The sequence below is a fragment of the Sorex araneus genome, chromosome 1, assembly GCF_027595985.1.
Source record: "Sorex araneus isolate mSorAra2 chromosome 1, mSorAra2.pri, whole genome shotgun sequence".
Taxonomy (NCBI): Eukaryota; Metazoa; Chordata; class Mammalia; order Eulipotyphla; family Soricidae; genus Sorex; species Sorex araneus.
The window spans coordinates 289,657,764-289,729,852 of NC_073302.1; the positions used below are offsets into that span (position 1 = coordinate 289,657,764).

General features: G+C 45.1%; 2 non-coding genes across 2 annotated transcripts; both read left to right on the top strand.

Annotated features, from left to right (window-relative positions):
• Nucleotides 1–15,080: 15,080 nt before the first annotated feature.
• LOC129401194 (small nucleolar RNA U3) lies at nt 15,081–15,292 on the top strand. Its single transcript, XR_008628145.1, has one exon. It is a non-coding gene; the product is annotated as a small nucleolar RNA U3 (small nucleolar RNA).
• Nucleotides 15,293–42,148: 26,856 nt separating this feature from the next.
• TRNAA-UGC (transfer RNA alanine (anticodon UGC)) lies at nt 42,149–42,221 on the top strand. The gene has a single exon. It is a non-coding gene; the product is annotated as a tRNA-Ala (tRNA).
• The last annotated feature ends 29,868 nt before the right edge of the window (nt 42,222–72,089 follow it).

Here is a 72,089-nt window from a genome sequence, read left to right on the forward strand (position 1 = left end):
TTGCAACATATTTTTATCCCCTTCATGTGTTTTTACTTTCCTAGAGGAGCACCAGAAAATTTAAAGTAACATTTGTGGCAGAATCTCCTGCCCCTGCGCCAAGCTGTTTTCACTGGGGACCTCTCAAAGGAAGGTGGGTTGAGTTTTCCTCCCTGCCCCAAGCAGAACCCCGGCAGCCAAAGACCTCCAGAATCTAGCCACAGCCAGGCTCCAGACCACTCTCCACACACTCGGAAGAGCCTCAAGCATGAAGGAACCAACAGAGGAACCCAGGTATGTGGGACTCGTGGCTGAGATCTCCAAGCCTGCTCAGGTAGGGACTGGGCCTCCTCCACCCAGATCCCCAGTTTTCCAATACCTTGGCAGCCATACCCACAAACCGCCCCCTGCACCATGTAATCCCATCAACAGCCAAGATCCAAAGACTGTAAAAAACTCCCGGAAGAGAACGATGCAGAATCTCACACAGCAGAGCCTGGCAAGCTACTCATGGCGTATTCAATATGCCAAAAACAGTAACAATAATGGACCTCATTACCCTGACCCTGAACGCGACAGGGATGAATGAAGACATTACTGGCCCCTGCTCAAGCAAATCAATGAGCAATGGGATGACAGTTATACTGTGATTTGTGGCTCTCACATTTGTACCACACAACTTTGTCTGGCTTTGAGCAGAGGTGTAGATGTGTCATGGAATTAGGAACTCTCAGAAACTTTCATAGGAGAGATGTAGGACTTGGGTCACACCCTGTGATGCTCAAGATATACCAAGCTCTGTATTTGAGGGTGACTTCCAGCTGTGCTCAGGGGACCTTTACATGTGAGGGCTCAAACCTTAACCTCCTGCATGCAAGAAGTGCTTATTCCTTTGATCCATCTCTCTGGCCTTAAACACTTCTTTTATCATGATATTTCTCCTGCTTCGGTCTGCTGTGACTTCTTCCTTAAGCTTTTCAAAACTCAACGGTTTGTCCCACTTTGAAGGCATGCTACACTCTGACCCAATGCCACCCTCATTTCTCACCATCACCCAGTTTGCAGATGGCTCTGCCTCCAGGTGCCTCTCCACATGCTGTGGAGATGAGTCTTGCCCATTCCATCCCGTGACTGAGAGCAGTGCAAGTCCCCTTCTAGATCCATGCAGTGTCCCTCAGGAGTCCTACCTGGACACTCAGTACTCATTCTCTTCCTTCTTTGAATTCCTTTTCAGTTATAGTAAACACCCTCAAAATCGAACACTCCGAAGGGATTCACACACATTATCAACATCATCCTCCACGACATGATCTTATTTTCTGGGAAGAAGGAAGTCACATCTTTCAACACTTCAATTTATCTAAAACAGTTCTAATAAATTACTCAACAGCTCTGAGCTGCTCAACAAAAGAACTGTGGATGGTATATATCTCTTTGGAAAATAGCACTATGATCTTCCTATGAAAATGAGGATATATTTCATTCCTTTAGGCAAGTAGAACATCTCTTCCATACAAAATCTGTGTTTCCATTAACAGGATGGCTGTGTGTATATTCTCATTTTCAAACTTTCCTAGTACTTTTTGGAATTTATTTGAGAGCCCATTAAATTATTTTAATATATTCAAGAATTATGAATCTTAATTCTGTGAAGGTGAACTTGACTTTTTTAAATTAGCATGTTGTGCCAAGTCAGAGGATTAATAAGAGTGAAATCAGATAGGGTCATAAATGGGTTAAAAGAAATCTGTATGGGGCCAGAGCAATAGAATAGAGGGAAAGGCATGTGGCCGACCCAGGTTCGATTCCCAGCATCCCATATAGTCCCTTGAGAATCACTAGGAGTAATTCCTGAGTGCAGAGCCATGAATAACCCCTGAGCATCACTGGGTATGACCCAAAGGAAAAAAAAAGCTGTAAACAGAATCAAGAGACATTTTGGGCATCAGGGATGTGGTTCCATAGTAGTTGCTTTGTATGTGTGAGACCCTGGAAAAGGAAGGAAAGAAGGAATGAAGAAAGGCAGGAAGGAAAGGAGAGAGGGGAGTGGGAGAGAGAGAGAGTGAGAGCGAGCGAGAGAGAGAGAGAGAGAGAGAGAGAGAGACAGAGACAGAGACAGAGACAGAGACAGAGACAGAGACAGAGAGAAGACTCACTTTTTACAGATCTAAAGGTGGCTTTCAACAATTTCTAGTTTGGGTTCCCAGCTGGAAGAGCCCGTTCTGGCAGGGGGCTCACATAACATTGGCTAAACTGAGATTTCAGGAGGCACTTTTTGATTTTTAGTGCACCACACACGCAATGCGCAGGCTCCACCACTCAAATACCTCCCTGCTGACACCAAGGTCTCTAAGGGAATCTTTGTCCATTCTGTTCACTATCTTGTGCCACCTTAAGACCCTTGGTCTTAAAGGACACCCTCAGGCAATAAAAAGGTGTGATTTATGGCACCTCTGAAAATCCTGCTAATTGCAGGGCTGCTATAAAGGTGATGGATTGAACAGGTAGAATTGGCTGCAGGTGCAGCCCTGTTCAGGATTTTCTCGATACGTATTAGGATGCAGCGACCTCTCAGTGAAGATGAAAGATGGTAATGAAGACATCAGAGAGGAAATGAACAGCATTGTTAAAAAATGGGGCTGACTTCGCTGGGAAGACACTGAAACCTTCCTCCTCATTCTCTTCCCCGTCCTCCCTCCCCCTCCCCTCCTCTATCCCCGCTCTCTCTCTCCCTCCTTCTGTCTCTCCCTAGCTCTCTCTCCCCATCCCACCCCCTCTCTTTCTCTCTCCTACCCCACCTCTGTTGCAAGTTTGGGTAGGAGGGTATATAAGTTCAGTACCCATCTGTTACACTTTCATCATAATTGCTAGCTGTAATATAGCTCTATTGTAGCCTTTAGTGCTGGAGTTTGTGATAGTTGGGATACTTAATAACTGTCAATTAGATTTTAAGTCCACTTGGCATTCTGTAGTATTTTGTTTCCTTTTTCCTCAGCATTTTCCTAGTCTTGAGATCTGGTATGTAGGATTCACAGAGGGAAAGAAACTTTGCAACATGAATGTTTCTCTTTGCCAGGTCCGGGGCTGGGGGAGTGTGTGTGTGTGGGGGGGTGGTGATTGGGGCTACAGCAGGACTTATGCCAGGTTCTGTGCCCAGGGTCTGCTACCGGTGGAGCTGGGGGGACCATAATCAGTTTCAGTCTTACACAAGGTAAGTGCCTAAGTGCCTAAACTCCTGTGCTATCTCTCAGGCCTGTGTAGATGTATTTTGTCACACATCGATTCTTGTAGTACTCACAGTAGTAAGCGGCACTTCTCAGATAAATGAAACTGTTCTCATTTCCACAGATGGGACTGGGGAGGGGAAAATAATCTTAAGTGCCCTGATCCTATTCAGACATTGAAGTGTGCTTTGGAATGGAACTAAAGACAAGTAATGCCAGGCCAGGTCCTCAAACTTTCTAGAATATTCTAAGTGCCAGGAGGTAAATTTTGTTGGGGGGGGGCACACCCATGATTGTTCAGCACTGACTCCTGCCTCTGCATTCAGAGATCACTCCTGGTGGGCTTGGGGGATCATACGGGGTGTTGGGTATTGAACCACAGCCCCCTGCAGGGCAGGCTCTCTACCTCTGCACTCTGGCCCTGGCCCCGGGTGATTTTTTTTATTTTTAAGGTCATGAGAGTCAGCTTCACTCTTGGCAGGGTTCCGTGTTTCTGAATCTGCTTCAGAGCAAAAGCCTGTGGTGGGCCTTCAGGATTCACATTTCCCTGGAGCCTCCTTTCTTCCTACTAGACACTGTCATCCAGATCTGGACACAATTCCTCGATCTCTATGTCCACTTGCTTCTCCACTGAGTCATCCACTAAGCGCCTGGTCATCTACACGCAGCAGTGAGTGCATAAAAATAGGCTAGTTTCCTCGTGAGAGTGTATAAAGCACTTCTGCATGGAACGTCTAATTTGATTTTGCCTTGGCAAACGGGCCAGGGACCGAGGCCAAACACTCCCAAAGCAGTGGTTAATCAAGGTTACTCTTTTCGGTCACTTTTACTTCTCTCTGCACTCCAGGACAGGCTCGGGACAGTGCTGCCTTTAGTCACTTACTGATAGCGGCCATGCAAGGATGGAGAAGCAAGGTCCGAAGCCAGCATGCGGGTCACTGAAGGGGGGCGCTGGTTAGGGATTCTGGGCTCTAATCCAGCCCCATCAAAATTGATCTCTGAAGCCAGAGCCTCGGAATCATCAGTCGTCTTTAATGACCTGTGAGTCTTTTGTGCAATGAGGTTTTATAAATTGACTGACAAACGTTTCAAATGGAGGACAGGTAGGAAACGATGCGCCAATGTCCTTTGGTTACTATTTTCCAGGATCTAATCATTTTGCTGAGATGGAGGACATGTTCCACCAGATTCTCCTACAAGAGTTAACTAGAAGAAAAAAATTGATTTTCAGGTGACTTACGAGACAGATGTCTTTCCAAGACTATTGTGGTCTTCTGATTTGTCCCCATCTGGCCTAAAAACTAACAGTCACATAGATTTGGAGTTATTTTTAATTAATTATTTTCTTATTCAGTATCCAAAATTATTGCACATAGATTGCCTTAGAAAATAAAATTATTGGGGCTGGAGTGATAGCACAGCGGGTAGAGCGTTTGCCTTGCATGTGACCAACCTGGGTTCGATTCCCAGCATTCCATATGGTCCCCTGAGCACTGCCAGGAGTTATTTCTGAGTGCATGAGCCAGGAGTAACCCCTATGCATCGCCAGGTGTGACCCAAAAAGCAAAAAGAAAAGAAAAGAAAAGAAAAGAAAATTATTTGGTCGCTAGAGCAAACGCAGTGGATAGGCCGTTTGCCTTGCATACGGCCAACCTGGGTTCAATCTCTGGCAACCCAGATGGTCTCCCTGAGCCCCACCAGGAGTGGCTCCTGAATGCAGATTGGGAGTAACTCCTGTGCGGTCCAGAAATTTAAAAAAAAAAACTGTTTTGATTTGGGAGAGAAAAATCATGAACCCCCTTATCACCTGGGCATCGTTGCATATTCCATTGTTGAGGTTGTTTCTGAGGTACAGTAAAACCGTCGTAGATCTGGGACTCTGGAGAGTGAAACAGCTACATGAGGTCACCAACCAAACCAGGGGGTGAAGCTGTGTGTGAGTGAGACGGAAAGCTCTGAAGTAGGACACTCTCTTCAGTCCTGGCCTGCTGAGGATCAGCCCATTTGGGCAACAGACCGAATCGGAAAGAGGATGAAGTGGTTGTACATCATCTAAATAAAACGTTATTCATTAAAACAAAGAAAAAGGCGGTCCATTCTAACCTGCCCAAGGAGTATACACCACGGATGCCCAACCTCTGCCCTCAGAGCACTGAGTCCTGAGTCCTGAAAACCAAGTTGGTCAGCTCCTTGTAGGATGATTAGCAGCAATGTTGACCTCCACCCACTAGATGGCAATAGTGCCCCATCCTCCGAGGGCCTAATGACATTGTCTTCTGGCCAAATATCCCCCAGGGACACTACCACTCCTAGTGGAGAACCATCAGTCTACCAGCACTAATTTCTTCCATCTTTTGCAATGATATATTTATAAGAAAGCAACTTTCTTAAGAGGTGCCTAAAACACTGAAAATGACTTTTACTCGAATATTCAAAAACTCTATCAAGATCAAAACCATGGGTGAAGGATTTCAACTTCAGTTTTGTAAACGTTCATGATGAGGTGATGAAGGTTCAGATCAGCTATAAGTAGAGGCTCAGATCGTTAAGATTCAGAGTCGCTTAAGCCTCTGGGCATTGGATGTGTCCCTAAGAGCATTTGATGTGCAACCTAAGTTTGATGTGGTCAGAAAAATGGATAAAGCAATTGGAACAGCAAGCTATCTCCCCGTTTAAGTGAGTTCTCTTAAGGCGCTCTTAAAAAGTGTGTAGGCCCAAGAGTAGTAGAGATAAGGACCAGGAGGTCTGTCCCACAGCTTGGAAACTGGCCTCACATGCTGGGGGGAAAGGCAGCTCAGATAGAGAAGGGAACACCAAGTAGAGGATGTTGGGAGGACCCATTCGGGTTGGAAGATGCGAGCTGAAAGTAGACAATAGACCGAACATGATGGCCACTCAGTACCTCTATTGCAAACTACAACACCCAATAGGAGAGAGAACAAAAGGGAATGCCCTGCCACAAGCGGCGGGGTGGGGTAGTGGGGTATGGGGTGGGGGTGTCGAGAGATACTGGGATCATTGGTGTGTCCCGTCCCTCAGGACTTGGTCAACGTGGGTAGCCGGGACAGGGTTCACGAGTGAAAAGGAGACAGACACAAGAAGAAAGAGGCAGACACAAGAATGGGAGCAAACTCCAACTTTATTTCTCCTAAGCTAGTCTTTTATAATTGATTGTATGAGGAAGTGGGCAGAATGGGAGAACAGCAAAGAATGCAAACGTTTAACGAAACTGGATGTGGGCCCTGATGCAGTTTCCCTGGGCATTGTTCTGCAGCCTTTCCCAAGAAGCGGTTGTTCCTTAGTTACAGGTGAGTTTGTACTGACATATTGGTTCCCAGGCATAGGTTTCTGGCCATTCCCAGGCATTGGTTCCCGGCATTGGTGGAGGTGAATGGGCACTGGTGGAGGTATGGGCAAATGATTACTGTATGAGTGAAATGCAAACACAAAAGTTTATAAGTTTGTAACTGTACATCACAGTGATTCTCTAATAAAAAAATATTTTTTAGTGTGTATGCATCAGAGCTATGGGCTGAGTTATAAGTGATGTAAGTGGTATAACTGATATAAGTGATATAAGTGGCGGGGAGGGGAGTCTGAAATGACACTCAACTTTTTTTCTTTCATCTGTGTGGATCTTGGTGGAATACAATGAATTTGAGAGAACCAGGAGATGTGTTTTGTGTCCCAGGCATCAAGACTTTGAGCAGGTGGATGTCCTGCAATGCATTCTTTGAGCCGAAACTGACCGAGAGTCACGTGTGTCTGGGTGTCTCCTAAGGACATAATGAACTTCATCCCACATGTCCCCACAAATAAACCATGCAGTACTTGAAAAATAAAGAAATAAATCCTCTTGTAATTCAGAGTGTGGATCTCAGCATGTGTGATCACTCTGAACTTAATCTCTGAGAACTTCTGGGTTTCCCTGCCTGGAATGACCTCCTTGTCCACTCCCACACCATCCCCCAAATTAAAGGAATAAGTGGATTCACCCCCGGTTATTTCCAACTTCAGTTTCATAGATCAACAAATTCCATGATGAGACAATGAAGGTTGATATTTACAGGAAGAACTCAATCCGTTAAGTTTCAAAGTAAAATTAGCTTAAGCATCCCAGTGTTTCTGACCCTTAAGACTTGGGTAAGGCCACGTAGACCTAGTTCCCCTGAGCCCTCAAAGTCTCAGGTGGTGGTCAAAGAAATGCACATGAGGAAGGAGGAAAAGTGTGGAAGAGTTAGCGACATGAACTCCAGGGTCACTGTCACTGTCACTGTCATCCCATTGCTCATCGATTTGCTCAAGCAGGCACCATTGTGAGACTTGTTGCTACTGTTTTTGGCATATCGAATACACCACGGGTAGCTTGCCAGGCTCTGCCATGAGGGCGAGATACTCTAGGTAGCTTGCTGGGCTCTCCAAGAGGGGCAGAGGAATCGAACCTGGGTTGGACGCATGCCAGGCAAATGCCCTACCCACTGTGCTATAGCTCCAGCCCAGGATAAGGGGTAGAAAAGGATCTAAAGTAATAGCTAATGTAACTCACTGAGGTTTGTTGTCTAAACTTCTCTTTGATCATTTAACTATGAATGTCCATTTTCAGACCCCTGAAGATAAAAGGGAGGGAGACAAAAAGAATCCTATTCCCTTCTTGTTTTCTGTCTAGAGTTACCATTTGGAGTATAAATTCTTTAGGTTCCCTTTTTCACCTTCAAGCAGATGGGATGAGCTATATACTAATACCATGTTTTTTAAAACTAATTGGAATTTTCAATCGACCTTAAACTTTAAGATGCTTCTAGGTTGATGCCTTTCATTTTCATGACTTAATAGTCTACTGGAGCAATATATTGCACAGCAGGTAGGGCGTTTGCTTTGCACATGGCCGACCCGGGTTCGATTCCTCCATCCCTCTCGGAGAGCCCGGCAAGCTACCAAGAGTATCCTGCCCACACAGCAGAGCCTGGCAAGCTACCTGTGACGTATTTGATATGCCAAAAACAGTAACAACAAGTCTCATAATGGAGACATTACTGGTGACCGCTCGAGCAAATCGATGAACAACGGGGTGACAGTGCGACAATAGTCTACTAAAAGTATTGTCCTAATTATTATTTGTAAGTCAAAGGACCAGGAAGTTGCTCATAGTGGATCCTTTTCTAGTATGTGTGAATGAGGCCCTTGGTTTAATCCCTGGAACCAAATAAATACTATAATATACAGAATAACAACAACAAAAAAGTATTGTCCTGTTTTGGACCAGAGAGATATCTCAAAGGACTGGAAGGCATTGCTTTGCATGTAGGAGGTCCATATTCAATTCTTGACACTGGATGGTACCCTGAGCACTGTGTCAGGAGTAGTTCCTGAGCATTGTTATAGGTGGCTCCAAAACAAAAATGAAACAAAATAGTATTACCATATTTATTTATTCACTATATTGTTGATTTTGGTGACTTTCTAATATTACTTACAACAGACTAGATACTTAGGACTGTTACTTTGTGTCCCTTGATGACAATGTTCAGAGCTTTTCTTACCACTGTAAGTGAGAGTCCTGAAATTTAGGGGAAGAACATTTCCAAAGATCTTGACAATGCTAAATGATCTAGTGTATTTGTGCCATTAAACTCCCTGCAGCTTCCTACCTTTAACTATATCTGGAATTGATAAACATTTTTAATATTGACCAATCTTATAGTATGCATCCCCTAGGACTCAATTTTTTTTAACTTATTTCATTATTTCAATAAACACAACTGAGTTTAGATCAGTGGAGAAGTGCTTACTACTTGTAATGAAGGTAACGTAGACTGAGAAATTGGTATTTCTAAGCATCTCTTCTTAAGTCTTTGGCTTGAGGATGGTATTTATAGGAATTTCGGAGATCTGCCGGTGAGAAGAGAGAATGTTGATTGGTGACATCCTGTTTTCACTGCTTATATTGAAAGCTGTTTCTGCACCCACAGCAGATCCCAAATAATCCAACTTATATGCGGTATGTTTGATGAATGTGGAAACCCTTTTCAGAGGTGAAATTTAAGAAGAGTAAGGACACTCACTGGTCACGCTGAATCTAGGTATTTTCAGGTCAATAATGACACTCAGTTGTCAAGAGTTCCTGGAGAGGGGGCATGGCTATACAATAGATCACCATGATCCTTTAACACATTCTTTATGGCCTCTACTAAGCTCAGTTTAATCAATTATAGTGAAGCCGAGAAGGCTATTTGCTTGTTAATTCTTTCTCCAGGGCCCTGACACATTGTTCTATTTGTGTTAACAGCACTTTCTCCAGTTATAGATAAGTTTGTCTTGTGCATTTGTAACAACTACTGACTTGTCTTACTGACTTGTGACTTTTTTTTTATGAATAATAGTTCTTAATTCTCATGTAGTTGAATTTACTCATACTTTCCTTAGGTTCTGTATTTTGATTACCTTTTTTCAGAACTCCAGTCTTCCCCATGGTACAGGCTTGCATTTTGTTTTGTTCTCCTGTGTCACCATGCTGTTAGAAGTTCATGACACTAAAGCCCTCCATGTTTAACTCTTTTAAGGAAATATAGAATTGTTTGGCTTTCATATTGGTTTCATATTTGGCAAACTTGTTAGATTCTGGTTTTAATTATTTCTATAATTTAGGGGTGAGAGCCTGGCAAGCTACCTGTTGCGTACTTGATTTGCCAAAAACAGTAACGATGACGGTCCTCATTCCCCTGATCCTGAAAGAGCCCCATACAACATCGGGCTACACTAGCACACGACAGGGATGAATGGAGACACTACTGGCACCCGCTCCTGCAAATCAATAAACAATGGGATGACAAGTGATGCAGTGAATTTAGGGGTGAGCTTCTTTGTGGACCATCTCATTATCTTCCAATGATGACAGATGTGGTCCTTCCTTGCTTCCTGACTCTGATTCCTTGTATTTTATTCTCTTCCTTCACAAACTGAGGCAACCTATTCAGAGAGAGTAGCTCTTCGCCATACTTGCTTTCCTTCTTCCTGAAAATCCACAGCCAGACTACATTTCCCAGCTTCCCCAGTAATCAGGTAGGCCCTCAGCACTAAATTTTAGCCAGTGGAATGTGAGCAGGAGGAACTCTTGTTTCCTGTTCTTTCCCTTCCTGTTAACCAGATGGTGCAGCAATACGTCTTCTACTGAAGCTGGACATTTAAGAATTAAAGACGGTCAAAGTCACAATTTGCAAGGAATTGCTGACTGCAGTTTCTAAGTCAGCAAAGAAAAGCATTGTACACCTAGAGCCCCGCCCCCCACACCGATTTTTATGTCATCAAGATAGCAGCTTCGGTTACATTTCATCAATCATACTTTCTCTCCCCTAATGCTAGTTCTATCTCGCATATTAGACTAGGAATTCTAGTACATAGCAGAATTGAAGCGGTAATCGCATGCACCTGTGTTGACTTTGATTTTAAAAGCACAAACTCTGAGAATATTATCACAAAACACAGTGTTTTCTGTCGTGCTTTCTTCTCCTACATTGCTAAGTGATTTTACATGAATTGTTGGTTTTTGTCAATGCTATTTAAATGAGTATGTTTTGGTGCCTGCTTTTCTGTCCAGATTTAACTGCTACATAAAATTGCAGGTTTTTTTTTTTTTTGGCTTAGATACTTAAAGCATAGAGTCCTATTTACCTGGACCTCTTCTGCTCTAGGGCTAATTGCATTTCGCCGCATACCATGGTTGCACCCCAAATGACCTTGACTTAAGTCTGGTGGTGCTTAAGTTGTTTTCACTATTTAACAAGTCTTCTGAGGTAGAGAGCACAGGTCCACTGGCAGCTTTGTCCTCATTGGTAGGATAACTTGCTTTCTCATAATCTTCAATTTTAAGGTCCCATGTGTCTTCTGTGACACAGAAGATCAGCTTCCGTCTCACATACCAGTGGACGAGGGAAAAAGGAAACCAAAGGAACATTTCTAGCTGAGACAGGCGTTTGAACAATTTCCCCCCTCCAGCAATTTTTCTATTTACCTCATTGGTTAAGGGTTCTTTCCAGACACTCGACAGACCCAGACACAGGCCGAGTGGCCTGATAATAAAGCACATTACCAGTCCTAAGGAATGGGGTTTCAGTTGCTAAGGAAAGCAGAAAGCTGAAATATTGAGTAGCTTATAAATGGCCTCTGCCACAACAACTAACTTTTCTCAATTTTCAGTTGATAGATAATGCTTTGTTCCTATTGTTTTCTGATGCTTTCTTTTCAGTTCATTTATAATTTTATATCATGAACCTCTGAGGCACTAATCTGTTTCACTGATCCATCCATATATATTTCTTATGCTGGCTTAATTGTTATGATTTATACCATGTTTTTCCATTGTGAGGTTGGGGTGGATTATCCATTATCATCACTTTCCTTTTAAAGATCTTTTTCTTAACTCTTTTTAACCAAAGGCTTGCTTTACATAGTCTGAGATTGTTTTGCCAAATTACAAATAAAAATCCTTGAGTTTAAGAATTGAAATTTGGGGAAAAGACTGCAAATCTTAACAAAATTAAGTCTTCCCATCAAGAACTATGTAGGTTTCCATTTATTTACATTTTAATACCATATATTTTATATAGGTCATATCATGTTTATGATTTTTGGGTTTTGTACCACACCCATCAGTGTTCGGGGGCTACTCCTAGTCTTATGTTAATGAGTAACTCCTGACAGTATTCAGGAGACCGTATGTGGTGCCAAGGATTCAAACCATGATAACTGCATGCAAGGTAAGTGTCTTCCTATACCTGTTTTTTTTGTTTTGTTTTGTTTTCTGTTTGGGGACCACATCCAGTGGCACTCGGGGACTTTTCCTGGCTCTGTTTTCAGGACTTAACCCTGAGAGGTCATCATATTCTGACATTATAAATTTTCTACATGTTTTTGGATATTATTAATAGTTGTACCAATATTTCAAAGCATTTTTTTATTTATATTTAGATGTGCTTTATATATCTGTTCGAATGATTTTATTTTGTAATTTTACTTTTGGGTTTGGGATCACACTGGCAATTCTTGAGAACTGTCTGATGCAGGGGAATGAACCGGGTCAGCTGCAAGCAAGGCAAACACCATCCACCTTTCTGTCCTCCTAGTCTATAGCTCCAATTCTTTTATGGTCCCTGACTTCTTTTAGCTGGCTTGCATATCCAGAATTAATCCCAACATTTTCTTCTTTTTCAATGGTGATTCAAATTTCATATATTAATGCATTGGCCATATTTCCTGAAATACTGCTAATTAGTCTTGGTGTGCTCATAGCCCTTTAACCTGATTCTAGAAGTAATGACTCAAGTTCACACTTACAATGCCCATTGTTCTGAGGTGAAATTCTTCCAAGACATCACTTTGCATTCCTCCTGTATTTTTAGAAGAAGAAATAACATACTATCCACTATGTTTTAAAGGTGATTTTTTTCCAGTTTACCATCTGACTTTTATTTCTATTTCCAACTTTTATTTTATCGAAGCACCGTGAGTTATAGTTGGGATTTTGACATAGAATATTCTATTACAGATCCTGCCACCAGTGTGAATTTTCCTCCACCAGTGTTCCCAGATTCCCTCTCCTGCCACCCCCTCGCCCGCCCCTGCCATCCCCACCCCCAGCCTGCCATCTTGACAGGCCCTTTTCAAGTTTAGTTATTAGAGTCTGGGTCTTGGGATTTCAGTGTTGTTGACTCCATGGTTTGGCTATTTAGCTCTATCATTCCTTAATGCCCTGATGTACTTGGATGCCCTTGAGTCCTGCCTTCCATAATTTCTCATCCATCTCTTCTCCCCTTCCCCTTAAAATGGGATTGATTAATGCAGGATGCTATTTAGTGCTTGATTATTTTATCTGAAACCATTATGAAATTTTTAAGTCAGAGCTAATAATTCATTTACAACAGTCAATTTTTTAATATTCTGGTATCTTTGTTGATCCTTTTGCTGGTAATTTCGAGCTCTCAGTTCATTTTGCAAATAGTTGTTTGGGGGGGGACAGAAAAGAGCAAAGGAAAGGAAGGGGAATGAGAGTGTTATTTCTGGGACTTTTAACCAATTATTCTCTCTCCATAAAGCAAACTGGCTGGTAGTTCCAGCTTTTCTTCCTCTAAGAGAAGTTTTGAAAAATAGGCATTGCGCCACGGAGGATTTGCAAAAACCCAGTCCTGGAATATTTGGCATGGATCTGTTTGGGGAGGGAAGGCTTTGAAAGCATTTTTCAGAGCAGGAGATAACTAAAGGACTGAGGTTTTCTAGCTCTATACATGGCGATCAACATTTCTGAGATGCTGATCTAGGAAAGTATTCCGAAAGGCAAATCTAATCTCGGAATGTATTCCAGAAGGCAAACATTCTGGGAACACGGGCGGTCTGCTCTCGCTGTGGCATGCTTCCATGGGAAACCTCCTCATCCCCTACGTGGGGCCGGCCAGGTGGAAGATATAGAATCTCAGGCCTCTTCTGTATGACCCAGAGGCATAAGAGAAGACTCGGGAATCCAAGCACCTCAGTCATCCATTTATTTGCCCAGACTCCTACCCCGTGGTCACTGAGAGTCTCCTGAGTACAGTGGCCTCAAAGGGTGAGGACCTTCTTCTGACTCAGCTGGCCCAAACCACACTGGACACTGATGTCCATGTGGAGGTCCTACTCCTCTGAGCAGGAAACTGATCAGGCAGATTCAAGCTTTGCATCTCTTTCTACCGCCTTCCGGATTCTCCATCCTCAGCATCACCCAGGACCTTCCCACCACCTGGCTCACACACATGTGTCCCCCAACTGAGGCACGGAGAAGCCTTTTCTTATCCCAAAGTCAGGCCTGGCATCTGCTTTCAAGGGAACTGCATCTCTGATTCTCCCACTCCCCAGCCTTGAATCGGCGTTTCTGTGTGGCCCCATCATGGGACCACGAGTGTGGATGGTCACTTGAATGGTACCCAACAGAGCAGGTATCTGAGCTAGCGTGTTGTGGATGGAGGGATGCATGAATGATGAGTTGAGATCAGACTGCCATCACATCTATGGGAGACCCCAGCAAATGGCTTCTCTGAGTCCAGGAAGTGAAACAGACTCTGGTGAATGATCACAGCCATGGTCTCTCGGCCGGCCAGAGCTCCCTGACAGCTGGGAACTGTCAACCAAGGGCAAGCCAATTGTTTGCAGAACTGGAATCCTTAAAATGTTGGCTGTTGGGAGAGAGCTTAATGCTATCTTGCCTCTGGTGTGCCATTTGTCAGCTACAGGGTGACTCTGGTCCTCTCCGTTTATGTATGAAAACCCAAGGCTGACCACAGCTGCCTCAGGCAGGTGCCCCAGGTCCCTGCAGAGGTCAGTCTGGACCTCAGGGCAGGTTGAAACAACTTACAAGCACTGTGCTGGCAGATTGGCCTGTACAGATCATGACCATCTGGGGCACTGTCAGTTCTTACCATCCAGTGTCTTTAGGAGAGTGATCAAAAGGGGTTCCAAATTCTCAGACTTAGCACCAGCCCTGTCCCGTTGGAATTAGGGAAATTCTTCAACTTAAAGAAAAGGGAGTTTGGGGGTCGGAGCGATAGTACAGCAGGTAGGGCTCTTGCCTTGCACACAGTCGACCCCGGTTCGATCCTCGGCATCCCATATGGTCCCCTGAGCCAGCCAGGAGTACACCCTGAGCAATGCCGGGTGTGACCCCTAAATAAAAAATAAGTGAATGAATAAAGGAAGTTAATGTAATTAGTAGTAGGAATGGTAGTAGATGTAACAATGGTAGTTATGATAAGAGACGAGAGTGAATTAGGTGAATTAGCAATGATGACGGCGGTGGTAGTGACTAGTATTAGCAGCAGTGGGCAGGATGGTGACGGTAAGGATGACTGGTGGTGGAAGACTGTGCTTTCAGGGATAGTTTCTATAGTTTGTTCCTAGAGAAGTTTCTCTGATTGTGTAGAGAACCTGAAACCAGACGAGCAGCCAGAGAGAGCACCCTCTCCTGAGCATAAAGCCGGTTCAGGAGTTGCTTTCACAAGGGCTTTTCCCTCTGATGACGGTTCTTCCCTTCCCTGGGAAGAGGGAGAGGGAGGGGAGGCAGGCTGAGTGACTTCTTTAAAAAAAATAAATAAAAAGATGAACAGTAGTGGGGCTGGAAGGATGTCAGTGGGCTAGAAGGCAGGAGGCCCACGTTCAATCCTCAGCACTGCATTGCCCCCCCCGCCGGGAACCACCTGGAGTGACCCCAAGAACTAAACCAAGAGTATCTCCTGAGAAGCATTTGGCATGGCCCCAGAACAAAATCAGTATATGAGTAATAGTGACGGTAATGTTAGCAAGCAGTGGTGGCAGTAGTGGTGACACTGATGGTAACCGCAGTGAAAGTAGTACTAGGAGAAGTAATGATGGGAATGGGAGTAGTACTGGAAGTAGTAGTGGTGGCTATGGTAGTGGTACAAAGCAATAGTAATAGAAGTAGTAGCAGCAGTGCTGGTAATGGTAGTAGGTAGGAGTACTAGAGTAGTAGTGGCAGCTATAGTAGTGGTCATAAGCAGTAGTAACAGAAGTAGTAGCAGTGCTGGTGATGAAGTAGGTAGGAGTACTAGAAGCAGTAGTTGTAGCTATAGTAATAGTAGTAATAAGCAGTAGTAATAGAACTAGTAGAAATACTGGTAACGACGGTAGTAGGCAGGAGTACTAGAGTAGCAGTGGTAGCTATAGTAGTGGTAATGAACAGTAGTAATAGCAGAGGTAATAGCAGTGCTAGTAATGGTAGTAGACAGCAGTGCAGCCGACCTCCACAACCCAACTGCCTCCATACTCCAGGCCGCTTTCCACACGCTCAGGCCAAGCTTCACGTATGAGTGAACATACTCCTAAACCAACACATCGTAAGACACTCCGTCCTCATTTTCCATAACTACCACACCATATTTGATTGGAGGCAAGAAGGTGTGGATGCCACCCAAACCCCTCGCGCTCTCCCGAACCCGGCTCACCATCTCGCCTTAGACAGCGTGTGGCTCAGCACTCCAGGCATGGAGCTCTACAGATGATCCCTGCTGGAACTCTACGCATGATTCCCGACGGACATCGCCAGCTGTTTTGCAAGATTCAGACAAAAGGCGTCGACGGGGCATGGAGAAACTGCGATGGCAGCTACAGCGTCACCGCCTGCCCCAGCTGGGCCGAGTCGCAGCACCACTGGACATAGAGCCGTGGCAGCAGTGCGCACAGTGACTCATCCACTGTGGGGTGCTGTCAGCCAACCACCCAGTGACCTGGGACTCAGCACAGGTGTCCGACCTGGCACAGACCCTCGACGATAGGGTCCTGCTCTGCCAGCTGCTCAACAACCTCTGGGCGCACTCCACCAACCTCAAGGAGATCAACCTGAGGCCACAGATGTCCCAGGTGCTGCCCAGAGACTCAGGCAGGTGCGTGTTTGTCAGTGTGCAGAGCGTTACAACATGCCAGTCAATCAAAAGCTTACATTCAGTAGACTGGGAACACCTGTAAAGGTGATTAGAGGCCGCCCCAAAAGCCTCCGTCCCTCTCGGAGAGCCCAGCAAGCTACAGGGAGTATCCCGCCCGCACAGCAGAGCCTGGCAAGCTACCCATGGCGTACTCGATATGCCAAAAAGTAACAATAACAGTCCTCATTACCCTCATCCCGAAAGAGCCCCCAATACGCCATCAGGCTACACTAGCACATGACAGGGACAAACGGAGACATTACTGGTGCCCGCTCGAGCAAATCGATGAACAACGGGATGACAGTGATACAGTGATGCAGGCAGTAGTGCTAGAAGTAGTCGTGGTAGCTGTAGTCGTGGTAATAGAAGGAGTAGCAGTGCTGGTAATGGAAGCGGGCAGGAGTACTAGAAGTAATGGTGGTGATGGTAACTGCAGTCAGCAGTAATACTAGGGTAGGAGTGGTAACAGTGAATGAAGGCAGCAGCAGTAATTGTGGTACTAGGAGTAGAGGTGGTTAAAGTAGGGATCATATTTCCAAGACAAAGGTTAGAATGAAGTGCTACCCTGATCATTTTAATATTGAGCGTGACCAAAGGGCCAGGGGTTAGTAGCTGGAAAGAGTCCGCTCCAAGCACAGAATTCCCTTAACATCGTGCCCGTATCTTCATAATCCAGGCAAAATTCACTTGGTGCTGCATCGTATGTCAGTATTTTCCTATTCCTCCTCCCTCTGCAAAATAAAATGAGCACTCTGAAGATAAATCTGCTCCTGGAACCAGGGCCAAGTTCATCTGAGGCTTCCAGAAGCCCTTGCATACCCCCCCCCATCTCCAAGGCCCCTTGGGTGCGGTGCCCTCATTTGCCGTTTCTTTACTACTCCAGATGGCGTGAGATCAGAGAGAGACAAGCCCAGAAGCTCCACGTTACAAGAGTAGTTGGCACAGAAGCCAGAACCAAAAACAACCAGCAACCCCCTGGAATGAAATGGTCACTGTTTTTCCTATCTGGGGGGCAGGGGGGTAGAAGAGGGGGCTAGGGGGGAGAACAGGAGCTGGAGTTTTGTCTTAACTCTGGTGACAGGATCCAGGAGCTGCTCTCCCAATATCTCCCGGCACCTCCTAAGTCCAGAGTGGACTGGATCTCGGTCCTGCCAGCATTGTCACCCGTCACCGTTTATCCCACTCAAGGTCCATGACGCTTGGCTTGGGCTCCCAGCCCGCCACCCCTGCCAGAGCCTGTCTCGACAGCGACGTGGTCTCAGTGAGGGAGAACAGATTCGCATTTGATTGGTATCTTATCCGCGGTTCAGGCCTAGACGCCATTCGGGAATTTGTAGATAAGGCGATGTACAATGTTTTCCGAGACCCTGGGGAGTTCTGGTGGAGGCACTGAGAAGTTTGGGTCACGGGTCCTGACTCTGAGCTGGAGTGTAACGGTCAGACTGAACCCCAGCTTCCTGGGAGCTGCTCTGGTTCTGGGGGCGCTCAGCATCCATAGCCTATGTGAGTTTCCACCCCCAATCTGGGTGAAGATACCCAGGCTCTCGTCTTTTAGGTTCTAAAGACCCTCCCGACTTGGACCAAGAGACCAGTTGTCATTTGCAGCAGAGGCGGGGACACTTCATCTCTGAGTCGCCTTCCTGTCAGCAAGGTTTTGAAGTCTGAAATTATTCATGCAGTCTGAAATGCTGAGATGCTTCATAACCCCCTGTGAAAAAAGCAAGGGGAAACTCCTTTAAATATGTGATGTGAGGCCAGAGGGATGGTACAACACGTAAGGCATTTGCCTTGCATGCAGCTGACCCAGATTTAGTCTCCAGCACTCCATCTGTTCCCCTGGGCTGCCAGGAGTAATCTCTGAGCACAGAGCCAGGAGTAAGCCTGGAGCACTTCTGGAGATGGCCCAAAAGGAAAAAAAAATGATGAGCATAAAACACTAACCACTGGAAAGAATATCTGAAGTCCATACCAAGATAGGAAAAACTAAAACGTGAAGTTCTTCATTCCCATGTCAGCTGGAACCAGCCACCTGACACTCCCCAGGGATGGATCCTGAGAGAGTGAGTGAGCCTGGATTGAAGGCTGAATAAAAAACCAAACCAGAGCCAGAGTGCTAGTACAGCGGGGAGGGCTCTTGCCCTGCACATGGCCGACCCGGGTTCGATCCCCGGCAATCCCATAGGGTCCCCCGAGCACTGCCAAGAGTGATTCCTGAATACAGAGCCAGGAGTAACCCATGAGCATTGCTGGGTGTGGCCCCAAAGCAAACAACAATCAATCAATCAATCGATCAATCAATCAATCGATCAATCAAAGGGGTGGGGTGCTGAGGGGGATGAGGAATTGTGGGAAGTGGAAGGTAAAGGAGCGTGAAGGTGTCAACAGACTTCGAACCACCTCCGGCTGTATGTATCTGGGAGAAGCTCAGGGACTAGCCCGGGACAACAGACTCGCTATCACTCTTGCATCCCAGTGGGTGACCCCAATCGGTTTATCTGATCTGGTCCTTTCTCTGCCACAGACCCCCTAGACCATGGAAAGCAGGCCAGATTTGGGCTGCCTGAGGCTGGATTTTTATTTGTATGCTTTGGGGGGTCACTCCCGGCGATGCACAGGGGTTACTCCTGGATCTGCACTCAGGAATCACTCCTGGAGATGCTCAGGGGGCCATATGGGATGCCGAGGATCGAACCCGGGTTGGCCGTGTGCAAGGCAAAAACACTCAACCGGATGGTGCTCTATGTCTCCGGCCCCGAGGCCTGGAATTTTAGAACTGATTTATAGAGCCTCTGCTGGGCGCCTGGGAATCTTTGGGGAACACAGCAGTGGGCTGGTGTATTTGAGGCTGGGGGGGGCCCGGGCGGTGGTCGCTTTGCCTGATGAGAAACGCATCAGCAGCGGCCAGGCGGGCGCGCCGGGCGCTCCGGCCGGCAGAGGGCAGCAGAGCACGCGCGGTCTGCGCGCCTGGGCCCATTCGCTGTCCCTGGGGAGGGGGGGAACGGGCGCTCCTTTGCTAGCTGGACCCCCGCCCACATGCTCTTTTCCCGGGAAACGTTCTCCAGGTGTCTTTCCGGGGAGCACGCAGGCTTTCGGCGGCGTACAGGTGCCCAGAGCCCTCCCCCGGCACCCCCCAGCGTGTAGCCCTGTCTGCTTGGGGACAGTTTCAGGGGATAATGACTGACATGGGGCCACCCCATGGCCCTCAACAGAGTCCTAAAGAGGAGATCTCTGAGATTCCCGGTGCAGAGATGGTGTCGGTAAGACTCGCGGGGGGTGGGGGGGTTGCCTTGCACGCAGCTGACACCGGTTCGATTCCCAGCATTCCGTATGGTCCCCTGAGCACCGCCAGGAGTAATTCCAGAGTGCAGAGCCAGGAGTAACCCCCGTGCATCGCTGGGTGTGATGTAAAAAATATATATATTTTTTTTAAAGAAACGGGGTGATTTTCAAGAAGCCAAGGTTCTGGTCAACCCAAGGACAACTGGGACAGAAGAAGAGGGAGGAGGAGGTATTTGATGGGGTCTGGGGGCACTATGAGCCCCTCCCTCCTCCCGGTAAACAGAGTCTGTCCCCTGCATGTGTGAAAGTGTAACTCAGGCACTTTCACACATGCCGGGGGACGGGGATCGTGCATGCAGGGGGACCAGTGAGGCAGGAACATGGCAACATGGCAAATTCCCCTCCACTGCTCCCCCCACTTGAAGCTCACTTTAAGACTTTTCTTTCCCCTCCCCGGGGAAAACCGGCTTGGGAGGAAGTGGGAGTCGGAGCAGGGAGTCTCGAGCTCTGCCGGGCCACACCCGCTGAGCCCACAGTCTCTCCTTCGGGCAGTCCTGGCTTCTGCCTGGCAGGAGACGCTCCCAAGATCCCGGGCTCAGGGGAGGCAAGAGAGAAGCATTTGTTGTTTGTGCCCCCAGAAACTTGCATTCTCCTGAGCCACGGAACTGGGAGTGCCCAGAGGCTGGGGGTGTCCTGGGGGCCTGGAGTAACACCCAACCGCTCTAGCTTCTTAGCAGGGGGGGGGGGTTGGAGGGAGGGAGCACTGCAGTTGGAGCACCCAGAGAAGAGACTGGTCTGTCTGCATATGTGAGATGCCACCATCTATACCACTAAAATCACTACGGGTTTTAAAAAAATTTAATTTAAAACCTTTTTATAATAATTGAGGTACTAGGATTACTCTAGTGTCAGAATTTGCAGAAAGATGCTACTGCACCCCACCGCCACTGTAGTGCCATGGGCCCACTCTTCTTATTGTTTTTGCTCTTAATTCAGTGAAATCTTTTTTTTTTTTTTGCTTTTTGGGTCACACCCAGCGATGCTCAGGGGTCACTCCTGGCTCTGCACTCAGGAATTACTCCTGGCGGTGCTCAGGGGACCATATGGGATGCTGGGAATCGAACCCAGGTCAGCCACGTGCAAGGCAAATGCCCTACCCACTGTACTATCACTCCAGCCCCATATCTTTTTTTTTTTGTGGGGGGGAGGAGTGGGAAAGGGGAAGGGATTGTGGCCACACCCAGCAGTGCTCAGGGGTGACTTCTGGGGGGACCATAGGCAGCTGCATGTAAGACAAGTGCGCTGCCCACTCTACTACCTTTCTGGCCCCGCAGATGGTGGATTTGAAAATACCACCCACACCACTCAGCCTTCACACTCTCCTGCTGTCCTGCCTGTGCCTGCAAGCAAGGGATGGAGGGGAAGGGAGACAGGGAGACAGGCAAGTAGGGGGCACTTAGGAAGCTCAGGACGCCTGGAGCATGTGGAGAAGTTGGGAGCAGGGGACAGAGTCTGAGGCCAGCTGGCTCCGGGCATTCATTCCCTGTGGGTTGGTCCCTACTCGGACCCATCTCCCTACCTCACTTGCCTCTCTCCAGCCCCCCTGGCAGCTGCCGAGCCTTAGGAGTCACCTGGCGGCTTCTCCCGGCGCTGCCTTCAGTCAATTAGGAGGGAACAATGCGAGGAGCTGGGTTGTGACCGCTGGAAGCAAAACCTACACTTGCCTTGTCAGCAGCGTGTTATTAAGAAGGAAGGGAAGGGTGGCCTCCTCCGGGGAGTGGAGGCGCTGGCCCTGGGGGAGGGGGGGTGCCCCTGGCAGGCCCGGGGGTGCTAGAGTGAGGAGAGCCTTGCTCTGGGAGGGGTGAGGCCTGACACCGGAGCAGCCACCCGCTACGTGGCGTGGGAGGGGGCCTGAATCCCTACCTCTGCACCCCCTGTCAGCCACCCCCCTGGCCTGAAGCAGAATGAAAGCGAGGTGGTTAGAACCCACAGAGGACAGACGGGAGGCCTCCAGAGGGGACAGGGCCGGGAGGTACCTGAACGGGGAAAAGGGGCTAAGCTGTAGGGTGGTGGAAGGAGCTAGAATTTTCCAGATGCTACCATGCTCAGTGAAATGAGTCAGAAAGAGAGGGACAGGGGCTGGAGTGATAGCACAGCGGGTAGGGCGTTTGCCTTGCACGCGGCTGACCCGGGTTCGATTCCCAGCATCCCATAGGGTCCCCTGAGCACTGCCAGGAGTAATTCCTGAGTGCAGAGCCAGGAGTAACCCCTGTGCATTGCTGGGTGTGACCCAAAAAGCAAAAAAATAATAATAATAATTAAAAAAAGAAAAAGAGGGACAGACAGAGAAGGACTGCACTCATTTGTGGAGCATAGAATAACATAATAGGAGACGGACACCCACGGACACTAGACACAAGGGCCAGGAACGTTGCCCCGTGGTTGGAAGCCGGCCTCATGAGCTGGGGGAGAAGGCGGATGGACTAGCGAAGGGGTCACTAAGTTAATGACAGTTGGAGCGATCGTTCGGGGTGGAAGGTGTGTGCTGAAAGTAGATAAAGGACCAAACGTGATAGCCTCTCAGTATCTGTATTAAAAACCATCATGCCCCAAAGCAGAGAGAGAGTGTGGGGGAAACTCTGCCATGGTGGCAGGGGGAGGGTGGGAAAGTGGGGGTGTACTGGGGACATTGGTGGTGGAGAATGTGCACTGGTGGAGGGATGGGTGTTTGATTATTGTATTACTGAAACTTGAACATAAAAGTTTTATAACTGTATCTCACAGTGATTCAATAAAAAAATTAAATAAATAAATAAATAAATAAATAAATAAGAATTTCCAGATGCTCCTCGCACAGCTTCCACAGACGTTGATTGAGACCTGCAGGATGATCTAAGCTGATGCTGCATGACATCAAGAAAAGCTTATTTCATAAAATAGAGAAGGACAGTGAGGTTATCGAATGAAAAAAAAATAGCAGTGAAATCAAAACATCTGCTAATTTGAAATGGGTTGGTCCCCATTTAGATTTGTGAGCTGACTGGAATGGTATGTCCTAAATACCAAAATCTGAAGAAAGGGCTTACTACACAGAAACCCATTTGATTCATCACAGAGGCTCCCAATATTTGGCCTACCGCCCCCTTTTCAGAAAAAGGGGAAAAAAATACATCCAGTGCTTCTTTGAATATCTACCTCAAAAGCACCCCTGGCTATACCCTAAATTACTACCATCCCCCAAGGCCGAGGTCCCCGCGTCCCCCACTCTGGGGAAAGCCGAGTATATGTTCATGCATCTGTCTTGTATGTATGTATGTATGTGCTTATTTATCTCTCTATCATCACACCTTATCTATCTCCTCCCCCCACACCACCTCTAAGAAAGCTCATTAGCTTGACCTCTTCTGCCAGTAATTCTTCAAGCATCATTCATAGTCAATTCATTGCATCCACAGTCGAGTGTTGAAGCTCGGGATGGTCTTTTCAGACTCGGTTTATCCCAGGGTAGGGCCTAAACTGGCGAGAATCAGCCACGGTCTAACACGAGTTAGGAAAGAAGGAAGAGGATTGAACTGTCTTTTATTTCATTTTATTTTATTTTTTGCTTTTTGGGTCACACCCGGCGATGCACAGGGGTTACTCCTGGCTCTGCACTCAGGAATTACCCCAAGCGGTGCTCAGGGGACCCTATGGGATGCTGGGAATAGAACCCGGGTCGGCTGCCTGCAAGGCAAATGCCCTACGCGCTGTGCTATTGCTCCGGTCTCAGACTGAACCAGCTTTGGTTATTTTCTTCTGGTCCAAATCACACGGCGTTTATTGGAAGACCCGATTTTCCCATTCAGACAGGTTCTCCCTACAGCCTTCCCACTTCCCCTCCCCTCTGCACCGCCCCTTCACTGGGTGCCCTCCCCACCCCTCCCCTCCATCTGTTCCGCATTGAGTCCTTGCAGAGTTCAGGAATTCTTTGCCGTGTTGAGTGCTCCAGAGACGAGTCACCTCTGCTTTGTTCCACCTCGAATTCAACACCGGCTGCTTATCTCTGTTGTTTCCCCTAAATCATTGTATTCACGTGTATTTGTCTCCCTCTCAATAAACTTTAACCCTCTACAATAGAGGTTCCCACCTCTTCCCTTTGTTGACATTTGATGTGGTTTTGTTTTTCTCCTCTCAGATGTTCTGATAGCTTTTAAATAGAAGCATGTTCCCGTAAGGAATGTGGGCCTTGGAATCAGATTTTTCTTCATGTGAATTCCAGGCCTACCCGAGCTGCATGGCCAGAACATGCTATCACTCCCTTCCGACAAGCCTCAGTTTGCCCATCTGTGAGCAGAGACCCTGCCCACTGCCCCTGCTTTCTGGGAGGACGTGAGTAAGCTTTGAAATGAAGTCCCAAAGCTATCACTTTCCTCCTTTATTATGTTTTTTTTTTTCCGTGTCGTTCCTCTCCTGTATCATTCCATTTGCTTTCTTTAATGTTCCCTTTTATCTCCTCCAAACTGGCATTTTAAAAACTGTTGCTGTTAAAATGAGTACTTGCCTTTAAAAAAAAATCTTCAAGTTGCTAAGCAGCGCCCGTCCCCTCCCCTTCCCTTTCATGCGCCTGGTTGCCATAGTACCACCGAGCATGGTAACAAGAAGCAAAGAGCAATCATTTTCCACTCAACAGTGCTGGGCAGACAGATCAACACACCGAGATGTTTCCTTACAACTCGTCTCAAAGAAAGGGGGAGTCGGTCCCGAGGTGTATAACGGGGCTCCTCCAACCTGGGGCTCCGTGGGTTTCCCTTTCTCTTGGAGCAACTCTGCACACCTGTGGCTCCTTGCATATCACGCATCCCCTCGGTGCTTCCTCCAATGGTTTTGGAAGGACTGCGGCTGCTACTCCCTTCTTTGTAGCTATTTAGGGCTAAATGCAGACTCAGTTCCTTCCCGCTGAGTTGCTAAATATAGAAGATGGAGCGTGAATCAGTATTGGGATGAAAGGTACAGAGCGTGGTAACAGGTTCGGGGAGGATAATAAATGCACGTCATGGAATGACATCAAGAGTGCTCTTTGAAAAGTGGAAAGCATGAAGAGAGGGATGGAAACGAAGCATCTTTTTTGACACTGAACATGTATTTGAGTGACATAAGCCCTCGACTCCTGGTCACTTCAGAACTGAGTTCTGGGCTCCATTAGTAACAAGATAAGTGGAAATACAGCAGGCGCCATCTTTCCCCCTTCACCCAGGTTATGCGGAGTGGTTGGGTTTCCATGGCCTGAATGCACAGATGCAGCTTGACTGGCTGTTGAAGCTCATAGGATTTCCCTGGAGGAGAGCTTCTCCTACGTTCCAGCCACAGGTCCCTCGGGACTCCTCGTAGCCCATAATTCAGCACCCAAGCAGGGAAGGCTGGTAGCCAAGTTTCCCCTGGAGCTCAGATGGAGGTCAGCAGGGTCTTTGCCAATTGGTCAATTGTCTACATCATGGGTGTAAGATATTTCAAATCTTGGCTCTTAAAGTTGGCCTCAGCAAACCCCTAATCTCTTTTCTTTGTCAATAATCAAATCCCAGTACCAGGGGGATTACTCCACAGCTTGGAAGCCGGCCTCACATGCTAGGGGAAGAAGCAGCTCTGATAGAGAAGGGGTCACCAAGCAAAGGGTGCTAGGCGGGCCCACTAGGGATGGGAGAAACAGGCTGAAAATAGGCTATAGAATGAACATAATGCCTACTTAATACCTCTATAGAAGACCACAACACCCAAAAGGAGGGAGTGAGCAAATGGGAATGCCCTGTCACAGAGGCGGGGTGGGGTGAAGGAGATAAGGTGGGGGTGGTGGGAGGGATGCTGGGACCATTGGTGGTGGAGAATGGGCACTGGTGGAGGGATGGGCACTCGATCATTGTATGACTGAAACGTAAGCATGAAAACTTTTAAGTCTAGGGGCTAGAGAGATATAGCACAGTGGGTAGGGCGTTTGCCTTGCACGCGGCCAACCTGGGTTCGATTCCCAGCATCCCATATGGTCCCCTGAGCACCGCCAGGAGTAATTCCTGAGTGCAGTGCCAGGAGTAGCCCCTGTGCATCGCCAGGTGTGACCCCAAAAAAAAGAAAAAGAAAACTTTTAAGTCTGTAACTTTACCTCACAGTGAGTCACAAATAGATAGATAGATAGATAGATAGATAGATAGATAGATAGATAGATAGATAGATAGATAGAGAGATAGATAGATTTAAAAATAATCAAATGCCATGTTTCCTTGGTGAAGCAAAATGGATTCTTCCCGGCTAAGCCATCTGGGGGAAATATGGCCCCCTAGGAGACCCATACTTGCATGCCACGTTCATGGGGGCAACATTTCCTGTGAACTTGGCTAGCGGGGGCTTAAGCAACGCCAGCCCTGTGGCCTGCAGTCTCAGGCTTCCCTGTCCTGGGAGAAGGACACGCCACTACTGATGAGCCATTGAAAGCAAGAAGCACACACTGCAGGATTCCTCTAGCTGGAAGACGTCAGGACTCAAAGAGACAAGGCAGCTGGGAAGGTTGGGGAAGGGTGGCTTGTCTCAGACTCACTCAGACAAAACCCACATCTCCCTTCACGTGCAATGAAACTTCCTTCCGCTGCTCTCCTAGACTTTGTCTTCTGCTCTTGACTTCTACCCTTTCCTCCACCCTGCTGGATGCCACGTGGGGGATATCGATGTTGCCAGAAAAGCCTTTGAGCCCAGCGAGTTTGCAGAGGCGCTTTCCCAATCTTGGCCTCTGCCTTTAGAGACAGCTGGTGTCCATCCCAGAGCACATTCACGGCGTTCGGTTCCTCCGCCCAGGCCAGGCTGCTGATTCCCCTAGGAAAGTGCTCTGGGGTGCTGAGGCATGTGCGGTGGAAGCTCATTTTTCTTGTGCAGGGACCCCAGCAGAAAGCAGAGAGTAGCTGTCTTCGTGCCCTCTGACACTGGCCTCCGGAAGCTCAGTTTTCTTGGCTCTCTCGATGTATTTTTTCTGGACTCCTCGATCAAGTGAGGAAGATCTCCACCACGCCTGGTCCTTTCCATGGGATTCGCAATTCTTCGGCCTTGTGGATGAGGGAGGGTCCCGTCAAGGTGTGCCTCCAGGAATCCCTACTCCCTATCCAGATTTTCCCAGCTTTCACATCTCAAATTTAATCATTCCCAGATGGTCATGGTCCTGTAGCACTGTATCACTGTCTTCCCATTGCTCATCGATTTACTCGAGCGGGCACCAGTAACATCTCCATTGTGAGACTTGTCACTGTTTTTGGCATATCGAATATGCCACGGGTAGTTTGCCAGGCTCTGCTGTGCGGGCGGGATACTCTCTGTAGCTTGCCAGCTTCTCCAAGAGGGACGGAGGAATCGAGCCTGGGTTGGCTGCATACAAGGCAAATGCCCTACCCGCTGTGCTATAGCTCCAGTCCATCGTGGTCCTAACTGGGGCTATTTTGCGGGCCAAATTATCTTTGGACTCAGCTTTATCTGGATGCCAATCAGTGTTTTAGGACTGGCTTTTGGGAAGTGGGCAGGAGATACAAAAGAAGAAATTCTGGCTTGTGGCCTTTGCCTATTTCTATGGTACAGAGACTCTCACCACACCCGATTGAAGGTTCTACCACAGGGTCCCCGGTGGTATCAGGATGTAGTAGGTGCCAGTCATGTGACCTGGTCTCTTTCTTCAGGGTGATGTGACCATACACTGGACTTCCTGTTCCTTTCTGCATCTTGTTTCCATCCCACGTCTAATGCTGTCGGAAGTCCCGGCCCTTGAAGCCAGCGCTCTCCAAAGCGTGAGGCCAAAGATCGTTATGTTTATGGAAAGACGTGAGCAGCACCCGCCTGATGGCTGGATTGTGAAAGGGCTGGGGCTCTGGCGGGTCTTCCAAGAAAAACCTCCAGGAGTCACTACTAACCCGTCACCCTCATCACCCCGCCCAATTCTGGATGACCTGAAACTATTCAAAATATGTAGGAAATCAGAGGGCTTGGTATGTGATTGTTTCCATGAACTCCTTAGAATACGTTGAAATGAGCGAGGCTTGGGGGCTCCTTCGGACCCTTTGGAGTATCTGTGGGTTTTGACTCGGAGAGGCGTGCAGGGCTCTGCTCATCAACACACCAGTAATGGCCTGACAGAGACACTAAGTAGCAGCAGTCACCGTAGTGGTAACTCAACCCTACCAGGATGCCTGATTCAAGCATTTGTCTGCAGCTGGGAGGAGAGGTCTCTGGCTTCGGCTGTCCACCAGACACCGAGAGCGTTAGGGGGTTCATTCCATTCTTTCTTCTCAGCCCACCCCTTTCTCTGGCTCTTGTTTACATCCTAGGTTTTTTCACAAACTTTATTTTGTGTGATTCCGATCACCCATATGGATTATTTCCTCTACCTCCCTCCGCAACAGACTGATTCCCATCTTATGAGTTTGTTTCAACGTGTAAATCAGAGTTGGAGGGAGATGCACTGCTTATTCTCGTGGGACCCTCCGTCCGTCTGAAGACCCATGGGGGACTTATTCCTTTGGCTTGGGAGGGGCATAGAGGCTTTGGTTTTCCTGATATTCCAGTCATCAAGTTACTGATAAAGAAATAAAGCTTTTGAGGAAGGCAGGGTCCTAGGGAGACAGAAAACAGAAGAGAAATCACAAGACATTCAACCACTCTTCCTATCTCTCTGGCATTCACCTCATGGTGTCTGATCCAAAAGTTCTTGTATTTACAGTTCTTCCTGCTCATATTACTCGATTTGAGAGAAGTGATTCGGATGTGTAGATACTCAGGACGGTCTTTAGACTAGTGGCAGTAGAGACAGTCTTTTCTGCAGTGGTATCACAAACACAAAAGTTTAGAGGAATTTCACTTTTACCCTGTAAGAGACTAATCATGAGATGTCAGACATGTATTTGGGTTGGAGAATAGGACCAGGGAACATCTGGATTAGACGGATGCCTCTTATCTGTGCTCCCAAAATATCCTATGTATGTTGTTCCTCCCTTCTGCATGTAAGAGCTCCTTTGCTGTCACCCTAGGCATGAAAACGACCTGTGTTCTCACCTTCACTGAGGCACTGGAGCTCCCATTTGGCCATGTTAGTATTCCTGACTCAGAGTTCGGAACGCTCAAGTCCATTTCTGAGTCCTGCTCTGTAGGCCTGTTCCTGCTGCTATTCAAGGTGACCGAGGGCCAGTTGCTGGCACTCTTTCCTTTCTTGTCGAGTGGCCAAGTCCTGCTCGCCTTGGTCCCCAACTCAATGGCCAGTGTTGCTCTAAGAGGACAGACCGTGGCTCCCACCTTGGTCCCCCCCCTCCCTGGCTGGGCTCACTCTCCCTGACTCCACAGTCTCCTGAAGCCTCTTCCTTTCCAACCGTGTACAGCCCTGACCCTTTCTTCCATAATAGTCACCGAACTTGGCTCCCCCAGCCTCAACCCACCCATGTTCAGCTGTCCCAAGTAGCTGGCCCATTTCTGGAAGCCGTTTCAGCACCTCCTGTCTAGGAGCAAGAAGAATGTGATCTCCGTTTCTGAGTAAGGGTCTGTGGCAGGTCCTCTCTCTCCCTACCTACACCGAGGCTATATGAGATCTGGAAAGTACATTTCCCAAAAGCCTTGCCAGAAGTCTCTTATGTCTTGTGAAGAGGAAAACAAACTCAAGCGGTATGCAGAGTAGAGAAGTCACCATCGACGTTGTCCCTATGGCAATCTCAGGCAAGCGTGGCGTTCCGGCTTCCAGAAACCCTCCTGCAGACACCCTCCAAGGCCGCTACAGGCCTCTGAGATGACAGACTCAGGTTTCCTGCGCTTCCTGAATTCCCAACTCCCCAAAGCAGCTTCTCCTGACCTTTACTCCCTTAGTCTTCCGAAAGTTTCTTAAGCCTCTCAAAAGCCCCACGCTCATCTTCTCTCCTAGGAAATATCTGAAGTTGTTTCTGTTTTCATTTCGAGCATGAATGACGGGGCCAATGATTCGGAAAGGGATGGAAACCCACCTCCACTTCAAGCTCCCCGAGTAATGCTTGTGGTAGCACGCATCTAGAGGATTCTGCCTCTGATTCTGTCCCCCGGGCCACTTCCTGAATGCTCTGCAGGACCCCTGTCCAGCTGGCTAAGACTCAGGTGCTTTTCATACATCAACCCATTGTCTCAGGAAGCTACTTGCCCTCTGGAGCTAGTGCTCCAAATTAAACCAGATATGAGGAACCTAAGGGCAACCAGGAAATAATATTCTTTACTCACTATTATTTTTTGGCTTGACTGCTACTTTGGCCAAATAAGTGTTGCATGGCCATTGAATTCTTGCCCCATCTCTCTAGGCTTTTCACAATTCCACAGCCAACTCCACTCCTGCGGCCATCTCTTTATTTCATCCCTTGCTTTGCCTCAGTTTCTCTTCTTCTGCTGTTGGTTTAGTCTTGAGCACACTCTGTAGTGAAGCCTGTGAGGTTATAATAAGGTAATAATCTGTCCTCAGATTTAAATTTAAGTATCTTTCTATCCCTATCACTCCACTTAAGCATCTTTCTATCCCTATCATTCCACCAACTTTGGGTTACGGCGTAACTTGCAAGTATCAAAGGAAGCCACTTGTACCTCAACGACGCCAACATCAGCAGTGTTGTGACAATGAAGAGATTTTGGTTTGACATCAGTGCAGTAGGGGCAGAGCTACCCATGACAAAGCATTATGTTGCTGAAGTCACCTGCCTTTTCTCCATCTGTCTTTTATTAGGACAACTAGCCTTACTCTTTCCTCCTATGGTCCAAGAGTTTATTTGCTGTCCCGGAGTGTCTGTTATTCCACGGTCAGGTATCAGCAAAAGCCCATACACTCTGCTTTGAATCCGCCCTCTGTGATTTCACTTGCGGCTGAAAGAGTTCTTTCTTTTTCTCTGGCTCCCTCTCTGCTTCTCCTCCCTGGAAAATTTCCCTAACCACATGTGTACATTTAGTTCTACAGACTCTACATGGAGAGGTAATTTATGGAAAACCAATCCATGTGCACTACGAGTGCCAATGTTAAAAGTCCATGTAGTCCTATAATTTCAGAATTTGTTTCCGCCAAAGACACAGGGAAATCCATTGTGGGAGAGCCTGCACAATCCCCACGTCCCTATTCAAAAGGGAATATTTGTTGCAAAAACCCAAGGCAGTAACGATTCGACCAGCCCCTTCTCTTAATCTCTGAAGGGAAAAACAACTTCTGCTAATAATTACATATGAACGTGCTTCCTAGTCTTCTTGAAAATCTTTTAAAAGAGATTCCACCCACCTATCACATTTACTGCAGGATGAGTCACAGGCCCCGTCATGCCCCAAAGGAAGCGTCTCACACATTTACTCATAGAACTCCTGGATGGACTGGTCAGCCCAACACGCCCAGCCGGCTCCTGTCCGGTAACCACATTGGATGGCACCAGGGCACAAAGGCAGCACGAAGCCTCCGTCCCTCTCACTGTCCGCCTTCATTCTGGGGCGTCCGTCAGCCTTTCCCCTCTCTCTTGCCATCCAGTCTTGCTTCATCCACTTTCCAGAACCCAACTGCCTGCTTCCCAACTGGGGTTTCCATGACAACTTCTGCCTGTGGTGGTGTCGACTCCAGCATTCATTTAGCCTCTCTTTTGTGGCTTGTCTTTCCTAAACATGCCTGCTTCCTCTCTGTGTTGATATTGTGCTGGATTTTGACCTTGGCTTCTCAGAGGTCAATTTGTATACTAGTGTGTTTTGTTCTTAGATAAAATCCGAGCAAATCAGAGATGAGTTCTAGCTTTCAACCCACCCCATCCTGCAATGCTAAGTCAGATCAAGGGTCTCCTACCTTGGAAAAATGATGGCCATTCATTTCCTCCTTTGGAAAACAAGGACCGGATAAGGAAGGATTTAGGGAACCCTTGTATATGATGCCTGTTCATCTTTCAAGATAATTTCCAATGTTTAAGTCATTGAAAAATATTAAAATTATAGTTTTTTTCTCACTCCCTTCCCCCTAAAGTGTCCCCATGATTAGTTATGTCTATCATTCATTCCTCCTTCATATAAAATACCTTTAAGATTCAATGACAACCGAGCAGCCTGGGAGAGCCATTTTTCAATATGGACTACTGAAAGGCAAAAGGGGACCTGACCCAGAAGAAAAAGTTCTCCAAAATATGAAATCATGCCAAAAGCCTCAAAAAATAAGCCTGAGGAGCACAAGACAACACTTCACATGAGCTAAGCATACTGGTGATGAAGGCATTGGCAAGGTTACAGAGTTTGCAGATTGCTTATTTATTTTATTTTTTTTTATTTTTTAAAATTTTATTAAAGAAGGGGTATGGTGCTGCCAGCAGGTAAGCCTGTACCTGTGGGGCGAGTGCATCAGCAGCTTGATGATGCCTTCAGACTTCCAGATACCCCAAAATTGTTGCTGTGCCTTTGGCCAGACCCCAACAACTTGGAGCCAAATTCACCAAGAATTAAACATCCAAAAGTTTGGTATGAGGAGACCACCCACAAACCACCTCTGGCTCAGCTATATAAGCTCATTTACTGGTCTTATTTCAGAGACCCATAAATCTTGAAAGAGATTAAAAAATGCAGTTAGCCTGTAGAGCAGAGGTAGGTGGGAACCCATGACTGAGAGCCCCAGGCTTGCTTGGATCAGGACTCGGCCTCCTCCCCCCAGCTCCCCAGTTTTCCAGTAGCTTGGCAGTCACACCCACAAACTGCCCCTGGCGCCATGTAATCTCATCAATGGCCAAGGCCCAGAGACTATAAACTAAAGCTCCCAGAAGAGAGTACTGCAGAATGCCCTCACCCCACGCCAGGTTGTCTTCACCGGGGCACCTCAGGAGGGGCTGAGTTGAGTTTCCCTCCCTGCCCCAAGCAGAATCCCGGCAACCGAAAACCTCCTGAACCCAACTACTGCCATGCCCAAGGCCACTCTCCACAGGCTCAGATGAGCCTCACCCAAAACAGGATGAACCTCACCAGAGAGCAGACTGGCAGGAAAACCCAGAAATGCAGGAACCCGTGACAGATCTCCAAGCCTGCTTGGATCTGGACTGGGCCTCTTCCACCCAGGTCCCCAGTTTTCCAGAAGCTTCGCAGTCACACCCACAAACTGCCCCTGGTGCCATGTAATCTCATCAGTGGCCAAGACCCAGAGACTATAAACTAAAGCTCCCAGAAGAGAATGACACAGAATTTCCTGGACATTATATTCTATCCATCACAAGCAATACAAAAAAAATCGTCTAGCATTGCCTTTTCAGCAGGTTTGAGTGGTGGTGAGACTGGTGTTGAAATATTGAATGTAACCAAAGTAGAGAGAGAGTATGGGGGAAATTGTCTGCCACATAAGCAGGGGAAGGATTGGAATGAGGTGGGGGAGGGGGGAGGAATACTGGAGATTTTGGTGGTAGAAAGTGTGCACTGGTAAAGAGATGGCTGTTTGATAATTCTATGACTGATTATATGACCAAAACTCAAACATGGAAGTTTTGTAGCTATATCTCATGGTGAATCAAAAAAAGGGAGAAAATAATAATAAAATAAACATTCAGAATCAATTTGCTCGAGCGGGAACCAGTAACATCTCCCTTGTGAGATTAGTTGTTACTGTTTTTGGCATATCAAGTATGCCATGGGGAGCTTGCCAGGCTCTGCCATGTGGGTGAGATACTCTCGGTAGCCTGCCAGGCTCTCTGAGAGGGGCCAAGGAATTGAACCTGGGTCAACCACGTGCAAGGCAAAATGCCCTACCTACTGCACTATCACTCCAGCCCAACATTCAGATTAGAAGAAAAAAAAAGTAATGTGAAGTTCATGCCCAATTCAGTCAGCTTAATCAATGTCTGGATAAATAGCAGTACTCCTATATTATTAAAAAAATGTATTAAAGAACTATGATTGGGGCTGGAGCAATAGCACAGTGGGTAGGGCGTTTGCCTTGCACGCGGCCAACCCGGGTTCAAATCCCAGCATCCCATATGGTCTCCTGAGCATCGCCAGGGGTGATTCCTGAGTGCATGAGCCAGGAGTGACCCCTGTGCATCGCCGGGTGTGACCCAAAAAGAAAAAAAAGAGAACTGTGATTTACAAAGTTATGGAAAGTTATGGATAGTTGGATTTTAGGCATATCATATCTCGACACCAACCCCATCACAGCGTCAGCTCCCCTCCACCAGTGCTCCCATATTCCATTCCCACCCCTCGCCCCATCCTACCTGCAACTTGACAAGCACACTGCAGAGTTCAGTGGTTGCAGCTGGGATCTCATGTTTTCAGTGTTGCCAAGTCTGTGTTTGGGTACACGGCTGTACCCCTCACTCACAGAACTGAAGCTCCGATGCCTTTCAGCCATTACTTCCCATTCTCTTCTTTCTCCTTGATTTCTTTCCTTCTCTGTCCTTCTCCTCTCTAACCATTGGGGTGAGTAGTGATCTAGGTATCTGCCTTTTACTGCAGTACATTTCCTCACCCAGTCTTTTGTACACCACAGATAAATAAGAGCAAAACGGCATAGCGCTGGAAAAACATAGGAAGATGACAGATTTCTTCAGCACAGGGCTGGTAGCTTCTGACCCTTGGAAGCCTCCTACTCTCTGTGCTTGAGTGCAGTGGTAGAGTACTGTGTGCAGAGTCTTCCTCAGAGGCAAAGCAGCTCCCCTTTCTGATGCACTCTCAGAGGACCAGCAGAATCTAACACGCTGTTCCTAGAACTCAGGCACGGCTCCTGCCATCTTCTCATCCTTCTTTCTCATTTCCCCACACTTCAACCTCTTCATAAAAAGTGCACATTAGTCATCATTCATTCCCAAAACATCCTCTACGCTGCTTTAGCATCCAGGGATATGCAGTTAGTGACAAATAGAAAAGGAGAAGATGCAAAGTCTATATAGTCACACAGAGAGAAAGAATCCCTTTCAGGCTTTGAAATACCAGTATCTTTATATGCTGGGGTAGAGAAGGATTCTGGCCTTTACAAGATCTGAGTGGGGGGGAGGGGGTCTCTATCCTATCTCTTTATTTTGCTAGATGTCCTAGAGTAAATAATTTCATCTCTATCAGAGCTTTTATTTACCCAGAGAAGGAAAATAAAAATTTTCCCTCCGCTTAGGGTTGTGAAGATTGCAAGGTAACATTTGCAATGTGTTATTATGGCAAAGCATTATAACCAAATAAAAATTGAGTTACGTGTATCTCTCATATATGTGGGTTTTACTAGAACTTTGGTCTAAAATGTTTTCTATGTTAACCCCAAAGTGCATCTGATAGAATCATTGTTGAGTGACTTTTTGCCAACTAGTACAAAATTTGATACAATTTTCATTTATGGATTTTAGTTTAGAGAGTGACTTAAACTAAATGTGATAACAAATCTTTGGAATAGAGTCACCTTCAGAGATTCATGATAGCTGTGTTCTCATTGGCTGATTTGGATTTCTGTGTTTGCTCTACTGTTTTCGGAAAACCAGTCTTAATTCATCTTATAGTTCAAATTCTCCTGAGAGTCCTCCAAGCCATACATTTCAATGCAATCAGTATTTATGTGCTACTTCCTGTGTGCAGAGGGCAGAAGCTGGGAGTAGTTAAGGAAGAATAAAACTCTATTGTGCTTCAAGAAACAGTAAATATGGCCGAGAGCCAAAGCATTTGGCAAATGACTAATAGAAAACAATGATGTGAATGCAATGAGAAAGGAAGATAAGAAATGTGGGGAGAGGGTTTTGTTCTGGCTGGGAAACCAATTAGTGGAGTGATATAGGGTGTGGACGTAGCCTTGAATGAATCAGAACCAGTTCAGAAAGATGAAAAAAAAGAAAAACCCATATAGGGAAATAAGGTTGAGATTCTCAGTTACCACCCTCAAGAGACAATAAACTTGACAAAAGTTATAGCTTTGAAAGTATTAAACTTAATTTTTATTACTGAAAGGAACCTGAGAATCCAATCTACTCACTAGGTGAGCAGATATCACTGCTGCTGATCCATGGACCACATTTTGAGTCGCAAGATTCTAGAAGATTCTCTCTATATTTTTTAAACTTTTCTCTTTAAACTTTCCTTCTGTCTGGAGGTTGATGCAGACTCTCTTTCTCTGACCCCAGCAACATAAGATTATCCTATCCACATATCCAAATTTGAATTGTATCTAAGGGGAAAACAGAGGGACTTAGCTAAGGGACTTGATTTGGTCAGCAGCTGAGTCCATCTGGAGTTAGAAATCTAGGCAAACTTCTGCTCAGTGGCATAGAGCATGACCCAGGGCAGGAGAGGGCACAGATCATGCTGTGTCCACTGGAAAACTGTCCCTGCTAACACCCACACTTGGTGGTCACCCACATACCTTGTGCTGGATTCTCTCGGCAGTTCCAGCCATGTGTCTGAGCTTTGCATACCCACCCTTTATTTCAGTAACTTGCTTTTTTTCTTTCCACACAAATTATTCTTTGTTATTAGCATAATTCCCAAAGAGAGAATAAGAAGCTTTCTGGCATATCTATTAATCATGAAGAAGATTGAAAGCTGGGAATAAGGCGAGGAAGAAAGAGACATATAAACTAAATGCAAAATGCCCATTTGGAACAAAGATGGTCTAATAGCCCCTTAGTTGCATTATCTTAAATGCCTCTTCACTGTTTTGTGTGTGTGTGTGTATGTGTGTGTGTGTGTGTGTGTGTCTGTGCTTGCGCGCGTGCATGTGTGCATGCACGTGCAGTGGGGGTTGGGGAAACTTTCCCCCTTTTTTTGTTCTTTAGTGAATTCTGATGATGATGTGAAATGCTCTTGACTGGTAAGATATACTGGCATGAGTTAAAAATGAAACGTATTCCAAGGTTGTAAAACAAATCTGCTCCCCTTCCAACCTCGGGTAGATCAACACCGAGGACACCCAAATTATTTAAATTAAGGAAAGATATCGTAGCACAAGCTGCGCTGTGCTAGTTATTGAACAACGACAACAAAAAGTCATTCTTTTGCTAAACGGTGTTTTAATTAACAACATTCTCTGGAAGACTTTGGCCCTTGAAATGCTTCTCCCTGGGCCCTGTGACATCACCACTTAGGAGTGGGGGCTGATCACTGATCTCCCGGGTCTGTGTGGGCGAGTGCGGTTGCGGCGAGAATTCCAAGAGCGACTTCCAAGTGGACATGGATAGATAGACGCCTGCGAAGGTTGCAGGAACCCAGGCCTGTCGGGAGACCCACAAATGTGGGTCACTCTCTCAATTAGCTTCGCTCTTCATCTGCGGGAATAGAGAAACAAAAGCTACTTGGAGTCCTTGCGGGTTGGCAGAGGAGCTTAAAATACCCTCCTAAAGAGGCAATGCTGTAGATTCAAAACAGACTTCCAAAATAAACCCAGCCGGGCCGCCCTCCGGGAGCAGGCCCAGCCCACAAGCCCAGCCCCCCCCTCGCTTCCAGTGGGAGATGCCTGAAGCTCCAATCCCGAGGACCCCGTTATGGTCCTGCTCTCTGAGCCTGCACCCCCTAGGAGGAATCAATCATTCTCAACTGTGGTCAAGAGCGCCGCCCGGCCAGATGCAAGCCTTCCCAAGCCCTCCACACTCTCCCTCTTTGAGCAGTCATGGACCAACTCTCTCGCGATGGAGAGAATTCGTTGTGCTTTGCGCTCTCAAAATTGTGCTCATGGAGTAGCCAAGTACTTCGACACCGGAAGTCGGAGCCAACCTTGGATACCGGAAGTTGCCCAGAACATGGAGAGAAGTGTATGGTTGCTAGTACAAGTCTCACAGAGCGAAATCCAAATTCTGGCCTGTTTGTCTCAGCTGTTTCTGCCACCAGAGCAAACTTTTTTGTTTTGGAGCATAAGTACAGATCATCTGTTGTGCTTTAAAGTGGGTGGGTTTTTTTTTAAAGGAGCTAATTTGGTTGTGCAATACCATCAAGAGAAGCCACTTGTAATTTATATTTAGGTGTGTGTATGTTCTTTCACTTTTGGCAATGATGAATCATATCCATCTTCATTTTATTATGTAACTTCATGCTTACAAGAAGGACGCCAAGACCAGGCCTTGCAGAAGACGTCTCCATTCAACCTAGCAAACAGTCTATGGTCTTCTACTGGGCCTGGTATTTTGGTGGAGAAGAAAGAAGAACAACACTCATTCATCTGAGTTGTCTTGGGAATTTCCATTTTTTCATTGAAAGCCCTACGTTTCAGAAACAATTGTGATATCCTTTGTCCAGGAACGCCGGAATAGCTGGTCATCCTAATAGCTCTGACTGCTTTCCCATTTCTGCCCCAGGTATGAAAGTGTGGATATTCCGTAGTTGGAAGACTGTCTCATGAGCTGGGGGAGAAGGCAGCTGGGATAGGGAAGGGATCACTAAGTCAATGATGGTTGGAGGGATCGTTCAGGTGGGAGATGTGTGCTGAAAGTAGATAAAGGGGTGTTATGGTTTGCAACAATGCCCCAAAGTAGAGAGAGAGCATGAGGGAAATTTCTGCCATGGAGGCAAGGGGAGGGTTGGAAACGGGGGGGGGGGGGCGGGGGGGCGGGGTATACTGGGGGCATTGGTGGTGGAAAATGTGCCCTGTTAGAGGGATGGGTGCTTGATCATTGTATGATTGAAACTCAAACATGGAAGCTTGTAACTGTATCTCACGGTGATTCAATTAAAAAAAAATCCTAGAACAAAAAGAAAAAACAAAGAAAAGAAAGTGTGGGCATTAATTGTGTATCCTGAATCCTTTTAATTCTGTTTAGGTCTTCCTGATCCTACAGGAGATCAGGAAGTTCTCATAGCCTGTAGTCAAGAGACAGGTCTGGGAGCACAAAGAGATCTGCTCTGGTCATGGAGAGAAGGGTCAGTACTCTCCTCAGGTCGAATACTGAGGAGATCCCAACTGCAGAGGCAGGCGATGCACCCATAGGGAAAAGGGCCCTATGGTTGGAGCAAGGATTTGTTATGAGAGGTTGGGGATTGGGTGGGAAGAAAACGGGAAGTGTTAGAACCCAACTGAGAACAAATATGAGCCATGCCACATATCATTCTGTTTGGGTCACAAATTATTAATTCTCATACAGCCTCACCTTCTTACCATTCAAATAGAGTTTATGAATCTTAACCCTTAAAACTTCTGGGAGGTGTTTTCCATATGTAAAGTTCATCCAGTTCCAGTTAACTTCTCCTAGCCTTCAGAACAAAGCAGTCATGTCGGCTCTGTACTAGGTTTGCATTATCTCTGGACTGGTACTACATACACCCCATAAGCAGAAAATACATGCACAGTAACCAGTGGTATGGACATTAAATTTACTTCTCCCTAAGTGAGTTACATTTCTTGTGAGTATTCCCTTCCACTGGGGAAATTTCCAGAGGGAAAATCTTGCTCCTTGAGAATTGGACACCCGAATACGAGCCTCATGAAATACCCAGGGGAGGCTGGGATGTGTTGTACCTTAGCCTCATGAAGGGATGTCCAGACTGTCCTCTGTCCTATCATTCTGAAGGAGGGTACTTGGCATGCAGGCCATTGCTTTCTGCGCCTCTGGGGCTTGGCCAGTCCTTCCCTGGTCACTACGATTTGTACCTGTTTCTAATGGCCAAGGCTAGTCTGCAACTTTAACAGTGGAGTCCCTGTGTTCTTTCCTGGCCTGATCCTTGACCTCTGGGGTTCACTGAACCTTTGCACACCTAGGCTGTCTTTCCTGATGCTAAATGGAAAAGAATGAATGAGAGCCTCTTAGACCCTCTGTATCTAAACACATGAGAGAGTAGTGCAGATTGCTATAAATATTCCAGGTTTCCAGTCAGGATAAGCATAAGCTCTGTGAACTGTGTAGAACACCTCGTTATGTAACTGAGGTGTTTTCCTCCCCCCCCCCACATCTGCCTCTCCCATCCCCCAGATCATTTCAACCTTGGAATAAGGCTGGACAAAACGCACTCTAGGATAGTGACCCAGTTCTAATTCTCTTATGTGCCACACCTTTCATGATTTAAGCCCCATTTCTTTCTATTCTAAGGAGAGAATCTATTATACTTATATAAGGTCCTGAGTACTTCCTTGTTATCGGTCTATAGTAAGATTCTTTGGTTTGAATGCTGCAAACTTTAAATCCTTTTAATATTTCAAAGGAGACTCTTTTCAAAACCAAATTTCTTTTCCTTCCCTTTTACTCTCCTCTCCTCTTCTCGGCCCTCCACCCCTTCTCTCTCTCTCTCTCTCTCTCTCTCTCTCTCTCTCTCTCTCTCTCTCTCTCTCTCTCTCTCTCTCTCAAATCTGATATGTCTTTGCATCACCAAACAATTATTACTCTCTGTGTACTCATTAAAGTGAAAACAACTGCCATGACAAATCAATCCCTAAACTTCAGAGATTTAATGTAGTAGAAGTTCGTTTCTCACTTTTGAAACAATTTGATGCGAGGGAGAAGCAGATATTCTGTTCCACTTATCCATTCAGGCATCTTGGAAATATGCTGTCTTCCACTTGGGGTTTCTGACAGAAGGTGAAAAGCTACATCTACTTTCTCAGGAAGGACACATAGCATTAGAGTTCATATTTATTTGTGGACAGCTAGTCACATGCCTCCCCAGATACAAAGGGATGAGAAAATGTCACCCTTGCCATCCTAGCCTATTTCCCAGGCACAATTTTAGTTTAGAGACTCCCCCAATGTGCTGACTCAGCAGATATCTGGGATGTATGGACTATGGAATTAGGCATTCAAGACTCAGAACTAAATAATTAAAACTTAGTCTTTATCTCCAGGGTTCTGTCCTTAGATATTAACCTATTAACCTTTCCATACTGCCCCTTGTTGAGCAGAAGCAATAAGACACAGCCTACGGCCTTGGCTTTATAAAAAGTAAAAAGTATACTGCATAAGGAATGCAGAGGGAAGCAAAATAGCTAAGAACCAAATTTTATGGTGAGGAGGGTCTTGAAGTTCACCTATATCATACTTTTCCCTGATGGATTAAAAAAACAAATGAGACTTGGAAAAATAGAATTGTCTTCTCTATTGCTTTAATAAATTTATCCTGGAACCAAGTTCAAGTTTTCAATTTGAGATATCAAAGTCTTTACATCTGTGCAACCTGTAGGCACTCCTAAGTTTATCCTTTTACAGTTATTTGTTTAATCAAATAATGCCGAAGGTGGGTGGAATTCCCCCCTGAGCTGCCTTTTGTAGAGAGCCCATCAGTATTCACTGTTATACCCATAGGACTTGACATCACAACATCATGGGGAAATTCTGCCCTTTGGAGTATCTTTTTACACTCACCTTCGTTTCTCTCTGCATTCAAGACCTCAGCAAACATGGCTCCATATTGTCAACTTCCCCTCAGGTAATAATATCTAACAGATGCAAATTGGCCCCCTTGCAATACCAGTGAAGCTCAGAAGTTTGAAGAACATTTTGTTTCAGCATGCTGTGTTCTCTACCGTGTCACCAAAACCACTGGCCATAGCTGTAAATGAATTCATCCTGTACTTACAACCATAATTATTGCAGCTTTTCTCCAAATCTCAAGTACATTACCCATAATGGCCAATTCCATACAATCTGTCAGCTCTGGCTGACTTGGCATTGTCAGCTTTTATACAGAATTAAAACAGGGTTTGGCAATTTCTGAGGCATCATTCTAACCCAGCAGTTTGCAGAAGTGGGAAAGACCCAGTACGTAATGTAATATATTTCTCTACATAGAGATTTCTTTCCATAGAGATGTTTCTGAATGAAAAACTTGTAACTCTAGATACTCTCAAAGTCTTAAATGTTTCTCAGGTACAGGTCTGTGAGGCTTCTTGCAGAGTTATTCCAGAGGATTCCACCTCTCTATCATAAAAATATTAGAGATATGTCAGAATAAAGAGGGAAAACAGCTGACTTCTTAGTAGTATGTTGTCCCTCGTGCCACAAGCGAGAGCTGTTCAGTGAATTTAGTCTTTGCAAAAGTCCATCATTCAAGACCTTGGAAAATCCAAGCGTTAAGTTCTTAGCACTGTCGCATTCTCATCCCATTGTTCATCGATTTGCTCAAGTGGGCACCAGTGACGTCTCCATTGTGAGACTTGTTGTTACTCTTTTTGGCATATAGAATACGCCACAGGAAGCTTGCCAGACTCTGCCATGGGGGCTGGATACTCACGGTAGCTTGCCAGTCTCTCCGAGAGGGACAGAGGAACCGAACCTGGGTTGGCAGCATGCAAGGCAAACGCCCTACCTGCTGTGCTATTGCTCCAGCCCAGCAGTTTCTGTAGTGTAGTGGTTATCACGGCCACCTTGCATGCAGAAGGTCCCTGGTTCGAAACCAGGCAGAAACAAACAACTGTTAAGTTCTTAAACTAAGGAAAAGCTGTGTGTGCTGTGCATTTATAAAGCTCCTCTTTTAAAGAATAGGTATATCTTGGCAGAGAACATGGAAGTAGAATTTCTAAACCAGGTCAGTTTTGGGTCTGGGGCCTCATATGTGTGTATGCATGTGTGTGAGTGTGTGTGTGCACATACAGGCACCCGTATGCACACACATATACACACACACCAATGTAGTTTATAAACAACTTAAAAAAGGCTCTAGCTATAACCAACTTACTAATATATAAATGTCTGTCTTCTGTCTTCTGACTGAATTAAAATTTCCCTGGAGCACTTCAGCCTGTGCTGTAATCTAAAACCATTCACTAAGATGCTCAGATGGAAGAAACAGAGTAAAATAGGAGTACTAATTTCTTAATATGTAGATAAATGATTTTTCTACAATCCTAGACTTGGATATTTTAGCTACCTCTAAGTATTTAGATTTGTTTCCTCAGAAAGCTACTAAGGCATTAATTTACTTTCCTTAGCTATGTTTCAGATTGTACTGAAATGGCCAAGTTTCTCCTAAGTTGATAAAAAAAAAATCCATTCCATGTGGCTGGAATCAAGCCCGATGAAATTTTTCACTAAGAGTAAAAATACTTTGTGTGTGTATCAAAAACAGTTGGAAAGAGCTGGCTATATTTTTGTGCACCAATATTGCCAGACTAATGATGTTCCAGTGAATTTGATGGCACGGTTCATTTTGGTGGGGAGATCCAGATAGACCCTACTCAAGCTAGCCCAAGAAACCTCTCCCTTCCTTTGGATACTAAATCTGAGAGATTCTTTTTCTTTTTTTTCATTTAAAAAAATTTTATTAGTGAATCACCGTGGGGTACAGTTACAGACTGACAAACTTTTGTGCTTTCGTTTCAGTCATACAATGATCAAGTACCCAGTTCTTGGTCTCTTACACACTGACTTTGAAATGCTTCATCTGACTCTTGACTCATTTATTAAGAAAATATTTAGTAAAAGCTTCAGCACAGAAGCACTGTGTCCAGTATTAGAAATATATAGAATAACAAGACATGGCCATTCCACTTGAGATCATATTTTTTAATATCTGCATTTTTTCAATTGAATCACCATGAGATACAGTTACAAGCTTTCATGTTTGAGTTACAATCATACAATGATCAAACACTCATCCTTCCACCACTGCACATTCCCCACCACCAATGCCTCCAGTATATCCCCCCTTTCTTACCCTCCCCTGCCTCCATGGCAGACAATTTCCCCCATACTGTCTCTCTACCTTTGGGAACTATGGTTTGCAGTACAGACACTAAGAGGTTATCATGTTTGGTCTTTTATCTACTTTGAGCACACATATCCCATTCTGAACGATTTCTTCAACCATCATTGTCTTAGTGATCCCTTCTCTATTCCAGCTGCCTTGAGATTATATTTTGTTCTCTGATAGAGAGACACATGTTAATAGCTTGAGTTCATAATGGGAAAGGAATTTAGTCTACTTAGGGCAGAAATGGTGCTACTCTATTTACACACTTCTGGAGGATCATGTACAAGACTTCCCATGTGAATGCCAGCTCTGTAGGCACAACAAAAGTTTGCCCTAGAGATGGGCAGCATGACTTTTCTTGTCATGGGAAGGTCATAGAAAAAAGTGCCCATAGTCTGTAGAACACTGGAGCCTTGATATAGAGACATAACATAGGATATTGCATCGAAGGAGTCATGCAGAGAGCTAGACCATAGCCATGTGTAAGGGAAGAGTTAAATGCAGTAAAAAGAATGAATGATGCACGGTAAGAAATGAGGTCTTGGAAGGAGTCAGAACCCAGGAAGGAAGTGCCTGACATGACAAAGAGGTTTGAGATGCATATGGTTAGTGCCGCGAAGTATTTCAGAGGTTTTAAATATGGCAGTGAGTTTTAGAAAACTCACTTTGGAGATAATGCAGATGATGAATTTGTAGAAGGTAAGAGCTTAAGAGTGGGCTGCCGAAATAATCCAGCAGAGAAGGAATGGTAATTGGAGTTAGTGGGATGAGGTGAACAATGATTCAAGACATTTCAGAGATGAAATTCATAGGTGTAGGTAAAGGATAACAGCTGGGGTTGCTGGGGAATGATCATCGCACTGGTGAGTCATAAATGATTTAACGGGAATTCAGAACGTAGGTAACTCTGGTGACAATGTCTGGTTTGGGAGCATGGTGAGTTAGAAATGGGGACCACCAGAAGGGCTGCAGGGATGAGTTTGGAGTGGAGGAAATCAGTCGAGTCTACAAAATCAATAAATAAACCAATTTAGAGCCGTCAGTATTTAGAGGCTGGTGGGAAATATTCTCCTGACTTTCTCATTTCTCCCTTCTGTCCATTCTAAAGTGACCTCTCATGTGCTTTTCTGATGATTTAACTTTCAAAAAGCCATCATTTGGATTCTGTTCAGCCTTAGCTGTCAGATTGAATTACCACTTACCTAGTCTTCCACTTGATTATTACAACTGCAAGACTCTTCCTGGGCTTTCTCTGCTCTTCTCTTTCCCTGATTGCTCATAGTTAAGTAGTTGAATAAACTTTCTCCTGGGCTCTAATCCAGCATAATGCAGTGAAAAGATGATGCTGATTCCAGGCTCGTCCCCATCAAAGCCATGTGGTCTCGTGAAAATCACTAAACTTCCCTTGCTCCCTTTTATACTTCTATTTACCAGCAACTATCCTAAGTACCTGAGCAGAATTAGTCTTGAAATTCAAATGGGTATGAAGAGTAATATTATTTATTGTACCTATCAAGATATAGCCAACAAATATTAAGTTCATTTCTTCACCATTTTGTAAGTCCCTATGAAATTGGAAGAGACTGTATTTAAATTTAATTTGATTTGTTCTATTGAATGAAAGATGAGAGAATTGGACCCCAGAGAATAAAAATTATTAGACCAGAGTTATAGAGCCTTTGAATGCTGTGACCTCTTGTTTACCTCTATACCAGGCTCTTCCAGTTTATTGGAATAGTTGGCAGAGTCTCTGGCTGCCTACATCCCCATAGCTTTCTTGGGATTCCCATTGGGACATAGAGGATTGAAGGCAATATTAGGTACCAATTTCTAGGTAACATATTTTCAAAACTAGAAGGCCTAATCCAATGCCTGCCTATCACAGTTTTCTATAAATCTGGAACAACTGGGCTGGATTCTCAGTTCAGAGCCACACAAGGGTGCAAGTAAGGTATTAACCGGCTGCATTCTCATTCTCATCGGAGACCCACATGGAAAAAAACTGGCTTGCAGGTTCAGTTGCCTTACTGGCAGAATTTACCTCTTTATTATTGCAGCAGTGAGGTACGTGTTTGATTTTTTATTTTTCTGGGGACTGCTTTCAGAGTCCAGGAAGCATTCATGGTTGACGCCATCTGCTCCTTTCCTAGGTCTTCTTCCAAGAACATCTTACCTTTTCAAAGTCAGCACGAGAGGCTCTGCCTACTTGCTAGCCAGTGGTATATATGTTTATGAGCTCAGTTTCAGGAAAGATGTGAGAAGCAAGTTCCGATCTCGTGCACCCCTAAACAGAATGATGGCACAGAGCCCTGGTGAAACCAGGGGATGGAAAACTTGGTGCCACATTGGATTTCTGTTCTCTTCAGACATCGTGGTAGATTTATCAGGAGAGAATCACAGAGAACAGAACTGTCTGATTGGCCCTCAGCCTCCTCCAATTATAACTGCCCTGTGCGCTCTCTCTCTCTCTCTCTCTCTCTCTCTCTCTCTCTCTCTCTCTCCTTCCCTCCCTCCCTCCTCCCTCCCTCCCACTCTGGTGTGTATGTCTATCTGTCTGTCTGTATGTATGTCTTCCTCACTCAAAGGGTCCGTCAGGCTCTGGAATGACTTTGGGACCCAAACCCAAGGTATCTGTGGAAGTGTGGGAGACACTGTTAGTCCTATACTGGCAGGTCTATACTGGGTCAAAGGTCAGAACAATGATGTTAGAAAAAGATAGTGTGTGTGTGTGTGTGTGTGTGTGTGTGTGTGTGTGTGTGTGTGTGTGTGTGTGTGTGTGTGTGTAGGTGGTGAACCTTCCTGAGAGCACATCCAAGGACATTATCTGCTATTGCAGCATTTTCTGAAGTGGCTTTTTCCTGGATTGTTGGTACACTCTGTGACATGAGTCACACTGCCTCTTTATTAAAAATCCATCTTCTCCAGCTGAGGCAAAACAAATATTTACCCACATCTAACTCTGGTTCCTGCCATGGCAATTGTCTATGCCTTCTCCATGGATCTGTCAAAATCCCCTGAGGACAGCTACGCCCAGAAGATACTCAGTTCCTACTTGGGGTTCCAGGGAATGGATGTCTAGAAGTTCCTCTCTGTGCTCAGGAAGAGGCTGACCCACTACCACCTAGCAAAGCACCTGAATCTCTACTTTCAACGTGTTGCTTCCCCTCCATTCACCACTTCTTTTTATTTTTACATACTGGACTTTCCTGTTGATACTCAACACCCAGGACATTTGTGCCTGAAATATGGCAATTGTCACAGGCCTGCCAGTGGTATAGTGTAGAGAGAGAAAGAATATGTGAGACAATGTAATTTTTTTACATTATCCCACATTTTCTGTTGTCTCTGTCCCTTTTCTTTTCATGATATTTAGAATTCATGGGATTAAATAGGCTGTGTATCTTAATCTCCTCTTTACCAGCATCTACAAGTTTGACTTTTGTGATATTCCTTTTTTCTCACATTTAAGTGAGAATAAGAACCATCTTCTATGGCTGTTAAATGAAGTCATTTTTTTAAAAAAAAGGAAAAATTAGTGGTATATAGTAAGTATTCAACTAATGAAAGGTAACTTGTATCTTTAACTGCACATTCATGATCATGTCTTTTAATCCTGCAGACATATCTGTCCCCCACTCCATCAACCCTGGGCTGTGCTGAGGTGTATGCCTTGCCTGCAACCAATACTGGTTTGACACACAGCAGCATCTGTGGGTCCTCTGAGCACTGTCAAGGTCAGTCTTGAGCAACAGAACTGAATAGCATGAAACACTGCTGCATGTGAGATTTTTCGTGTTAAAACTATTTTTAAATATATAAAAAGCGTCTTTAGAGACCAGGGGTCACCTGACCCGACCAACTCATCTGCCTTACAAACTTCCATTTGATCCCTGGTTCTACTTCAGATGCCAAGTGTGATTCTGGCAACGTTGTTCTTCGTGCCCGACAGCTCTGCTGTCTAAGACTCCCAGGACCCCAGGTGATTTCCAAATTTCCACCCTAACCAAAAGGATGAGTCAGCACCATAGCCAGGAAAATGATGCCCAGTATGCACTGGGGTGAGCACTGCTGTGATCTTAGGGAGCACATCCAGAGTGTGCAGAAACACTAAAGGAGGATGAGCTTCAGCAAGCCTAGCAGTGTGCAGGCACCACAACCTGAAACCCCAGCTGCTGAGGAGCACAGCTCAATGCGCCAGCACCAGTTACCACAATGACGTTAAGAAGGAAGGGAAGGTGGGAGAAACAAGAACTATTTCCATGTGGACTTTGCATTCCTTGAAGTCATGATAAGTAGGTGTCTTGGGACTCCTACTCCTGGCAGTGCCTCTTTTCCTCCTACTTCCTGTTGACGAAAGAAGGTGATGTGGAAAATGGGGCCGGGAGGCACTGGGAGTGTTGTTGCTCTGAAGATGAGGTTGACCAGATGGCTCTAGTTTATGGTTTGTTACTAAGGGGGAAAAAAAAGGTGGATGTTTTCCCATTGTACTCTAGGGAGAGAAGAGAGCCTGTGGAGACCTTCTCTTTCCTCCAGGCTCCTCCCCTCCCCTAAGAAGCTTGTGACAGAAACTGAGGAAATGTCTCTTGATGAATTTGCTTCTGAAGCTCTTGGAGACCTTTGTCTAAGGAGGTCATGAGATTTGGTGAGGCGGTTAAGTCCCTAACACTCAGTCAGGTGAACGTCACCTGATCCTGGTGGCTCATGTTTAAACGCCCTACCACACCTGCCTGAGTGGGAGGATGGAGTCAACCACAGTCGGTGAATTCCTCTGAGCTCCATGTTATAAATGAAACTTGGGGAAATTATCTTCAAGCTGAAGCATCATTTTTTTTTCCCAGTTTGTTTGGCTGGAACGTGAGCTTTTAAAGAAATCCAGTGCTTTCTCAGCTCCCTTTTGTGGGTGGCTCGATAAAATGGAACCTTCAACATTAATTCCTGTCAGAGTAAAATTGCAGTGGTAGGATTCACTAGCTCTCCGTTTAACAGAGTGCGGAGTGCCTTGATTATTGGAATGAAGCACTGCATTAGGAGAGTCCCGAAGGAGCCAGAGATTTCTCGTTTGAGAGGCGCCCACTGAGACAGCCATGGCAGGAGAGAGTGCTTCTGGGGGAAAAAGAAGCATCCTCTCCTTGATTCATGACCGTCACACACCCAGCTTCCTCTGGATGGGTGCACCAGCATCTCCTCTTGGCATTTGTCAGCTTTCTGTTCTTACATTGTACCTCAGCTAATGACTAAGTTCATGAATGTGAGTTTGTGCCATTCTTCATCCCCCTTATCACTAAATAATTCAGGTTGGGTCTTTGAGGAGAAAAGAGTGACCGTTGTGCACCTTCGAGTCCCCTCCACTCCATGGCCACATAGTGTAGCACTGTAGCACTAGTGTCTCGTTGTTCATCAATTTGCTCGAGCGGGCACCAGTAATGTCTCCATTGTGAGACTTGTTGTTACTGTTTTTGGCATATCGAATACACCACATGGTCAGGGAGAGGAAATATCCATCTGAGAAGACCTAGCCCGTGTGTGGAAGGGAAAGACAATTTTCATATGGGCTGCTTCCAGCTCTCCCTGACTCATCCCAGGGAGTTAGGGATCAAAATTCTTTATCCCATGTAGCTGTTTTACCTCTGATGGCTTTCCTGCAGCCCAACTTCCTCAACAAATGTCTTGTGAGAGTTTCATGGGAAAAAAAACATGCAATACCAGAAGGTTGACTCCATAGCTTGGAACTTGGCCTCACACGCTGGGGGAAAGTCATACCAAAAGGAGAAGGGAACACCAAGTAAATTGTGAGTGGAGATCCCGCGTGGTAAGGGAAATGCGCGCTGAAAGTGGACTAGTGTCTGAACATGATGGCCACTCAATACCCCTATTGCAGATCACATCACCCAAAAGGAGAGAGAGAGAACAAATTGGAATGCCCTGCCACAGAGGCGGGGTGGGCTGGGGGGATGGGATTGGGGGGTGGGAGGGATACTGGGCTCACTGGTGGTGGAGAATGGACACTGGTGGAGGGATGGGCTCTCGAACACTGCATGAGGGAAAAACAAGCACGAAATGTTTGAATCTGTAACTGTACCCTCACGTGATTCACTAATTAAAAAATAATAAATAAATAAAAATAAAAAATCTCTTTAAAAGGAAAAAAAAGACCAGAAAATAACTCCTTTAATCCAGTATTCAGCCATAGTAGCAAGAACAATATATAGTTATTAGTTAATATTTAATAACAATATTATTCAGGATTTGTACTGGTGTTTGTCATAACTTGACTTGCCAAGGAACCCTACAGGATAGTGCCCGGTGATTCTGATGGCAACTTATGAGCAAACAGGGTCAGGGAATGATGGATGAGGTGCCCAAGAGTTAGAACCACATCATTAGAGACCCAGGGTTTCAATCCCACTCTTCTTAGTGGGGCTAAGCCAGGTGCAACGTTACATGGCTCTGTGAGTTTAAAGAGAAAAACTCCCCGTTATTATTTTTTTGTATTTTTTTGGCTAGTTGTCTTATTTTTCTAATTTCATTTTAAATTTTATTTTATTAAAGCACTGTGACTCACAAAGCTATTCATAGTTCCGTTTTAGGCATACAATATTCCAGCACCAATCCGGGCACCAATGTGCCAAGTTGGGTCCCTACCTCCCCACCCGCCTCCCATCTTGACAGGCACCTTTCCAAATCTGGTTGTCAACCTTTGGGTCAACTTGCATTTCGTCTCCTGTCTTTGCATTCAGTTTTTGCTCTTTTGTGTTCCCCTGTCCTGTCATTCTGCCCTCAAGTCAAAGATGAGCTGGGGCTGGTTAGTTTACTCTGAAATATGACAGTGTTTTAGCACACAGAGAGTTGATGAATACTTACAGCCATCACTTATTCCTGCCAGTCATGTTGCAAGCATAGGAGACAGGATTATTGTCCACTGGCTTTAAGAAAAGGCAGGATGGGGACAAGGTGGGAGGGTATCTAGGAAAGGTGAGCCAAGAGGCTGGACTCAGTGCTGACACACACAGAGAAAAGCTTCCTAGTGGCAGCTCATGGAACGGGTCTAGGTATTTCTTAGATAGTGAAGTTTTGTCAGAGCCATACAGCTCTGCCATGTTCCAGAGCTAACCCAGCCCTGGACCTTCGCATCATAAAAGTGAGTGATGAATGGTGCTGCAGGCTGCTCCAAAAAGTCATTTTGTCCAAAAAATGCCTGAATTGCTTTGGCTGGGCTTGCAGCACACAGGGAGTATGGGAAACCCAGGAGCAAGGAGTCAGACACATCCATCAGGCAAGGCCTTCCAAGTGACCCTTCTCACCTTCCACCTAAGGTAGCATGGCAATAAAAAAATGCCCCAAGTTGGCTCTGTAGCAACCAAGCTGGTTCTGCCTGGCTGCTTGCTTTGTAAGCACACCGTCACAAGTTCAATCCCCAGTGCTACCTGCAGGAATATATGGAGGTCCATCCCTGCAGCTGTGCTGTCTACCAACATCTTCCCCTCTCCACCACACACACACACACACACACACACACACACACACACACACACACACACACACACACACCACACCCCACTTCATCTCCTAGCCACAGCAGGATGTGAAACCTCTGGCCCAGTGCAGTTCAGTAGATGTGAGAACAACAACAGCACAAGTCTGACTCCCTACCCAGCACCAAAGCCAAAAACAGAGGTGCAAGTTCTCAGGTTAGCAGGGCCACCCCTGGGGGCAATGCAGCAGCCCCCAGCAAGGGCGCTCTACAACAAAGAGTGTGTGCAAGTACCACAATAAAAAGAGTGCGAAACCCCCACCCCTCCACAAAGCACACACGTGCAAATACGACTAAATGCATGCAAACCTGCTCGGGACACGAATGTGAACCTGTGTGATCTCTGGTGATCGCAACATAGACGGAGAAGGGAGAAGAGGAAACAGAAGGCGAAATGGAACGGCTGGATACGACCTGGAGAGGAATCCCTTAAGACACAAAGCAAAATAAACAAGTGGAAGAAGCCAGTGGAATCTGCGGATCTTGGCTGGCTCTTGCTTTGAATAAATGAGTCATAGAATACCTCTGAGGGACAGTGGGAGACATCTGAATATGGAACAGGGAGTATCCATTATGCAGGTATGATTGTTAACTTCGTTAAGTGCTCCGAGCGCCTGGTGATTCTGCCGAGAAATGTCCTCAGTCCTCAGAGATGCCGGCAGAGTTTGCAGGCGTCCACTCTCACAGCATCTGAAATGGGTTAGAAACGGCACGTCATGAAAATAAGTCTTTGCAGCAACATGTGAACAATAGTTAATGCTCGGGGATGGGTATACGGGGTTCATTATACTAGCCTATCGTGACTAGGATCAATCTAATGAAATGGAAAATTACAACCTTGGTTTGGCGGTGTAAAAGCAATGTAGTGATTTATAAGACCTATTTACGGGATAATTGGTACATGTACAACGGCTATTAGGCATATTGTGAATATGTCCGATCCATTTTGGTGAGTTCTCTTGATTGCCAAACCACTGTGCTCACGTGCTCTCACGGCTGGCTGTGGGAAGGAGAACCTTTTCTTCTCCATTGGTGGGGCCCATGGAGACTACTTTGCCTGGGCTTCTGGGGACACCCCCAGCTAGCCAGCCAGGCTCTCCCCTGCAGAAGGGAAAGATTTAACCCCTTCAGAACAAGGCAGAGCAGACTTTTGCGGTCTGTTACATCTATCAACTTTTTGATTGCAGAACCTGCCCCCGTTCGTCATCTCCTCTTGTGCTCACACAGTGTCTGTTCACTGGCACTGGCGCTCAGCACTTCTTCAGTTTTCACCTTCCTGCATCTTTCACATTTGTCTTTTACCTGAAGTCTTTCTCTTTGGAGCTTTCTGTTACTCGTCCTGTTTTGACTCTGCTAAGGATCTTATCATGATTTACATTGCAGCTCTCTGTTTGACAATATTTTCCCCTGCCATCTGCTTTTTTGTAGAGGACTGGAGAGGTGCATACAGACAGACAGACAGACAGACAGACACACACACACACATGCACACACACACACGCACACGCACACATTCGTAGAGGTATGCTTGCACACGTACACTCTCCCAAACATGCATTCATACACAGTACACAGGCAGCTTTGGTGAAAAACAGATTTGAAATTGCACATGGATTAAGACTCAGTGATTCTTAAGAAAGCATTTGGTGAGAGGTGAACTGTTCTTTAAAAGTGACCGTCTCTTCGGCCGTTGGGGTGCTTTTGCCGGTGGTGGTAGTATTTTCTTCCTTGCAAGAAGAGCAGAGCTGGCTCACCTTGGCCTGTTGTTGAATTCCCCAGTCACGTCCCTTATGTGGCATCCTGGTTTGTTGTGGGGTAATTTAGATTTTGAACATTCTCCTGTTAGAGTCTATAAGGCCTTTCCTAAATTGAAATTCTTCCTTCAGGGAGCCAAGAGCTCAGAAGCTTCTAAATTTACATCTGGGTAACAGATTTGCTATAAAGTTAGAATACTGGGGAACAAATTCACTGCTTCAGAATTTTTACAAAGAGTTACATTCCTCAAGGTCTTACCCAGTGAGCTCGTCATCAGGGACAGATGGTCCCCTTTAAGGGGCATCAGGAAGTTTCAGAAACATGACATAATGTTTATCTCGCTTAAGATTTTTCTTTTGAGTTGGGCTTCTCCCTTTGCCCATCACATTTTCGTTCTCTCTTTGGCAACGGCTGGTAAAAAAAAAATGTCTAGAAAGTATTTTGCATTGTCTCTTTTATTTGCTGCTGAAAATATATATTTTGGCTCTTCTCTATCATCTGTAGATTGTACAGGCTTTTATTTTTCTTTTACAAAAATGTAATACAATTCAGAGTAAGGAGATAAACCCAAAGCCCTCTAAAAAGAGACTATTTATAGAAGAACCCAGAGGTAATCATTTTGGCCCAGAGCTGTGATCAAAACGTTCTTATACCTGTGTTCCATCTGACATTTAGACTCAAGCTCCAGCTACAGAGCCCCCCGGTTGTCATGGAGGATGGCATTTGTTAAGGGGGGAGGAAGCTGATGATATATGTGGTGTCTGTCCAGTGGGATTAAAAAAAAAACCTAAAATGCAAATGAATTGATAACCATTGTCTTCAATATAGGAAAATTCCCCCCACCTCAGTGGTGCCTGATCTTTTGGAAGACACAGCACTTTTTTTGGAGGAAACCTTGTAAAATTCTTTCTGTTGCTTCCTATGAGGAATATTCTTCATTTCTAAATAGCACACATTTTTCCCCTCCTGTCTTGAGCTATAAATATATGATGCTGATCATTTATTTGAGGCATCTGTGCCCCCTACCAATTACACTCCTGGTGTTCTCCTGCCCTGTATCCTATAGATCATTTCATGTGGTTCTACATCCTCAAAACTCTGCCATGAGGTTCTGGGAGGGAGGGGGAGCAGGGGAAGTCATGGTAGTGTGAAACCGTGAGTGTAATCTCCCCAGGATGAGAGAGTGACTCACAGCCTCTGTGCCTTGAGTCAGTACCAGGCAAACCTGGATTGTTTGCTCCCGCCTCGCCCCGGGGCTGACTGTTTGTTGTGGAGGCAAGAGCAAAGCAGACTTCAGCACAGCCTCAGGAGGAGGGGACCTGTGTCTCTCACGGGGCACATTCCCTCCAGAAGGGTCACCGGAGGTGATGATAGCTGGGTCCTGGGGTTTTAAGTCTCGGAATCTTAGTTCCCTGAAATAAGGCACTGACAACATTTTTTTTTTCCATCGGAGGAAGGTTAATTTGCAAAAGAACAAAGAGGGGGGAAAAAAAGTAACAGCTCTCAGAACCTTAATAGAGGAGGGGTGGGAAGGAAACAAAACAAAAGAGATAAAAGAACCGAGAGATGCTGGCTTCCTCACATAATGAGAATTAATGCGTATTATTACTGAGCCTTATTATTTTTAATCATATACAAAAATGGTAAAAAGTTTATTTCATGGGGAAGTTTTTGTAAAGAGAAGGTGTTAAGAATTCTGCCTTCATACATTCATCAGTGGCATTTGGTCTCCTACAAAGAATAAAGCTTGACGTGTCTTCCTGAAATAGAGTGTGGGTTTCTGATTTCTCAATTATTCATAGAGTTATCGATTATTGAATGCAGAGTGCTTGCCTCTAGTCCCTTAAAAACAATGCCCGTCCCTTACATTTCTGTCTGTCTGGAACGGTGAAAACCATTCTCTGATCTCCATTCCTTAAAACCTAGAATTAATGAAGACAAACTCATCTCTGTCCACCTCGCCCTTGAACCTGGCACAGTAAGTAGCTGCAGGCAGACTGAGTCTGGACCGTGCAACCCTCATCCGCACTGACCTGTACCTTCTCCTTTCTTCTACATCCCCCCCCTCTGGGGGCCCATCTCTGCTTCAGCTCATTGTACTCCATGTTGGAGGCAGTTACTTAAAAGAGCCGTTCCCCGCCCGCCACCCCTTGGCATACTCTAAGGGGAGGGTCTGTCTAGAGGCTCAGAGAATAGGACGAACATGCACTTTGGGAAAACTTGGTTTTGAATCTGTCTCATAGGAAATTTTCTCATTTGCCTTGAGAAAGATCGGACTCTTCCTCGGGAAAGATGAGGAAAGGTTCATCTTACCTTTGGTCCTTCCAGTTTCCCAACAAGCACCAACCCCCTTCTTTTGGACCAGTGATTCTTCACTTTCCATTTAGTTATGATCCAGATTTATGCTGCCAATCAATTCCGTCATATGTCGATGTTCCTGGTTTAAAAATTAGTATTGTCAAGGATGATTTCACTTCTCAGTGGTATGTTGACTAACTGAATGAGGAAAAGTAACGTAGTGAAATGAGGGGGTGGATGATGCTTAGATTGTCCTTGACCCCAGAGTTTGGGGAGGATAAGGAGTAAAAAGGAAAGAAATGAAGTTGGGGAAGGAAGAGGATGAGAAAGGGACAGAAAGGAGGACAGAGGATGGGGCGTTAGGTCTACTGGAGATGTGGAAGAGCAGGCTAGCCCCGTATCCTGCACACAGACTCCACAACACTGAGAATACGAGATCTAAGCTGCATGCCAAACTCTGCAATGTGCCTGTGCAAGGGGCATGGGGTGAGGGGGGTGGAGTATGGGAACACTGGTAGAGGGAATTTGACACTGATGGAGGGAAGTTGACAGGGGTTGAGCCCTATAACTCAGCTATCAACAACTTTGTAAATCATAGTGCTTTATATTTAAAAAAAATGTTAAAAATTTAGTGTTTCTACTCCCAGGTATATATATATCCTAGTTATATCATGCCTAGTATATCAATATATGATGCAATAGACATTAACTTTATTGTTTTGGTCGTGATACCAAGGATTGAACCCACACCCTCACACATGCTAGGCTCCATGGTTGAGCCCCATCCCTGCCTCTCATCTACTTGGAAGTAGGAAGGCTTCCAAGCTAATCAGAGGGTCCTGGGGCCACTCTGGGTGGCCCACGGAGTTGAGGCTATGCAGGAATGAGATGCCAGGCCTTTGGGTCAGCTCTCCCTGCTCCCCAGCTATACTGAGCTCGGGGTCACACTGGGGACTGTGACCCCACAGAGACCGGTTGCCCTCGGCATAGGGCAGAGACCCCTTTGATGCCCAGACTGGAGTATGGATGAAGGGAGCCCCTCAGCCCATCATTGTCTCAAGGGGGTCCCATAGCCCTCAGCCTGGGGAGGAAGGTGGACGTGAGGGTTGTGAGGACATATGGGCCCAGCAGCCACTGCTGTACAAGTACTGCTTTTAAAAATGGCTCTGAGAGCACTGCAAAAAAAAAAAAAAATCCCCTTTGTTCCGGATGGCATCATTCTCTAAATGTAAAATTGTGTCAAATTAATGAAAATTGGGAAGCTTTCGTCATATTTTCTATCACAATGTTGAAGCAGCCCTTTATTGGAACCACCTGAGATTAAATCAATTTGTTTCTGATCCTACTGCATAACCCTTGGCTGATTGGAGTGTAGACACTCACTCCAGGTAATGCAAGAGAATTTGCTGAAAGCCTGTTCTGCTGTCAGAACCTCACGAACTTCTCAACGAAATTGAGAAATTTCTTAAGTCATTGAGTGTTAGCCAGAGAGGAATTATCAATTGATGCTAAGTAATGCTGCCCTTATATATTTCTTTGTTTTATTATTATCCGTGTATGAAGTATGTTAAGCGTGGCTTTCCGAGACTCACTTGGGGACAGCTAAATGATGGTTATAGAGGAAGTGTTTTGTGATGAATAAGGGAGAATGCAGAGTAGGAAAAGAAGAGTGATTCTCTGTACGAGGACTGTGTGCTGAAAATAGGTCAAGGAACAGACAGGATAACCTCTAAGTATCTGCATTGCAAACCATAATGCCCAAAAGGAGAGACAGAGAAAGAAAGAGGGAGGGGGGAGAAAGTGCCTGCCAGAGAGACAGGCTGGGGGGAAGGGGAGAAGGGAACAGAAGGAAAACTGGGGACACTGGTGGAAGAAAATGTACACTGATAAAGGGATGGATGTTGGAACACAGTATAACTGAAACCCAACCATAACCAGCTTTGTAGCTCTGTACCTCACAGTGATGTGATATAAAATAAAATAAGAATAAGTAAAGTAAAGAAAAGAAGAGTGATCTCCAGTGAACCTTTCCCCAACAGTTGGGAAAGGCCAGTGTCCATAGGAACTGCAAGGAAGGGCACTGAAATTGGAGAGACAGCAATAGGACCTTCCCTTCTGCCTTAAGTACAACCCTTATTATACTGAAGATTGAGTATTGAAATCATGTCCCTCCTCTCTCTGCTTCTAAGTGATCATGTCTATGATTCATCAGGGTGCCACCATGTAATGAGCCGACAAGGAGGGGAGCTGGAGAAGGCTCTCGAACAGGGAGAACAAGGGACATGACTGGAAGCAAAATGAAATGCAGAGGACTGGGAAGGTCCTGGAAGGGAACTGCAGAGTCTAAGCAACAACTATGATAGTCACTGCAGCAGATCCGAGGCCCTTGGGCACATGGTAGAAGCCCATTCTCCAGAGCAGCTTGAAGACTACCATGGAAATTTCTTTCACAATAAAATAAGAGGGAAAGTGATATCTACTTCATGCCATGTCCAGATGGAAGCTTCCAGAGACAATGTCCACATCCCGGTGTATTCCTCTCTCTTGGCTCTACCATTTGAGAAAATGGCTACTCTCCCACCTGGATCCTGGAGCCACTAAAATGAACAGATCTTCCCAGCTGTGGTGGGCAGGAGGTATGTTAAGAAATACACTGTGTTGGGGCCGGAGTGATAGCACAGCGGGTAGGGCGTTTGCCTTGCATGCGGCCGACCCGGGTGCGATCCCCGGCATCCCATATGGTCCCCCAAGCACCGCCAGGAGTAATTCCTGAGTGCAAAGCCAGGAGTAACCCCTGAGCATCCCTGGGTGTGACCCAAAAAGCAAAAAAAAAAAAAAAAAAAGAAAGAAATACACTGTGTTGCTTTTAGTCTCTAAGACTTAAGGGATATCCTGATTCATACAGATAGACACACAGACGTCAAGAAAATGCCGAGATCAAACATCATAGCACAAAAGGTGAAAGAATTAAATACCAAGAAGAGGAAGACTGGTAAATCAGGAAGTTATGGAGAAAATAAAGAGCAAAGAGAGAAGAGGAAGACTAGAAGATGACAGAAAGAACCAAAGGAGAGTAGGGTGTGGTTTTCAAAGGTTTGTCTGGATTATTAAGTGTCATGTGTGTAAGTGCTTTCCTTTGTTTCATAAAGAGTAAGTCATAAACTAATATCCTCTTTGTTATGCCTCAACCTGTACTTTCAGGGCTGGGATTATTTTTACACGGAAGCAAATTAAAACAGATGACGACTAAATGGTGCTGGAGATCGATCGGTCCTGCTATGGATTGGAGTAATAGCTTGCTGCAAGCCCATCATCTAGGTCTGTGTTCTTCAGGCCACTTCTGAGAGAAGGCTTCCTGGGCTTTCATAGATGCTGTCTCCTGAAAAGTAGGGTCGACCAAGCAAAGGGTTGGCCGTGGCTTATCCCAGAGCAACTGTACTTCCATCAGATGTGTATATCAAGCTTCCACATGGATTTCAGTTGAAGAAAGGGGGGGTCTCAGTTTAAAAGAAAAAAATTAAGTTTCCAGGGCTGGAGATATCGTCCAATCACTAGGGCACTTGCCTTGCATACATCAACCTAGGTTTGATCTCTTGCATCCCATATGGTCTCCCGAGCACCACCAGACTTAACTTCTGAGCACAGAGCCAGGAGTAATCCCTGAGCATAGCCGAGTGTGGCCTGGAGTGTGGCCTGAAATACACATGCACATGCACAGAGAGAGAGAGAGAGAGAGAGAGAGAGAGAGAGGGAGAGTTTACTAATCACACAGTTGACAATCCATCAAGGGAAAGCTACTTCTCTTTTCCCATCCAAGTGCTCCGTGAATGGAACACTTCCCCATCCAGGTATTTCATCATCCATTCTTTGTCCAGCATGAAATAAGAGTTGTCAACAGGACTCAAGCATGGAAGACTGCCAGTGACTAAGGACAGCACCTAAGCAATGGGGATTAGCAATGCTCAGGGCGACGGAGAAACTTCTAGAAAGGGTCTTCTGCAGGGAGGACCCTTTTGATAGTGGGGGTGTTTGGAAGGAAAGATACCGTCTGAAGCTCTGACTTTACAGAAGGCATTTTCCCTGTTCAGAATCCAAAACAACACTCCAACCTTCACATGAGGATGTGCACCGAATCTCCCCCCCCCCGCCCAGAGCAGCCGCCGGGGATGCCCAAGACATGCCCAAGACAGACTTTATCTCCAGGGTCTTTGACTTTTGGCTCGGAGAATGCTTTTTCTTGGCCCAAGTCACGCTGATTATCTCCCAGAGGAAAAGACAACTCAGATTTGAAACAGAATGGAGGTGGGGGAGGGGGTGTCTGAAAACCACCATTCATTTTTTGATAATTTGATAGGAGTAAGAGAGAGAGGGCAGCAGGAATCTAAAGAAAAATGTTGGATACAAGGTTTCCACTGGACAGTGAAGAGAATGGCAGTTGTCCAAGCAGAAGCAGAGACGAGAGCGGCACCTGGGAATTTCAAAAGTCCCAAGAATTGCTAAGGTTGCCTCTCCTGCTCGTTTGGTTCCTTGTAAAACAGGCAAGTCGCATGAAGTCTGAAAGACAATGAGAGCAGTACTTGAAGTGTTGAATGTACCGGCTGTTCGCTTTATATTATCCCAGACTTCAATACTTGCTGGGATGTTTTTCATCTGTGGATTGGTGAGATTTCTAAATTTGAAATGCATGAAGGTAATTTGAGTTGTGTTTATATAATACATGTTTATGTTGGCAGATGTCCCTAACTCTATTTCCATAATCATGCCTCCCCACCCAGTGCTGTAACTGGCTGGGCATAAAGCAATAGCCCGCCAGTGACTGGGAATGGTCCCACACAGACAATCTAGAATGATTTTTCCCCCCACTAAGTAAAGAAATGCTAATATTTGCCTGACTCTTGGTTTGCAAAACAAATAGCCCCTTTCACATACTGGTTATAATATAAGAGATATATGGCACTGCAAAACTATAACAGAACCATTAAAATTTAGATCTGTCTTTGCCCGTAATATATAGAGAGAGGGGGGAAAAAGAACAAAGAAACTGGCTTCCATTTGGGTATCTAAGGAAGGGTGGAAGTGATTGTCTTATCTGATAGCCAGGGCATATTTTTGTGAAGAAATAAAAGAAATAGATTCATTGTTTGAAGCTCAGAGAGTTCATTGCTGCAAATGAAGAGATAAAGAGTTGACTCAAATTAAAGGGCAGTGGCCTGAGACTGAAGAGCAGGAGTGGGTTGGTCAAGGAACTCTTAGGACTCCGGCTCTGGGCAGCAACAGGATCCCACATGAGAGAAAGACATTATTGCAGGGTCAGGCAAGGGTCAAAACTCCATCCAGCCTAACTTACCCATGTACAAATTTGACCTTAGAAATACAGGCATGGGCAAGATAGACGGTGGAAAGAGCTGCTGAACACTCAACATTGGACAAAGAACAACACAGGCTTCATGTGTTGACAATTTCAGGCTTCTTTTAAGAAAAGGTGGTGGCTGGAAAGGTTAATGGTCAAAAGTCACTGTCACTGTCATCCCGTTGTTCATCGATTTGCTTGAGCTGGCACCAGTAACGTCTCCATTGTGAGACTTGTTATTGTTTTTGGCATATCGAATACGCCACGGGTAGCTTACCAGGCTCTGCAGTGCAGGCGAGATACTCTGGTAGCTTGCTGGGTTCTCCGAGAGGGGTGGAGGAATCGAACCCAGGTCAGCTGCATTCAAGGCAAATGCCCTATCCGCTGTGCTATCACTCCAGCCCTGGTCAAAAGTAGCAGAACTAAAAAATTGGCCTCCCAAAGTGAAGAGCTGGGGTGAAGGAGGAAGGCAGACACTGGCCTCAAGGAATTATTTGCATGAAGCTTTATCATTCACAATGTAAATGTAAATAGGGTGCCTCAATGAAATGAAAAAAGATAATAAATTGAGGGGGTACCCTGGTGATATCATTCACATTCCGAATCTTTAACCAAGCCAAGGCATTCCACTGTGGAAAATGTCAATAAAAATGGAGGTTATGCATGTGTAGTAGGAAGGGACGAAGGGGAAATCTTGGTCTCTCTGGCTGAATTTTACAGTGAAAATAACACTGTAAAAAACTCCAAATAATAATAGTGAGTTTTTGTTGTTGTTGAAATATTGAATGTAATCAAAGTAAATGAAAGTAAAGTGAAATTTATCAGTTACACAGGCAGGGTAGGGAGCTGGAGAGGTGGGGGTGGGGGGAGGTATACTGTGATTCTTGGTGGTGGAATATGTGCACTGGTGAAGGGATGGGTGTTCGAGCATTGTATAACTGGGACTTAAACCTGAAAGCTTTGTAACTTTCCACATGGTGATTCAATAAAAGAATAAATTAAAAAAATAAAATAAAAATAAAGCCTATTGAAACAAGAGGGGAAAGCCCACAGCCCATTATCTTGCTAACAGATCAAAAGGCAAAATAATATAGGCTATGGGTAAATATTACTCTATTATTTACTATCTTTCATGCAAGTTATGCATGAAAGGACTATGCTTTATCTATGATACTTTCAAAGGTAGTGATTGTCTTGCATTAAAATGTGGCAGAACACAAAGTGACTCTGTGGTTATGATAACTATGTCATGTCATGTCATATCATCCCCATTGCTCATCAATTTGTTCGAGCAGGCACCAGTAACGTCTCTCATTTTGAGACTTATTGTTACTGTTTTTGGCATAACCAATACGTCACGGGTAGCTTTCCAGGCTCTGCCATGCGGGCACGATACTCTCGGTAGCTTGCCAGCCTCTCTGAGAGGGGCAGAGGAATCGAACCCGGTTGGCCACATGCAAGGTGAACACCCTACTGCTCATTATTACAGTAAAAGTTGATTAGTTAGGTCCGGTATTAGGATTAATTATGTCTTAGGAATCCATGTATAATTATGTATGCAAGCGTTTCGCACACATTTCACCACTCCAAAAAACTGGGAAGTGTTGAGAGAGGACCGAAACTTTGAACTTGGGGACTTTCCACATGGTGTGTTTGCTGTGTGTCTGTAGGTTTGATGCTTGATGAAATATGCCTTTGTTAAAGCTGAGATCTGTGGCAGATGTTTATCTCAGAGATTTAGGGCTTGCCAGTGAACTGAGCGGCATGAGTGAGAGGGTAAGATGGGCTGGCATACAGGAGGGAAATGCCATCAGAACCTTCCTTAGGTGCCCTCTCAATGGTGACCAAAGAAGGGCATATTTGCTCTTCAGGTGGGTATTAAAGCCTGGTCTTAAATTAACTGAGAAGTTCTTGGGATGAATCCATTTGCTTTCTGGTGTACTCTGATGTGTAGTAAATATTTAATGCCAATCCATACCTCTTCCAGTTCATTCTCTGCTTTCTTGGGGAACAGTCCTGACATTTCCCCAGAGAGAAGAACCCTCTCTTCTGTTCCTACTTTCATAACCAGCAACCTGAATACATAAAAAGAAGTGAAACAGCCAGTGTTGGCAGGGTTGTGATTTACTGTGGGTGGAAATGTCACCGGGTTCAGCCTCTATGGAAAACAATATGGAGATCTCGCCAAACAGAACAATGCCTCCCTATCAGTTAGAAATTCCACACTTTAGCATTATATTTCAAGAACACTAATGCAAAAATATACATGTAGATCTGTGCTTATCTCACACTATTTATAATAGCCAAGATCTACATGTCCAACGACTGGTGATTAGATAAAGAAGCTGTATCATACAGGCACGATAGGATATATTACTCAGCTGTAAAAAGTGATAAAATTTTGCCTTCTGCTACAACATGAATTGAGTGGGGGGGGTCATGTTAGGCGAAATAAGTCAGGGGGAGAAGGACAAACACCAGATGCTCTCTCTGGCATGTAGAGAAGCAAAGCAAGGGAAGGGATAGTAGTCATTGACAGCAATCCCTTGGATTTTGACCACAGAACTAAAGTTTCCAAATAGGAGGAGGAGCCTGAGAGGGGCTAGGGGAGCAAGAAGTGAACTACAGTGACATAAGAACTACAGTGGAGGGTCTTTGTCACGCTGGTGTCTTGGGGATGTAACTTTTTTTACACCACAAACATTAGCACTAACACTATTGATAGGCTAGAAAGATAGAACAGATGTTAAGGCACTTGCCTTGCATGTACCAGACCCCTGCTAAATTCCGGACACCACATAGGATGCCCTGAGCACTATCAGAAGTGATAACTGAAGACAGAGCCAGGACTAAACTGTGAGCACCAAAGGATGTGCCCCCACCCCGTTCCCCGGAAAAAAAGGAAAAGTGAACACTGTTGTACCATGTTATGTCTAATACAGCTAAAAAGAGTTAAAAATAAAAGCGGCCTTCTGGATATGACTTTGAGCCCTCGAGTGGGGCCCTTGTGCTGCTCACAGGAACAAACTCATAATAGCCAACACTTAAGGAGCTTCTGAGCCAGCCCAGGGGCAGTTGCTCTGCTCCAACTCCTCCCAGAGACATTCTCAGGTAGCTCTTACTATCATCTCAATTTGACAAGAAGACGATAAGGCTGAGAGGTCAGTGACCCCAAAGACATATGGGTGAATCAGAGGTTAGGGCTAACAAATTTCAACTCCAACCTCTGTAAAATCTGTTGTATAAAATAGTTGGCTCCTTCCCTTTTCCAAGATATGTTCCTTAAGGGCATGGGGGTGGGAGATTGTCCAGAAGTGGACACAGGAAATCATGGAAATGCCCAACCAGGAGGCCACCATCCACCATGGTTCTCACGCAGCCACACACCATCTCATCTAAACAAGAAGTCTGGAGAGTCTGAACCTACAATTTCGAGCACATTTTCTGGTTGTATTTTGAGGGTGCTGGTTGCCTGCTATGACAGTAGTGTTTTATTTTATTCTATTTTATTTTTATAAAGTTGTCCACAATAATTCATTGCGTTTAATATTCAAACACCAATCCCACCACCATTGCACCTTCCCACCACCATAAGAAGTGTGTGAAGATTGTTGTATTTCATCCTGGAGCCATTAAACCCTTGTATAAGAGACTACAAACATGCGTATTAAACCCAAATAAATGTGTGCTACACATCCGGAACATCAGTGGAGTAGAGTATGAGAGGCCACACAGCTACAAACACAGCTGTGAGCTCCAGGAATTCTGAAATTTAGAATGCTCTTATAAAGTAGATTCACTCATGGGTAAGGCCTATGTTGCTCTCATCCAGGAGCTTTATTTCAGAATCTCTGGGTCTTGGCCATTGATGAGGTTATCTGGCACCAGGGGCAGTTTGTGGGTGTGACTGCCAAGCTACTGAAAAGCTTGGGAACTGGGGGGGAGGAAGTCCAGTCCCACTCAGAGCAAGTTTGGAAATCTCAGTGATGGGTCTTGGGTTTTTTCTGCAGATTCCCTCGTGGGTGAGGCTCGTCTGAGCCTGTGGAGAGAGGTTGTGAGCATGGTGGCATTTGCATTCTGGAGGTTTTGGCTGTCAGGGTTCTGCTGGGGCAGGAAGGGAAAGTCAACTCACCCACGTTGAGTTGTCCCAGTGCAGACTGGCAGTAGTGTTTGTTTGACTTGGAAATTGTTGCTGTCTTGTAACTAGAAGTGGAAAGTTTTCCAATCCCTAACCATCAGCCACCCTCATCTCTCCACAGGACCACAGTCCACAGGGTACAGGGAAAAGGAACCAGGCTTTGCCCAGTGTACCTTTTTGTTACACTGCCCACCCAGACATATCGTATTCAGTATGCCAATAACAGTAACAAGTCTCACAATGGAGATGTTACTGGTGCCCACTTGAGCAAATCGATGAACAACAGGACCACAGTGCTACAGTGTCCACACAGAACTGCCCTTTGTTCCCCTAAAATTGTTCATGCTGAGATGCTTCCTTCCTTCTTGTGAACAGAAAAACAGAACCTAACAAAATAAATGGTGGGAACAGGAGCAAGATCAGTTATTTCTCAATTGCCTAAATAATTCCAAAAAAATTTCTAGACTGACAACTAGAAATTAACTTCTAGACTGATAGCTTAATTTTTAAATATCAATACATTAATATTTCTGTTTTCCGATCCCATCTTTTCCTTTTAAATTTCTGAGTTCCTTCTGCCTATTCTTTTATACAAACTTCCTTTTCTTGTTTTATGTATGTAACAGTTCACCACAATCTTTTCCAAGTGTTCTTCTCTCTAGGGTGCCTTTTATAAATCCCAAGTCTTTTTTACATTCCCCTTTCCTCTCCCTTTGCCTTCAAGTCAGCATACTTTACAAAATAAGTGGCCATCTTTGAATATCTGCTTATGTACGTAGGATCTTTAAAGTGCTTTTGAAAGTCTTTACATAGAGGTTTGCTGTCAGATTAAGTTCATTACAGAATAAATCTGGTTGCTGCATTCATGGGGACACTTATGAATGTAAATATTTCCAAGTCCCCTTATTTCATTTCAACTGCTTCAAATCTTACTGAGAAAAGAAGTTTCAATCTACTGCCTAGAAGAGATTATCTTGGTTGCCTGAATGTGTGCACCAACTAAAAAGAAAACAAAGTTTATTTTACATTTTGGTGTATAAAACTACATGCAATGTCCCCTTTTCTGCATTCTGTGTCCTGGAGCCAGCCTGCCCCACAAAAATTTATAATGTGCTTCCCTTCCCAACTCTGTGATTGGACACTTTATGGAATGTGCTGCAATCTGGCTTGGAAGGGAATAGTCCTATATTGTCAGCGACTAGTGATGGGTTCCACTTCCCATGCCTGAGCTGAGAGTGGGTTAAACCAGTGATCTTGAAGTGCATTAGGCTGGCCTCTGCCGTGTCTGTCCACTCCCGTGCCAACCTCGTCTGGTTTACCCCTTCCAAAGAGTACTATCCGCCTCCCGATAGGGCTGGGGGGAAGAAGGAAGCAAGCAGCAAGCGTGTGGCGCTGTACCAAGTAGGCGAGGGACTGGATTCTCCACCACCCTTTGGGTCTCAAGTCTCCTCCCATTTGCAGTCCTTCCTTCACCCCCCCACCTCTGAGAACAGAATACCAGCAATCAAGCTGACTCTTGTCTTAATCACTGATGACTTTAGGTTCAGTGTTCTGGGATATGTCAATCTGGGGCCCTTTTCCTATTTTTTCATAGCATGCAACATGTGTAATGCATCTCACCTCTGTGAAAGAAAACAAAATCCAACACTTTATGGTTTTTTTAAGTTTGCAGGGGGCGGGGGAGCAAAGAAAACACAGGTTCAATCTCTCTTCTTTATCCAAAATCGACTCGTAAGTCTATCATTAATCAGGGGCAGCTAGAGAATTCTGAGTATTCCCGAAATAGTCCTGCCAGTAGGTGCTTACCAGAGGACCTGCTAGGACCGTGGGTGGCCCCAGAGCCAAGGTGGACTTTCCAAGGCTATAGGGAATGCAAGCAGCAGCACAGGAAGTAAGGATGAAGCTTCCTGTTAAGTATTTGTCTAACGCTCACCCAGGTTTGGCCCACTACTGAAGCTGTGACTCCTGACTTCCAGTAAATTCTGCTGTGGCCTTTTTGATATGCTGCATTTTGTTTCATTTCTCCTGGAAGGTTTTTCCAAGTGCCAGAGCAATCTGGCACAATCCTCTGGATGTGAGCCATTACCTGCCAAATAAACAATGAAGGGAAAGAAAAAGGAACAGAGAGTGAGAAGGAAAGAGAGATGGAGTGGGGAAGGGCTAGGAAGAGAAGGAGGGGAGGGGAGAAGAGGGGAAGGGAGAAGAGGGGAGAGGAAAGGGAAGGAAGAAAAAGAAGCAAAGTGGTCTGGAAAGACAGTACAGAAGGGTACTTTTGCAGGGCTTTTGCTTTGTGTGTGGCTGACCCAAGTTCAATCCCTGGCACCCCACATGGTTCCCTAAGCCCTGCAAGGAGTGATCCCTGAGCACAGAGCCAGGAGTAAGTCCTGAGCACCACCAGGTGTGGCCCACAAAAACAAGCCAGAAAAGTATAAAAGTATCCAAGAGATATTACAAATAAAATTTCCCTAATTGAGGTCCACTAAATAAACTTTCCAGGGAGATGAAAATGGATAGAAAAGGAATTAAACCCAAGCACATGATTGTTAAATCACAGAGCACTTGAGACAGAAACAATTCACAAAAGTTTCAGAAGGTTTCAGAAAATAAAGCTAGGACCAAGATTCAGAACAACTGTGAACCCAGCACCAGAATAGAAAACCAAAGGTAACAATTCATGCCTTCAAACATTCTGAGAGATGCGATTTCCAATCTATCAATAGACTTTTGTATCATGAGCCAGGGAGACATTACAGAGATTAAGGTATGGGTCCCACATGTTGCTAACCCCAGTTCCATTTGCAATGCCTCAATGTACCCGGGTATAACCCTGGATGCTCCTGAGCTTGGCCTTGGGAGTCCCTGGCACCACAGGACCCAGGTAGTACCTTGTCCTCAGGCCCTAGCCCTGAATCATCAGTCTGCTCTGCCAACAATTTCTGTACTGACCGTACCTTCAGTTAAGTGAGAGAATAAAATAGAAACTGTAGACACTCAAGATCCCAAATGTTCCTCCCTTTCATCTTCTCTCAAAAAGGTACCTCAGGAGAAAGCCCTGAAAAAAAAATGAGTAGTTTATATATAACAACAGCAACTGACTCAGGAAAGAAGTAATCATTATAACATACATTATGTATCAATCAATGTATATTATACTATTTTATGTATCAATTGATACCATATATCATTCTTTATATTTAAAGAACAGCCAAGAGCAATCCCACAGTTGCTGCTAAAGAGATAACTGGATGGCATGTCAGCACTCCATCCATTGGCTGCGGGTGGGAGCAAGGGAGGCAAAAAGTGGTGCAGAGATGCTTTTTAAGAGCAGAATCAATGACTTACGGAATGCAGGAGGAGATTTGCATTGACAGTAAAGCGTTTGGATAGGGATTAATTAGTAGTAGGTACATAGCAACTACATACACACAGGGTGAGAGGAAGGATGGAGGGACAATAATTTACTCTGGCGACATAAAAAATAAGAAGAAAGGAAATGTAGTATCAGTACACTACCTGACTCAGATGAAAATATGTTATTTAACCTCATGATAATGTACAATAGTCCATGAACTATAAATATATAGGAAGAGTAGGAGGAGGGATGTGTGTGTGTGTAAAAATCTAAATCCTAGGGAATTAAAAAGAAAAAAGAAAAGAAGTATTAGCAAATTAGATGAATGTAAGTAAAATAAAAACAAATAATTTTTTATTGTATAGCAATAATAGAAATAATCACTTGTATCACTTGTCATCCCGTTGATCTTTGATTTGCTCGAGCAGGCACCAGTAATGTTTCCATTTGTCCCTGTCACATGCTAGTGTAGCCCACTGATATCTGCTCGCTCCAGGAACGGGAAGAGCCTCAAATTGTTCATCCAGGGTTTTGAAATAATATAGAAATAATATAAAATATTATTTCTGATAGAATTAATCAGAAAATACTCATTTGGGAGGCAAGACATAACCACTAGAATTATACACACACACACATTTTACTGAGGTACTGTGCTGTACAATACTATTAGTGATGATTGCATGCATGCAACACCACACCCACCACCAATATCTCAAGTCCCAAGGCCTCCTCCCATCCATCCCCTCAGCCCTTCTCCACCACTGTGTCCCTGCCACACACACCAACCTCCACACCCCTCAGTAACTGAGTAAACTAAAATCTATAGTTCAAATTCTGTTGCCTTTGGCCATTTGTTGCTCCCTTACTAAGTTTCTTTATATCCCTTTTATGAGAGATCATTCTGTAGTTGTCCCTCTCCTTCTAGAAATTCCCTCCCCGAAAAAAAATCTGGGATACAGTCACAAGGGAGTGGCAGCAAAATAGTCACCAACTTGACCAAGTCCTTTGTCCTAGACTTCTCAATATTGGATAAGTTTCCAATAGGTTGACTTTCTGTATGCCTGACGATGTCACCATTATGTTACCATTTCACTGACATATCTGATGTGTAGAAGGGACTTGACACAACTCCAGTGATTAATTTCTATGCCTGTATCACCTGATACAGATTAACTCTGTGAATTCAGCTCCACACAGTAAATATTTCTGAGGACAAATGCTCTGTGTCAGACCATGCAGTGTGCTCAGAAGCATTCTTTTTAATTCTTCCCTCATTCAAAATCCGTGTCTATATTAGTATATCAAGTATTAAATACTTGATAATACTATATTATCAAGTATTTCTAGATACTTGATAAGTGAAACAGATAAATTTTCTGTCTCCTGAAATCTACTATCATGAAAGGAAACTAGATGAGAGGAAGAAAGAAAGAAAGAAAGAAAGAAAGAAAGAAAGAAAGAAAGAAAGAAAGAAAGAAAGAAAGAAAGAAAGAAAGAAAGAAAGAAAGAAAATAAAAGAAAAAAATTGTTCTAGAAATGGAAGAGTCGTCTAGTTCTTATAAGAATCTTGGATAAGTCTTAGTTATCACAAGAGGATTATAACCCTATTTTTCAGTCCATTGAGTTTTTAAGTGTCTGAATTAGCATCAGCTATGAAGAAGAGGGCGTGATCCAATCACCTAGGGTAGCAAGCAAAGCAACATAGAAGCATGTATTCTGCTTTTATCCCTGAGCCTAGCAGAGTACCTGGCACATGCCAGTACTATGTAAATTGGTGTTGTTTGGGGGCCACACCCAGTGATGCTCAGACCTTACTCTTGGCTCTGGGATGAGGAATCACTCCTGCTGGATTCCAGGGGGCATATGGAGTGCGAGGGATGGAGCAAAGCAAGCATCTGCCTGCCATGCTATTCCTCCTGCTCCTGAGTGAATTAATACAGGAAGAAGGAAGGAGGGAGAGAAGGAAGGAAGGAATGGAGGGAGGGAGGGAGGGAGGAGGGAGGGAAGGAGGGAGGGAGGGAGGGAAGGAGGGAGGGAGGGGGAGGGAGGGAGGGAGGGAGGGAGGGAGAACTCACCTGAAATTTACTTTGGTTTGATATGAAGAAACTTTTTTTTTTTTGGAAAGAAACAGGTTTTATTTGGAAGTTTTGAGGAAGAAGAGAGAGAGAGAGAAAGAGAGAGAGAGAAATATGAAGTTGATTCTAAGAGCAGAAAATCTGTACAATTGAGATTATAAATAGATGTATTGATTCTGAAAATTAATTTTTGTACACACCTGATGCTATGTCTTCTCTATAGTTGGAAGGGAAATATTTCAGACCCTTCAGGTTCCATAGATGGTTCCAGATGATCTGGACTCCCAGGGGCCATACTTTCATAAAAGGGATCATTTTAGAGCTCTTTGTTTTCTGGTTTCATTTCAGGAAACTATGTAGTTGATTACATACATGTACTTGATATTTCTTTTAGCTGTTTTTACTTGTTGAAAAAAAATTTTCTATTCTTTCCTTGAAGATTGTTCTCTTTACCAATGATTTAAATATAAAAGTATAAAAAGGGGGGAAAATTAAAAAAAAAGTATAGCATATGTTGTTATATAAAATACACATATAAACATATATGTAATATTATGCAATTCATTATACTATTGCATATATTGTATGCTATATATCAACACATGTAATATTGTATAAGTGCCTTTATGATATATGATACAGATAATATACTGTATGCAATGTGTAACAATTGAGTAATATATGAATACATATTCATATTTATGTGTAACATTGAGTAATATATGAATACATATTCATATTTATGTGTAACATTGAGTAATATATGAGTACATATTCATATTATAAATAACATGGTTAGTTTAGTTTGGGGCCACAGATAGCTGTGTTCAGGGCTTCTGCTTAGCTCTGCTCTCAGAGCTCACTCCTGGAAGATCTTACAAGGCCCTATATAATATCAGGAATCAAACCCAGGTTGGCCAAAAGCAAGGCAAGCACCTTACCCACTGCACTATCTCTTCAGCCCCATAAATCATTTTTTGGCTTAAATTAAGGTTTCCTCCTTACATTCATTATTTTCTAAATTCAAAATCATTATATATGCCAGACAAGAAGCCACTTTCAAGACAGTATCACTATTATTGTAATACTAGACCTCTGTTATAACACAGCTTTGGGGTTAAAGAATCCTCTGGGGTGGGACAGTTGTGTCTCAAGCCACTTGTGTGATTTAAGCTGAGTTGTAGGAAAATCCAAATTTGTTCCTGGCTCACCCGATCGAACCGACTGCTTCCATGCTCTCTGCAAAAGGCAAGACCCCCACTAAGTCCCAAATTGCTTTCATTGAAAGAAATCACTGCAACGAGGCAAGAAGGAGTACAGATCTGTTCACCAAAGTGCAGTGGTTCTACATTGGAGAAACAATTGTTGTTTCTAACTGCATTTAATTTTTGCCCCAAACTCTAAAGATTGGAAAATTAGGCAGCACAAGCTTAAGTAGCTTGATTGGAAGACACCTACATACCACACACACACACACACACAATCAGGCAGATGATGCATAGATTTGTTTAAAAGGTAGATGGTCAACTATAAAAGCATCATTGGTAAATAAAAAAACATTAGGCAGTCTTGACTCTTTTGAATTACTCCACTTAGCTTTTGTCTTTATAGCTGAGTCACTCCCGGCAGCCCTGGACCAACCGTACTTAGGGGATGTTTATGAACCCGTGCTCACTCTCCTTTGCTCTGTGATCCTGCCTGCTTGCTCTCAGGGAGTACCACATGAGCCTTGGTGAACTGAGTGCCCCTCCATGACCAACTTCCATCCGCCAGCAGCCCTGTCTCTAGCTCTTGGAAGCTGTCTCCTGTTTTAAGAGGGCTGAACTAACCGAATTTATTGGCCCAACTTCATTTAAAGGATTCAAAAGCTGGAACAATCTTGGCTTTCCAAAGTTGTTTTCATTAGCATGGGTGTAACCCGACAGAGTCTGGTTGGCATTCCAACCTGCTAAGGAGGAATGTATTTCCTTTCTCCACAATGATTTACTTCTTTCATATCTATTAATTCTGACACCAAGCTTTCGGCAACAGTGAAACAAGGCAACTGGCCCTTGAATTTTTTTGTCACTGGAGAATATTTCGC